This window comes from Pelmatolapia mariae, linkage group LG7 (assembly GCF_036321145.2).
Source record: "Pelmatolapia mariae isolate MD_Pm_ZW linkage group LG7, Pm_UMD_F_2, whole genome shotgun sequence".
Classification (NCBI taxonomy): Eukaryota; Metazoa; Chordata; class Actinopteri; order Cichliformes; family Cichlidae; genus Pelmatolapia; species Pelmatolapia mariae.
This window is the reverse complement of record NC_086233.1, coordinates 6,792,607-6,864,389: the sequence shown is the minus strand read 5'-3', so window position 1 is coordinate 6,864,389 and position 71,783 is coordinate 6,792,607. Positions and strand designations below refer to the sequence as shown.

The window sequence follows — 71,783 nt, the reverse complement described above, 5'->3', positions numbered from 1 at the left end:
AAAAAACAAATAAACAAACAAGAGAAAACCCACAAAAATATTTTCGAACATGTGGTTTTGTTTTTCTTTTTTTTAAATTTCAAATCTTGTACAAGAAGACAAACCTGCCAACATGAACCAAGGTTTTTTTTTCTCACTCTTAACTAACTGACGCCCTTCATTGAACTACCAAATAAACAAATTGGTACTCTCTTTCTGGCCAGACACATGGCAGCACTTCTGCTATAATTATGTTCGTATTTAAGAAAAACAACGCAGACATAAGTGTACACATTCTTTTTTGACTGCTAGTAAAAATTGTTTTCTTTACAAATAACTCTCTTACTGAACTAACAGCCAATCCCTCAACAAGATTGTGTTCAGAATCAGAATCAGAATCAGAAAGGGTTTTATTGCCAAATGTTGAGCAGGTTTACAACATTAGGAAATTGCTGCGGTACTTAGTGCAAACATACTTTCAGATAATGCTTAAATAAACATAAAAATTAAAATTAAAAGTGCTAAGTAGATAGATATATACATGAGTGCAGGTGGTGATCAGTGCAAACATGGAATGATGCAGTGAACACAGTGTAGGGTCATGTGTTAGTGGTGGGAACAGTCATATGGTTATTGTTCATGAGTCCAACAGCAGAGGGGAAGAAACTGTTTTTATGGCGAGAGGTTCTGGTGCGAATGGACCGGAGCCTCCTGCCTGAGGGGAGCAGGTCAAACAGACTGTCTCCAGGGTGAGAAGGGTCAGCTGTGATCCGAGCTGCACGCCCCAGTGTCCTGGAGGTGTACAGGTCCTGCAGAGATGGGAGTCTGCAGCCAATCACCTTCTCAGCAGAGCGCACAACACGCTGCAGTCTCTATTTGTCCCTGATAGTGGCTCCAGCGTACCACACGGTGATGGAGGAGGTGAGGATGGACTCGATGATTGCAGTGTAGAATATGTATGGGTCGGAGTTGTGCTAATAAGGTCCATTGTATGGACTGATAAGATTTGAGCGGACATATATAGGGTGCGTTAAAGGCCGCCTTAAAACTAAATGCTTCCCTGAGCTTTTAATTGCAGTTAGAGGAAAAAACAGAAGAAGCAAAAAACCCAAAAAGAGAGGTAGTCCAGAGCTTTTTTTTTTCTTGGCACTCGGCCTACCCCCATAGCAGACGGCTCGCCAGAGACTCGATCCTGCGTCGTTTAACACAGGGTGCAGATTATTATCAACAGCTACAACAGGGTGAAAGTAGTGTGGGAGACCATCAGGACCCAGCTGGGTTTCCTTGGTCCAGAGGTTTGGAGAAACTTCTTCCTTGTCTTTCATCACAGCTGTCCTGTGCCAGATGTTCTGTTGACCCACTGAGAGAGGCATCTTTGAGAAACATCAGGAAGACTGAAGCTCATGGCAGGAATGAAGGAGGACCTTGTGATCTTCACCAGCAGCTCCCTCACAAGAAACTCTTCAGAAGTCCACTGCAGGCACGCCCCAGAAGATGGATAAGCCCAGCGTTTCATGAAGACACTGGAACCAATCTATCTTCATAACAGTGAGTTTTATCAACAGATCATATGCTCTTGAGACATAGTCTGGTCATAACGATTATACACAAATCATTGGTGTGTTTAAATTGTAGCAGCTATGTGGTGTAGCTTATAGCAACATGTACTGTGTGCTCTGGATTTTGTAGGTGAAAGCAGCATAGTTGACTACAAAAAGCTTTCATGGTCAACATTTCTGCCACTATAAAGCAAAAATGTATCAGGAATTCATAGATCAAACTTTATGAGTCCCTCTTGTGGGTTCAACCTATCATGCATTTTCATCTCCTTTACAATAAACACACACTGACATGATTTGAAACTTGAAATTGTTACCAATGAACCAACTTGTTTCATTGGAGATGAAACAAGTTGGTTCATCAACTGTTCATCAACAGCAAGTTTCATTTCAAACAATGAAACTTGCTGATCGGAGCTGGCTTGGCCCTGGCTTATCGAAGATTAAAGAAAGCGGAATCAGCTGTTCAAAACCCCCACAAGGCTGCCCGCTGGGATTGAAACGATGGGACGAGTCGTGAGTTCTCAAAATGGGCTCATGGATAAGATCTTGGAGAAGCTTGCGGTTGCCGTGAACACTCAGAATAAGACCTCTGAGCGCAATGTGGATTACATCTTGGAGAAGCTCACTGCGGTCGTGAGTTCTCAGAATCTGCTCTTTGAGCACAAGAATGACAACATCACGGAGCGCAAGTTTGATAACATCATGGAGAAGCTCACGGCTCTCCAACGGGAGATTGAGAGACCAGTGTCGGACAGTTAGAACAGCTTTGAAATTCACATGAGTTGTTCGCACTAAAGTAAAAACCACCATCACTTCATTCGGCTACCACTTCAGCGCCAGCTGTGGTCTCAAGGCTGGAGCTGAACAAAAACACCCTGATAACAGAGCCATGTCACTGCAACCAGGGCTGGAAAAGAAAGGCGGGCTTTGGTCCACTGTCTTCCATATAAAGGATGTTTGAAACACTGTCATTGACTGCAGCCATGCAGATAAGTAAGTGGTTGCAGTCAATAACAGTGTAGTGTACATCTGTATTGTTTTAAAATAAGTTTGACACACCACAGCTAAAGTGTAGCTTTTAATTACTGTCACCTGCTACAGTGTAACTAAGAATACAAAGTGATACATTAAAATTTCTGGGGTCAACATGAAGAGCTTAATTCCTTTCTTGCTCAGTGTGGTACTTAATGGATTGAAAAGAAAAAAGATGGCACCCTTGTAGTTCACACAATGGTTGTAGTGATGATTCAGGGTTTTAATTTGTAAGGTTTTAATTTTGAGCCATCATAAATGTTAAAACAGGAAAGTATACTATTTAACCTATGTGAAGCCAAAGCTAATATAGCTGTTTATATATAGCTACTTATAATTTTAAGAGGTACAAACACCAATGAGTAGACCTCCCAGAATGGGAACAGCGCTCTTTGTGTGGTTTGAGTAAACAGTCAAGTTGTTCACAACTATGACTGAGAAGAATCCGCCTGTGTACAGCAGCAGGCTGCCTTCCTAGAATTTGGATATCCCCTGTGCGCTTGTCTCTGCATTGTGTGCATTACCTCTCTTGGAAAATTAAAACTACAGCAGCTTTTTATGCTTTTTTTCATTCACTGTCAACTTACACCAAAGGTCTACTCTGAAGAAGATTCTTCAAAACATTCAACAGAGGCACCAATCTTTCTAGGAGTTGAAATCCCAGCAAATTCACCCCTAAGTCAGACTGTACAATACAGAAAATAAAAGAGCTACATCTCAGACTCTACAGGCTTCAGTTAGCATGTTAAATGTGAAAGTTCAGTCAGAAAAAGACTGAACAAAAACAGCCTTAGTTGAGCCATTAACTAAAGTGACAAACATTGCTCTAAATAATACTCCCCTAATCCAAGTAGTCACCCAAACCTGGACGTGGATTTAGAGGCCTGAGGACCATCTCACACATTTATTTAGAATAAAACAGTTTTTTTGTTTGTGTCGTGGAGGATGTCAACATAATGTGTACAAGTACCCAGTAAACATCAGTGCAGACAGCTGTCCATAAAAATCGCAGCGTTACAAATTCTATATTTGACCTGGATTTTCACTTTGTGTATATTAAGACATCCAAATGAAAACATGTTAAAGAAGCAAACACACATGTATGTGAGCTCTGATAATGAGCAACTGTCATTCAAGATATTTAAGCTGCCTGCTGATTGAAGAAAAAAACTAGAATATAAAAAACTGAATTTCAGCACAAACACATTAGAATCTTGTGGACGTATGCCTTTTACATGTTGGTAAAATGTTTAGGATGAGATGGAGATATAACACTCATGCACCCTGAAAATTATGAAGGTCTAAATATGTATCAAAGGGACTCACTGAACATCAGTGGATTTATTGGGCAAATGTACTTAAAGCAGCCACTGTGACCATTGCTGCAGAGCAGAATGAATGATACTGATGGGGACTGTGAGGGTTTGTAGTTAAATTCCTGCTCTTACGGGATCAGTGAGTGTCTGTTTAAAGACTATTAACATACTTTTACATCACTATGGAACACCAGCATTTCTGCAGAGGACAGAACCACCTGCTTTAAACTACCATGATGCTCTGTGATATGTTGTCATGGCAATATGAAGTCAAATAAATACAAATGTACAAAAATGCACATTTGAAGGAGGACAAGAAGACAGGCAACTGGAAGAGCTTTTGAAACAGGAAAACTTTTCTGGATTTCTCTTAATTTACCTGGAAATTAATAATACAAGTCAAGGAGGAAACAAGGAGGCAGGTTGGATTATATTTGAGGACAGGACGCATGAAGGAGAAGCATGAGGAGAAAACAGCAGAGCGACGGTGCAGAGCTAATCATGGATCAAGTCGAAGAAGCAAGCATCAAAACTGTGAGTAAACATAACACACAAAAAGTTAAAAATTACTGTGCTGATTAAGGAAACATTAAATTTGGTTAGTTTGGGGTCTCGAGCTTCAGGTTTGTGGGTTCAGTTGCTCTCAAAATTGAGGAAAGACAAAAAATGTTTCTTTTGAAAGGTTGTTGGAGGATTCTTACTGTAAGAAATATCTGGGTGTGCATCTGCTTTTATTTAAAAAAAAAAAAGAAGTTGGATTTTATTTAGTCACATTGGAAAGGGAAAATTGGAGGATCAGGACAATAATGTGGCCAAATTTACTGTTTCCTTAATCAGAACAATAATTTTGATCTGAACTAGAAATGTTGAAATGGGTTATTTTCTTTCTTCTCTACTGATCACTGTGTTACATGTTTAGTTACTTGTCAGTCTACATAGCTTAATGGTACTTTTAAAAAATGCAGTTTATTCGTAATTTTGTAGAAAAAGGCTCTGCACCAGTGAAAAACAAATCCAAACCCCCAAAATCACTGTAGATCAGAGTAGCTAAGCTCTGGTTAACTGCAATTATATTACAGGAGATTAAAAATATTAGGATGATTGAAAGAAACAAAGATTGCTTTAAGGTCTGAAGATTTGACTTTCTTATTGAAAGAGACGGAAACTAATCCATGTGTGACACTGAGAAAAAACTGAAAGCTAAAAAGATCTGGAGGTCCAACTGTTGTTATACAAATGTGCAAACTTGATTTAATGACATTAGAAAGAAAAAATGGGATGTTTAAAAAGGTAATATATAAAAATGATTTTTATATTACTTGAAAAAATGATGTTGGTTAGTGCAGCTGTATTTGGAAAAACTGCTGGGTCACTAGTAAGATGAGATTTAATGTGATAAACTGAGGGAAGGTAATATAATCTGCACACTCGCTATTATTGTTGTAATCCACACACCACCATTATTGTTGCATCCATACACCAGCAAATATTTTATCAAACATTAATCATAATTGGTGATCAATGCAAGTTTTAAGCAATTATATTTATTTGCATTCAAAACCAATTTACAAAATATGAAAAAGGATCTTGTTTTTTTTTAGTTAAAAAGACTTTTTTAACTGACTTCAGCAAGCTGAGCTGTAGAGGAGATTGATGAGCACGCAATAAAGTGAACTTGTTAGGGAGAGATTGCAATCAACTCAAATTTTGATGATAGACACAGATAAAAATGAACTGTTAAAAAAAGTGAAGGTTTTGTGCAGCTGGGTGTTGCAGCCCCTTTAGAGGAAAATGTAAACTTGGTTTAACGAGGTTAAAAACAGAAACTGGGATGAAACTGGGATGATCCAGACACATTTATTGTTTCTTTAATCCCCACAATAGTTTGAGTTTGTGCTAAAATGTCTTAAAAAGCTGTTTTGAGTGATAAGTTAGGCTTTTAATGTGTTAAACTTGCATTAGATAAGACAATGTACCACTGAACACAGGAGGGATTATTGCTGAAAATGGGTCTCTGAACACCTCTGTAGATATTCTATTAAAAATCCTTCATGATTTGTGATCAGTGTTAATATTAAGCATTTATATGATTATTTATGCTTTTGATTAATTGCTGTGATTCAATCTGAAACCAAATTTGAGTCTATTCAGAAAACAAGACATTTCTAATTCACCTCAGACCTTTGAGCTGTGGTCTACATTGTAATGATAGTGTACGGTTATTGATTAGAGCAGATGATATGAGACCATCAGGAGAGACTGTTAAAAAGTTATGAGCTGTCTTGATGCAGAGAAAGTGGAGTTTGTCATCCTTGAATGATGGGATTCAAGGAGGGAATGATGCTCTGCCTCTGTGCTCAAGTTCAGACATAGGCTTTAAGCAACCATGAGCCACTGATACGCGTGATAGATTAATCAGCATGTATCAAGTGGGCTTGTTAAACAGCTCTGATAGGAGAAAGTCAATGAGCACGCAATAAAGTGGACTTGTTAGGGCCAGTTTACCATCAGCCTTGCTAAAGTTGAACTTCATTTGTATTTAAAGAAAATTCGTATTTGAAACTGGTGATAAAATCCAGGTCAGATACAGTTACATACAAACATACAGTACACACTGCTGCTCAAAGGTTGGAGGTCAGTTAGAAAAGTCCCTGATTTTAATAAAAAAATTGGCTTTAATGTAATATCACATGAAGGTTATCAGTAATGTTTTCACAGCTTTAATCAAATCATTCATCATCCATAAGTTGTGATGGAAAAATGTCTGCAAGCGTGCAGGAGCCCATTTTTAGAGACAATCACTCCTGTGTTATAATGTTAATTGAAGTTTATCAGGTGAGATGACCAATAGATGATAAGAAATATACTCTTACTAATGATTAGAGTTGAAAAGTACTTTGCTAAGCAAAATTAAATGAGGTTAGGCTGCAACTTGAAACGTTTACATAAAAGGTTCAGTTGGTGATGCATGAAAGAAAATAATTTTCTTCTACAAATCTATTGGAGAATTCTGATTGTAAGAAATGAAAAATATTCACAGAGTGAAACTGTTAGAAAAGTGAAGGTTTTGTGCAGCTCGGTGTTGCAGCCCCTTTAGAGGAAAATGTAAACTTGGTTTAACGAGGTTAAAAACAGAAACTGGGATGAAACTGGGATGATCCAGACACATTTATTGTTTCTTTAATCCCCACAATAGTTTGAGTTTGTGCTAAAATGTCTTAAAAAGCTGTTTTGAGTGATAAGTTAGGCTTTTAATGTGTTAAACTTGCATTAGATAAGACAATGTACCACTGAACACAGGAGGGATTATTGCTGAAAATGGGTCTCTGAACACCTCTGTAGATATTCTATTAAAAATCCTTCATGATTTGTGATCAGTGTTAATATTAAGCATTTATATGATTATTTACGCTTTTGATTAATTGCTGTGATTCAATCTGAAACCAAATTTGAGTCTATTCAGAAAACAAGACATTTCTAATTCACCTCAGACCTTTGAGCTGTGGTCTACATTGTAATGATAGTGTACGGTTATTGATTAGAGCAGATGATATGAGACCATCAGGAGAGACTGTTAAAAAGTTATGAGCTGTCTTGATGCAGAGAAAGTGGAGTTTGTCATCCTTGAATGATGGGATTCAAGGAGGGAATGATGCTCTGCCTCTGTGCTCAAGTTCAGACATAGGCTTTAAGCAACCATGAGCCACTGATACGCGTGATAGATTAATCAGCATGTATCAAGTGGGCTTGTTAAACAGCTCTGATAGGAGAAAGTCAATGAGCACGCAATAAAGTGGACTTGTTAGGGCCAGTTTACCATCAGCCTTGCTAAAGTTGAACTTCATTTGTATTTAAAGACAGAGTTTAAAGAAAATTCATATTTGAAACTGGTGATAAAATCCAGGTCAGATACAGTTACATACAAACATACAGTACACACTGCTGCTCAAAGGTTGGAGGTCAGTTAGAAAAGTCCCTGATTTTAATAGAAAATTGGCTTTAATGTAATATCACATGAAGGTTATCAGTAATGTTTTCACAGCTTTAATCAAATCATTCATCATCCATAAGTTGTGATGGAAAAATGTCTGCAAGCGTGCAGGAGCCCATTTTTAGAGACAATCACTCCTGTGTTATAATGTTAATTGAAGTTTATTAGGTCAGATGACCAATAGATGATAAGAAATATACTCTTACTAATGATTAGAGTTGAAAAGTACTTTGCTAAGCAAAATTAAATGAGGTTAGGCTGCAACTTGAAACGTTTACATAAAAGGTTCAGTTGGTGATGCATGAGAGAAAATAATTTTCTTCTACAAATCTATTGGAGAATTCTGATTGTAAGAAATGAAAAATATTCACAGAGTGAAACTGTTAGAAAAGTGAAGGTTTTGTGCAGCTGGGTGTTGCAGCCCCTTTAGAGGAAAATGTAAACTTGGTTTAATGAGGTTAAAAACAGAAACTGGGATGAAACTGGGATGATCCAGACACATTTATTGTTTCTTTAATCCCCACAATAGTTTGAGTTTGTGCTAAAATGTCTTAAAAAGCTGTTTTGAGTGATAAGTTAGGCTTTTAATGTGTTAAACTTGCATTAGATAAGACAATGTACCACTGAACACAGGAGGGATTATTGCTGAAAATGGGTCTCTGAACACCTCTGTAGATATTCTATTAAAAATCCTTCATGATTTGTGATCAGTGTTAATATTAAGCATTTATATGATTATTTATGCTTTTGATTAATTGCTGTGATTCAGTCTGAAACCAAATTTGAGTCTATTCAGAAAACAAGACATTTCTAATTCACCTCAGACCTTTGAGCTGTGGTCTACATTGTAATGATAGTGTACGGCTATTGATTAGAGCAGATGATATGAGACCATCAGGAGAGACTGTTAAAAAGTTATGAGCTGTCTTGATGCAGAGAAAGTGGAGTTTGTCATCCTTGAATGATGGGATTCAAGGAGGGAATGATGCTCTGCCTCTGTGCTCAAGTTCAGACATAGGCTTTAAGCAACCATGAGCCACTGATACGCGTGATAGATTAATCAGCATGTATCAAGTGGGCTTGTTAAACAGCTCTGATAGGAGAAAGTCAATGAGCACGCAATAAAGTGGACTTGTTAGGGCCAGTTTACCATCAGCCTTGCTAAAGTTGAACTTCATTTGTATTTAAAGACAGACTTTAAAGAAAATTCGTATTTGAAACTGGTGATAAAATCCAGGTCAGATACAGTTACATACAAACATACAGTACACACTGCTGCTCAAAGGTTGGAGGTCAGTTAGAAAAGTCCCTGATTTCAATAAAAAAATTGGCTTTAATGTAATATCACATGAAGGTTATCAGTAATGTTTTCACAGCTTTAATCAAATCATTCATCATCCATAAGTTGTGATGGAAAAATGTCTGCAAGCGTGCAGGAGCCCATTTTTAGAGACAATCACTCCTGTGTTATAATGTTAATTGAAGTTTATCAGGTGAGATGACCAATAGATGATAAGAAATATACTCTTACTAATGATTAGAGTTGAAAAGTACTTTGCTAAGCAAAATTAAATGAGGTTAGGCTGCAACTTGAAACGTTTACATAAAAGGTTCAGTTGGTGATGCATGAAAGAAAATAATTTTCTTCTACAAATCTATTGGATAATTCTGATTGTAAGAAATGAAAAATATTCAAAGAGTGAAACTGTTAGAAAAGTGAAGGTTTTGTGCAGCTCGGTGTTGCAGCCCCTTTAGAGGAAAATGTAAGCTTGGTTTAATGAGGTTAAAAACAGAAACTGGGATGAAACTGGGATTATCCAGACACATTTATTGTTTCTTTAATCCCCACAATAGTTTGAGTTTGTGCTAAAATGTCTTAAAAAGCTGTTTTGAGTGATAAGTTAGGCTTTTAATGTGTTAAACTTGCATTAGATAAGACAATGTACCACTGAACACAGGAGGGATTATTGCTGAAAATGGGTCTCTGAACACCTCTGTAGATATTCTATTAAAAATCCTTCATGATTTGTGATCAGTGTTAATATTAAGCATTTATATGATTATTTATGCTTTTGATTAATTGCTGTGATTCAGTCTGAAACCAAATTTGAGTCTATTCAGAAAACAAGACATTTCTAATTCACCTCAGACCTTTGAGCTGTGGTCTACATTGTAATGATAGTGTACGGCTATTGATTAGAGCAGATGATATGAGACCATCAGGAGAGACTGTTAAAAAGTTATGAGCTGTCTTGATGCAGAGAAAGTGGAGTTTGTCATCCTTGAATGATGGGATTCAAGGAGGGAATGATGCTCTGCCTCTGTGCTCAAGTTCAGACATAGGCTTTAAGCAACCATGAGCCACTGATACGCGTGATAGATTAATCAGCATGTATCAAGTGGGCTTGTTAAACAGCTCTGATAGGAGAAAGTCAATGAGCACGCAATAAAGTGGACTTGTTAGGGCCAGTTTACCATCAGCCTTGCTAAAGTTGAACTTCATTTGTATTTAAAGACAGACTTTAAAGAAAATTCGTATTTGAAACTGGTGATAAAATCCAGGTCAGATACAGTTACATACAAACATACAGTACACACTGCTGCTCAAAGGTTGGAGGTCAGTTAGAAAAGTTCCTGATTTTAATAAAAAAATTGGCTTTAATGTAATATCACATGAAGGTTATCAGTAATGTTTTCACAGCTTTAATCAAATCATTCATCATCCATAAGTTGTGATGGAAAAATGTCTGCAAGCGTGCAGGAGCCCATTTTTAGAGACAATCACTCCTGTGTTATAATGTTAATTGAAGTTTATCAGGTGAGATGACCAATAGATGATAAGAAATATACTCTTACTAATGATTAGAGTTGAAAAGTACTTTGCTAAGCAAAATTAAATGAGGTTAGGCTGCAACTTGAAACGTTTACATAAAAGGTTCAGTTGGTGATGCATGAAAGAAAATAATTTTCTTCTACAAATCTATTGGAGAATTCTGATTGTAAGAAATGAAAAATATTCACAGAGTGAAACTGTTAGAAAAGTGAAGGTTTTGTGCAGCTGGGTGTTGCAGCCCCTTTAGAGGAAAATGTAAACTTGGTTTAATGAGGTTAAAAACAGAAACTGGGATGAAACTGGGATGATCCAGACACATTTATTGTTTCTTTAATCCCCACAATAGTTTGAGTTTGTGCTAAAATGTCTTAAAAAGCTGTTTTGAGTGATAAGTTAGGCTTTTAATGTGTTAAACTTGCATTAGATAAGACAATGTACCACTGAACACAGGAGGGATTATTGCTGAAAATGGGTCTCTGAACACCTCTGTAGATATTCTATTAAAAATCCTTCATGATTTGTGATCAGTGTTAATATTAAGCATTTATATGATTATTTACGCTTTTGATTAATTGCTGTGATTCAATCTGAAACCAAATTTGAGTCTATTCAGAAAAGAAGACATTTCTAATTCACCTCAGACCTTTGAGCTGTGGTCTACATTGTAATGATAGTGTACGGTTATTGATTAGAGCAGATGATATGAGACCATCAGGAGAGACTGTTAAAAAGTTATGAGCTGTCTTGATGCAGAGAAAGTGGAGTTTGTCATCCTTGGATGATGGGATTCAAGGAGGGAATGATGCTCTGCCTCTGTGCTCAAGTTCAGACATAGGCTTTAAGCAACCATGAGCCACTGATACGCGTGATAGATTAATCAGCATGTATCAAGTGGGCTTGTTAAACAGCTCTGATAGGAGAAAGTCAATGAGCACGCAATAAAGTGGACTTGTTAGGGCCAGTTTACCATCAGCCTTGCTAAAGTTGAACTTCATTTGTATTTAAAGACAGACTTTAAAGAAAACTCGTATTTGAAACTGGTGATAAAATCCAGGTCAGATACAGTTACATACAAACATACAGTACACACTGCTGCTCAAAGGTTGGAGGTCAGTTAGAAAAGTCCCTGATTTTAATAGAAAATTGGCTTTAATGTAATATCACATGAAGGTTATCAGTAATGTTTTCACAGCTTTAATCAAATCATTCATCATCCATAAGTTGTGATGGAAAAATGTCTGCAAGCGTGCAGGAGCCCATTTTTAGAGACAATCACTCCTGTGTTATAATGTTAATTGAAGTTTATCAGGTGAGATGACCAATAGATGATAAGAAATATACTCTTACTAATGATTAGAGTTGAAAAGTACTTTGCTAAGCAAAATTAAATGAGGTTAGGCTGCAACTTGAAACGTTTACATAAAAGGTTCAGTTGGTGATGCATGAAAGAAAATAATTTTCTTCTACAAATCTATTGGAGAATTCTGATTGTAAGAAATGAAAAATATTCACAGAGTGAAACTGTTAGAAAAGTGAAGGTTTTGTGCAGCTCGGTGTTGCAGCCCCTTTAGAGGAAAATGTAAACTTGGTTTAAAGAGGTTAAAAACAGAAACTGGGATGAAACTGGGATGATCCAGACACATTTATTGTTTCTTTAATCCCCACAATAGTTTGAGTTTGTACTAAAATCTCTTAAAAAGCTGTTTTGAGTGATAAGTTAGGCTTTTAATGTGTTAAACTTGCATTAGATAAGACAATGTACCACTGAACACAGGAGGGATTATTGCTGAAAATGGGTCTCTGAACACCTCTGTAGATATTCTATTAAAAATCCTTCATGATTTGTGATCAGTGTTAATATTAAGCATTTATATGATTATTTACGCTTTTGATTAATTGCTGTGATTCAATCTGAAACCAAATTTGAGTCTATTCAGAAAACAAGACATTTCTAATTCACCTCAGACCTTTGAGCTGTGGTCTACATTGTAATGATAGTGTACGGTTATTGATTAGAGCAGATGATATGAGACCATCAGGAGAGACTGTTAAAAAGTTATGAGCTGTCTTGATGCAGAGAAAGTGGAGTTTGTCATCCTTGAATGATGGGATTCAAGGAGGGAATGATGCTCTGCCTCTGTGCTCAAGTTCAGACATAGGCTTTAAGCAACCATGAGCCACTGATACGCGTGATAGATTAATCAGCATGTATCAAGTGGGCTTGTTAAACAGCTCTGATAGGAGAAAGTCAATGAGCACGCAATAAAGTGGACTTGTTAGGGCCAGTTTACCATCAGCCTTGCTAAAGTTGAACTTCATTTGTATTTAAAGACAGACTTTAAAGAAAATTCGTATTTGAAACTGGTGATAAAATCCAGGTCAGATACAGTTACATACAAACATACAGTACACACTGCTGCTCAAAGGTTGGAGGTCAGTTAGAAAAGTCCCTGATTTTAATAAAAAATTGGCTTTAATGTAATATCACATGAAGGTTATCAGTAATGTTTTCACAGCTTTAATCAAATCATTCATCATCCATAAGTTGTGATGGAAAAATGTCTGCAAGCGTGCAGGAGCCCATTTTTAGAGACAATCACTCCTGTGTTATAATGTTAATTGAAGTTTATCAGGTGAGATGACCAATAGATGATAAGAAATATACTCTTACTAATGATTAGAGTTGAAAAGTACTTTGCTAAGCAAAATTAAATGAGGTTAGGCTGCAACTTGAAACGTTTACATAAAAGGTTCAGTTGGTGATGCATGAAAGAAAATAATTTTCTTCTACAAATCTATTGGAGAATTCTGATTGTAAGAAATGAAAAATATTCACAGTGTGAAACTGTTAGAAAAGTGAAGGTTTTGTGCAGCTCGGTGTTGCAGCCACTTTAGAGGAAAATGTAAACTTGGTTTAATGAGGTTAAAAACAGAAACTGGGATGAAACTGGGATGATCCAGACACATTTATTGTTTCTTTAATCCCCACAATAGTTTGAGTTTGTGCTAAAATGTCTTAAAAAGCTGTTTTGAGTGATAAGTTAGGCTTTTAATGTGTTAAACTTGCATTAGATAAGACAATGTACCACTGAACACAGGAGGGATTATTGCTGAAAATGGGTCTCTGAACACCTCTGTAGATATTCTATTAAAAATCCTTCATGATTTGTGATCAGTGTTAATATTAAGCATTTATATGATTATTTACGCTTTTGATTAATTGCTGTGATTCAATCTGAAACCAAATTTGAGTCTATTCAGAAAACAAGACATTTCTAATTCACCTCAGACCTTTGAGCTGTGGTCTACATTGTAATGATAGTGTACGGTTATTGATTAGAGCAGATGATATGAGACCATCAGGAGAGACTGTTAAAAAGTTATGAGCTGTCTTGATGCAGAGAAAGTGGAGTTTGTCATCCTTGAATGATGGGATTCAAGGAGGGAATGATGCTCTGCCTCTGTGCTCAAGTTCAGACATAGGCTTTAAGCAACCATGAGCCACTGATACGCGTGATAGATTAATCAGCATGTATCAAGTGGGCTTGTTAAACAGCTCTGATAGGAGAAAGTCAATGAGCACGCAATAAAGTGGACTTGTTAGGGCCAGTTTACCATCAGCCTTGCTAAAGTTGAACTTCATTTGTATTTAAAGAAAATTCGTATTTGAAACTGGTGATAAAATCCAGGTCAGATACAGTTACATACAAACATACAGTACACACTGCTGCTCAAAGGTTGGAGGTCAGTTAGAAAAGTTCCTGATTTTAATAAAAAAATTGGCTTTAATGTAATATCACATGAAGGTTATCAGTAATGTTTTCACAGCTTTAATCAAATCATTCATCATCCATAAGTTGTGATGGAAAAATGTCTGCAAGCGTGCAGGAGCCCATTTTTAGAGACAATCACTCCTGTGTTATAATGTTAATTGAGGTTTATTAGGTGAGATGACCAATAGATGATAAGAAATATACTCTTACTAATGATTAGAGTTGAAAAGTACTTTGCTAAGCAAAATTAAATGAGGTTAGGCTGCAACTTGAAACGTTTACATAAAAGGTTCAGTTGGTGATGCATGAAAGAAAATAATTTTCTTCTACAAATCTATTGGAGAATTCTGATTGTAAGAAATGAAAAATATTCACAGAGTGAAACTGTTAGAAAAGTGAAGGTTTTGTGCAGCTCGGTGTTGCAGCCACTTTAGAGGAAAATGTAAACTTGGTTTAATGAGGTTAAAAACAGAAACTGGGATGAAACTGGGATGATCCAGACACATTTATTGTTTCTTTAATCCCCACAATAGTTTGAGTTTGTGCTAAAATGTCTTAAAAAGCTGACACTGTACCACTGAACACAGGAGGGATTATTGCTGAAAATGGGTCTCTGAACACCTCTGTAGATATTCTATTAAAAATCCTTCATGATTTGTGATCAGTGTTAATATTAAGCATTTATATGTTTATTTATGCTTTTGATTAATTGCTGTGATTCAATCTGAAACCAAATTTGAGTCTATTCAGAAAACAAGACATTTCTAATTCACCTCAGACCTTTGAGCTGTGGTCTACATTGTAATGATAGTGTACGGCTATTGATTAGAGCAGATGATATGAGACCATCAGGAGAGACTGTTAAAAAGTTATGAGCTGTCTTGATGCAGAGAAAGTGGAGTTTGTCATCCTTGAATGATGGGATTCAAGGAGGGAATGATGCTCTGCCTCTGTGCTCAAGTTCAGACATAGGCTTTAAGCAACCATGAGCCACTGATACGCGTGATAGATTAATCAGCATGTATCAAGTGGGCTTGTTAAACAGCTCTGATAGGAGAAAGTCAATGAGCATGCAATAAAGTGGACTTGTTAGGGCCAGTTTACCATCAGCCTTGCTAAAGTTGAACTTCATTTGTATTTAAAGACAGACTTTAAAGAAAATTCGTATTTGAAACTGGTGATAAAATCCAGGTCAGATACAGTTACATACAAACATACAGTACACACTGCTGCTCAAAGGTTGGAGGTCAGTTAGAAAAGTCCCTGATTTTAATAAAAAAATTGGCTTTAATGTAATATCACATGAAGGTTATCAGTAATGTTTTCACAGCTTTAATCAAATCATTCATCATCCATAAGTTGTGATGGAAAAATGTCTGCAAGCGTGCAGGAGCCCATTTTTAGAGACAATCACTCCTGTGTTATAATGTTAATTGAAGTTTATCAGGTGAGATGACCAATAGATGATAAGAAATATACTCTTACTAATGATTAGAGTTGAAAAGTACTTTGCTAAGCAAAATTAAATGAGGTTAGGCTGCAACTTGAAACGTTTACATAAAAGGTTCAGTTGGTGATGCATGAAAGAAAATAATTTTCTTCTACAAATCTATTGGAGAATTCTGATTGTAAGAAATGAAAAATATTCACAGAGTGAAACTGTTAGAAAAGTGAAGGTTTCGTGCAGCTCGGTGTTGCAGCCACTTTAGAGGAAAATGTAAACTTGGTTTAATGAGGTTAAAAACAGAAACTGGGATGAAACTGGGATGATCCAGACACATTTATTGTTTCTTTAATCCCCACAATAGTTTGAGTTTGTGCTAAAATGTCTTAAAAAGCTGTTTTGAGTGATAAGTTAGGCTTTTAATGTGTTAAACTTGCATTAGATAAGACAATGTACCACTGAACACAGGAGGGATTATTGCTGAAAATGGGTCTCTGAACACCTCTGTAGATATTCTATTAAAAATCCTTCATGATTTGTGATCAGTGTTAATATTAAGCATTTATATGATTATTTATGCTTTTGATTAATTGCTGTGATTCAATCTGAAACCAAATTTGAGTCTATTCAGAAAACAAGACATTTCTAATTCACCTCAGACCTTTGAGCTGTGGTCTACATTGTAATGATAGTGTACGGTTATTGATTAGAGCAGATGATATGAGACCATCAGGAGAGACTGTTAAAAAGTTATGAGCTGTCTTGATGCAGAGAAAGTGGAGTTTGTCATCCTTGAATGATGGGATTCAAGGAGGGAATGATGCTCTGCCTCTGTGCTCAAGTTCAGACATAGGCTTTAAGCAACCATGAGCCACTGATACGCGTGATAGATTAATCAGCATGTATCAAGTGGGCTTGTTAAACAGCTCTGATAGGAGAAAGTCAATGAGCACGCAATAAAGTGGACTTGTTAGGGCCAGTTTACCATCAGCCTTGCTAAAGTTGAACTTCATTTGTATTTAAAGACAGACTTTAAAGAAAATTCATATTTGAAACTGGTGATAAAATCCAGGTCAGATACAGTTACATACAAACATACAGTACACACTGCTGCTCAAAGGTTGGAGGTCAGTTAGAAAAGTCCCTGATTTTAATAGAAAATTGGCTTTAATGTAATATCACATGAAGGTTATCAGTAATGTTTTCACAGCTTTAATCAAATCATTCATCATCCATAAGTTGTGATGGAAAAATGTCTGCAAGCGTGCAGGAGCCCATTTTTAGAGACAATCACTCCTGTGTTATAATGTTAATTGAAGTTTATCAGGTCAGATGACCAATAGATGATAAGAAATATACTCTTACTAATGATTAGAGTTGAAAAGTACTTTGCTAAGCAAAATTAAATGAGGTTAGGCTGCAACTTGAAACGTTTACATAAAAGGTTCAGTTGGTGATGCATGAAAGAAAATAATTTTCTTCTACAAATCTATTGGAGAATTCTGATTGTAAGAAATGAAAAATATTCACAGAGTGAAACTGTTAGAAAAGTGAAGGTTTTGTGCAGCTCGGTGTTGCAGCCCCTTTAGAGGAAAATGTAAACTTGGTTTAATGAGAGGTTAAAAACAGAAACTGGGATGAAACTGGGATGATCCAGACACATTTATTGTTTCTTTAATCCCCACAATAGTTTGAGTTTGTGCTAAAATGTCTTAAAAAGCTGTTTTGAGTGATAAGTTAGGCTTTTAATGTGTTAAACTTGCATTAGATAAGACAATGTACCACTGAACACAGGAGGGATTATTGCTGAAAATGGGTCTCTGAACACCTCTGTAGATATTCTATTAAAAATCCTTCATGATTTGTGATTAGTGTTAATATTAAGCATTTATATGATTATTTATGCTTTTGATTAATTGCTGTGATTCAATCTGAAACCAAATTTGAGTCTATTCAGAAAACAAGACATTTCTAATTCACCTCAGACCTTTGAGCTGTGGTCTACATTGTAATGATAGTGTACGGTTATTGATTAGAGCAGATGATATGAGACCATCAGGAGAGACTGTTAAAAAGTTATGAGCTGTCTTGATGCAGAGAAAGTGGAGTTTGTCATCCTTGAATGATGGGATTCAAGGAGGGAATGATGCTCTAACCTCTGTGCTCAAGTTCAGACATAGGCTTTAAGCAACCATGAGCCACTGATACGCGTGATAGATTAATCAGCATGTATCAAGTGGGCTTGTTAAACAGCTCTGATAGGAGAAAGTCAATGAGCACGCAATAAAGTGGACTTGTTAGGGCCAGTTTACCATCAGCCTTGCTAAAGTTGAACTTCATTTGTATTTAAAGACAGACTTTAAAGAAAATTCGTATTTGAAACTGGTGATAAAATCCAGGTCAGATACAGTTACATACAAACATACAGTACACACTGCTGCTCAAAGGTTGGAGGTCAGTTAGAAAAGTCCCTGATTTTAATAAAAAAATTGGCTTTAATGTAATATCACATGAAGGTTATCAGTAATGTTTTCACAGCTTTAATCAAATCATTCATCATCCATAAGTTGTGATGGAAAAATGTCTGCAAGCGTGCAGGAGCCCATTTTTAGAGACAATCACTCCTGTGTTATAATGTTAATTGAAGTTTATCAGGTGAGATGACCAATAGATGATAAGAAATATACTCTTACTAATGATTAGAGTTGAAAAGTACTTTGCTAAGCAAAATTAAATGAGGTTAGGCTGCAACTTGAAACATTTACATAAAAGGTTCAGTTGGTGATGCATGAAAGAAAATAATTTTCTTCTACAAATCTATTGGAGAATTCTGATTGTAAGAAATGAAAAATATTCACAGAGTGAAACTGTTAGAAAAGTGATGGTTTTGTGCAGCTGGGTGTTGCAGCCCCTTTAGAGGAAAATGTAAACTTGGTTTAATGAGGTTAAAAACAGAAACTGGGATGAAACTGGGATGATCCAGACACATTTATTGTTTCTTTAATCCCCAAAATAGTTTGAGTTTGTGCTAAAATGTCTTAAAAAGCTGTTTTGAGTGATAAGTTAGGCTTTTAATGTGTTAAACTTGCATTAGATAAGACAATGTACCACTGAACACAGGAGGGATTATTGCTGAAAATGGGTCTCTGAACACCTCTGTAGATATTCTATTAAAAATCCTTCATGATTTGTGATCAGTGTTAATATTAAGCATTTATATGATTATTTACGCTTTTGATTAATTGCTGTGATTCAATCTGAAACCAAATTTGAGTCTATTCAGAAAACAAGACATTTCTAATTCACCTCAGACCTTTGAGCTGTGGTCTACATTGTAATGATAGTGTACGGTTATTGATTAGAGCAGATGATATGAGACCATCAGGACAGACTGTTAAAAAGTTATGAGCTGTCTTGATGCAGAGAAAGTGGAGTTTGTCATCCTTGAATGATGGGATTCAAGGAGGGAATGATGCTCTGCCTCTGTGCTCAAGTTCAGACATAGGCTTTAAGCAACCATGAGCCACTGATACGCGTGATAGATTAATCAGCATGTATCAAGTGGGCTTGTTAAACAGCTCTGATAGGAGAAAGTCAATGAGCACGCAATAAAGTGGACTTGTTAGGGCCAGTTTACCATCAGCCTTGCTAAAGTTGAACTTCATTTGTATTTAAAGACAGACTTTAAAGAAAATTCGTATTTGAAACTGGTGATAAAATCCAGGTCAGATACAGTTACATACAAACATACAGTACACACTGCTGCTCAAAGGTTGGAGGTCAGTTAGAAAAGTCCCTGATTTTAATAAAAAAATTGGCTTTAATGTAATATCACATGAAGGTTATCAGTAATGTTTTCACAGCTTTAATCAAATCATTCATCATCCATAAGTTGTGATGGAAAAATGTCTGCAAGCGTGCAGGAGCCCATTTTTAGAGACAATCACTCCTGTGTTATAATGTTAATTGAAGTTTATCAGGTGAGATGGCCAATAGATGATAAGAAATATACTCTTACTAATGATTAGAGTTGAAAAGTACTTTGCTAAGCAAAATTAAATGAGGTTAGGCTGCAACTTGAAACGTTTACATAAAAGGTTCAGTTGGTGATGCATGAAAGAAAATAATTTTCTTCTACAAATCTATTGGAGAATTCTGATTGTAAGAAATGAAAAATATTCACAGAGTGAAACTGTTAGAAAAGTGAAGGTTTTGTGCAGCTGGGTGTTGCAGCCCCTTTAGAGGAAAATGTAAATTTGGTTTAATGAGGTTAAAAACAGAAACTGGGATGAAACTGGGATGATCCAGACACATTTATTGTTTCTTTAATCCCCACAATAGTTTGAGTTTGTGCTAAAATGTCTTAAAAAGCTGTTTTGAGTGATAAGTTAGGCTTTTAATGTGTTAAACTTGCATTAGATAAGACAATGTACCACTGAACACAGGAGGGATTATTGCTGAAAATGGGTCTCTGAACACCTCTGTAGATATTCTATTAAAAATCCTTCATGATTTGTGATCAGTGTTAATATTAAGCATTTATATGATTATTTACGCTTTTGATTAATTGCTGTGATTCAATCTGAAACCAAATTTGAGTCTATTCAGAAAACAAGACATTTTTAATTCACCTCAGACCTTTGAGCTGTGGTCTACATTGTAATGATAGTGTACGGTTATTGATTAGAGCAGATGATATGAGACCATCAGGAGAGACTGTTAAAAAGTTATGAGCTGTCTTGATGCAGAGAAAGTGGAGTTTGTCATCCTTGAATGATGGGATTCAAGGAGGGAATGATGCTCTGCCTCTGTGCTCAAGTTCAGACATAGGCTTTAAGCAACCATGAGCCACTGATACGCGTGATAGATTAATCAGCATGTATCAAGTGGGCTTGTTAAACAGCTCTGATAGGAGAAAGTCAATGAGCACGCAATAAAGTGGACTTGTTAGGGCCAGTTTACCATCAGCCTTGCTAAAGTTGAACTTCATTTGTATTTAAAGACAGAGTTTAAAAAAAATTTGTATTTGAAACTGGTGATAAAATCCAGGACAGATACAGTTACATACAAACATACAGTACACACTGCTGCTCAAAGGTTGGAGGTCAGTTAGAAAAGTTCCTGATTTTAATAGAAAATTGGCTTTAATGTAATATCACATGAAGGTTATCAGTAATGTTTTCACAGCTTTAATCAAATCATTCATCATCCATAAGTTGTGATGGAAAAATGTCTGCAAGCGTGCAGGAGCCCATTTTTAGAGACAATCACTCCTGTGTTATAATGTTAATTGAAGTTTATCAGGTGAGATGACCAATAGATGATAAGAAATATACTCTTACTAATGATTAGAGTTGAAAAGTACTTTGCTAAGCAAAATTAAATGAGGTTAGGCTGCAACTTGAAACGTTTACATAAAAGGTTCAGTTGGTGATGCATGAAAGAAAATAATTTTCTTCTACAAATCTATTGGAGAATTCTGATTGTAAGAAATGAAAAATATTCAAAGAGTGAAACTGTTAGAAACGTGAAGGTTTTGTGCAGCTCGGTGTTGCAGCCACTTTAGAGGAAAATATAAACTTGGTTTAATGAGGTCAAAAACAGAAACTGGGATGAAACTGGGATGATCCAGACACATTTATTGTTTCTTTAATCCCCACAATAGTTTGAGTTTGTGCTAAAATGTCTTAAAAAGCTGTTTTGAGTGATAAGTTAGGCTTTTAATGTGTTAAACTTGCATTAGATAAGACAATGTACCACTGAACACAGGAGGGATTATTGCTGAAAATGGGTCTCTGAACACCTCTGTAGATATTCTATTAAAAATCCTTCATGATTTGTGATCAGTGTTAATATTAAGCATTTATATGATTATTTATGCTTTTGATTAATTGCTGTGATTCAATCTGAAACCAAATTTGAGTCTATTCAGAAAACAAGACATTTCTAATTCACCTCAGACCTTTGAGCTGTGGTCTACATTGTAATGATAGTGTACGGTTATTGATTAGAGCAGATGATATGAGACCATCAGGAGAGACTGTTAAAAAGTTATGAGCTGTCTTGTTGCAGAGAAAGTGGAGTTTGTCATCCTTGAATGATGGGATTCAAGGAGGGAATGATGCTCTGCCTCTGTGCTCAAGTTCAGACATAGGCTTTAAGCAACCATGAGCCACTGATACGCGTGATAGATTAATCAGCATGTATCAAGTGGGCTTGTTAAACAGCTCTGATAGGAGAAAGTCAATGAGCACGCAATAAAGTGGACTTGTTAGGGCCAGTTTACCATCAGCCTTGCTAAAGTTGAACTTCATTTGTATTTAAAGACAGACTTTAAAGAAAATTCGTATTTGAAACTGGTGATAAAATCCAGGTCAGATACAGTTACATACAAACATACAGTACACACTGCTGCTCAAAGGTTGGAGGTCAGTTAGAAAAGTCCCTGATTTTAATAGAAAATTGGCTTTAATGTAATATCACATGAAGGTTATCAGTAATGTTTTCACAGCTTTAATCAAATCATTCATCATCCATAAGTTGTGATGGAAAAATGTCTGCAAGCGTGCAGGAGCCCATTTTTAGAGACAATCACTCCTGTGTTATAATGTTAATTGAAGTTTATTAGGTGAGATGACCAATAGATGATAAGAAATATACTCTTACTAATGATTAGAGTTGAAAAGTACTTTGCTAAGCAAAATTAAATGAGGTTAGGCTGCAACTTGAAACGTTTACATAAAAGGTTCAGTTGGTGATGCATGAAAGAAAATAATTTTCTTCTACAAATCTATTGGAGAATTCTGATTGTAAGAAATGAAAAATATTCACAGAGTGAAACTGTTAGAAAAGTGAAGGTTTTGTGCAGCTCGGTGTTGCAGCCCCTTTAGAGGAAAATGTAAACTTGGTTTAATGAGGTTAAAAACAGAAACTGGGATGAAACTGGGATGATCCAGACACATTTATTGTTTCTTTAATCCCCACAATAGTTTGAGTTTGTGCTAAAATGTCTTAAAAAGCTGTTTTGAGTGATAAGTTAGGCTTTTAATGTGTTAAACTTGCATTAGATAAGACAATGTACCACTGAACACAGGAGGGATTATTGCTGAAAATGGGTCTCTGAACACCTCTGTAGATATTCTATTAAAAATCCTTCATGATTTGTGATCAGTGTTAATATTAAGCATTTATATGATTATTTACGCTTTTGATTAATTGCTGTGATTCAATCTGAAACCAAATTTGAGTCTATTCAGAAAACAAGACATTTTTAATTCACCTCAGACCTTTGAGCTGTGGTCTACATTGTAATGATAGTGTACGGTTATTGATTAGAGCAGATGATATGAGACCATCAGGAGAGACTGTTAAAAAGTTATGAGCTGTCTTGATGCAGAGAAAGTGGAGTTTGTCATCCTTGAATGATGGGATTCAAGGAGGGAATGATGCTCTGCCTCTGTGCTCAAGTTCAGACATAGGCTTTAAGCAACCATGAGCCACTGATACGCGTGATAGATTAATCAGCATGTATCAAGTGGGCTTGTTAAACAGCTCTGATAGGAGAAAGTCAATGAGCACGCAATAAAGTGGACTTGTTAGGGCCAGTTTACCATCAGCCTTGCTAAAGTTGAACTTCATTTGTATTTAAAGACAGAGTTTAAAAAAAATTTGTATTTGAAACTGGTGATAAAATCCAGGACAGATACAGTTACATACAAACATACAGTACACACTGCTGCTCAAAGGTTGGAGGTCAGTTAGAAAAGTTCCTGATTTTAATAGAAAATTGGCTTTAATGTAATATCACATGAAGGTTATCAGTAATGTTTTCACAGCTTTAATCAAATCATTCATCATCCATAAGTTGTGATGGAAAAATGTCTGCAAGCGTGCAGGAGCCCATTTTTAGAGACAATCACTCCTGTGTTATAATGTTAATTGAAGTTTATCAGGTGAGATGACCAATAGATGATAAGAAATATACTCTTACTAATGATTAGAGTTGAAAAGTACTTTGCTAAGCAAAATTAAATGAGGTTAGGCTGCAACTTGAAACGTTTACATAAAAGGTTCAGTTGGTGATGCATGAAAGAAAATAATTTTCTTCTACAAATCTATTGGAGAATTCTGATTGTAAGAAATGAAAAATATTCAAAGAGTGAAACTGTTAGAAACGTGAAGGTTTTGTGCAGCTGGGTGTTGCAGCCCCTTTAGAGAAAAATATAAACTTGGTTTAATGAGGTCAAAAACAGAAACTGGGATGAAACTGGGATGATCCAGACACATTTATTGTTTCTTTAATCCCCACAATAGTTTGAGTTTGTGCTAAAATGTCTTAAAAAGCTGTTTTGAGTGATAAGTTAGGCTTTTAATGTGTTAAACTTGCATTAGATAAGACAATGTACCACTGAACACAGGAGGGATTATTGCTGAAAATGGGTCTCTGAACACCTCTGTAGATATTCTATTAAAAATCCTTCATGATTTGTGATCAGTGTTAATATTAAGCATTTATATGATTATTTATGCTTTTGATTAATTGCTGTGATTCAATCTGAAACCAAATTTGAGTCTATTCAGAAAACAAGACATTTCTAATTCACCTCAGACCTTTGAGCTGTGGTCTACATTGTAATGATAGTGTACGGTTATTGATTAGAGCAGATGATATGAGACCATCAGGAGAGACTGTTAAAAAGTTATGAGCTGTCTTGATGCAGAGAAAGTGGAGTTTGTCATCCTTGAATGATGGGATTCAAGGAGGGAATGATGCTCTGCCTCTGTGCTCAAGTTCAGACATAGGCTTTAAGCAACCATGAGCCACTGATACGCGTGATAGATTAATCAGCATGTATCAAGTGGGCTTGTTAAACAGCTCTGATAGGAGAAAGTCAATGAGCACGCAATAAAGTGGACTTGTTAGGGCCAGTTTACCATCAGCCTTGCTAAAGTTGAACTTCATTTGTATTTAAAGACAGACTTTAAAGAAAATTCGTATTTGAAACTGGTGATAAAATCCAGGTCAGATACAGTTACATGCAAACATACAGTACACACTGCTGCTCAAAGGTTGGAGGTCAGTTAGAAAAGTCCCTGATTTTAATAGAAAATTGGCTTTAATGTAATATCACATGAAGGTTATCAGTAATGTTTTCACAGCTTTAATCAAATCATTCATCATCCATAAGTTGTGATGGAAAAATGTCTGCAAGCGTGCAGGAGCCCATTTTTAGAGACAATCACTCCTGTGTTATAATGTTAATTGAAGTTTATCAGGTGAGATGACCAATAGATGATAAGAAATATACTCTTACTAATGATTAGAGTTGAAAAGTACTTTGCTAAGCAAAATTAAATGAGGTTAGGCTGCAACTTGAAACGTTTACATAAAAGGTTCAGTTGGTGATGCATGAAAGAAAATAATTTTCTTCTACAAATCTATTGGAGAATTCTGATTGTAAGAAATGAAAAATATTCAAAGAGTGAAACTGTTAGAAAAGTGAAGGTTTTGTGCAGCTCGGTGTTGCAGCCACTTTAGAGGAAAATGTAAACTTGGTTTAATGAAGTTAAAAACAGAAACTGGGATGAAACTGGGATGATCCAGACACATTTATTGTTTCTTTAATCCCCACAATAGTTTGAGTTTGTGCTAAAATGTCTTAAACATTTTTTTTAAAGTAACGAAATAGTTACTTTTCAAGTAATTAATTACTTTTAGAAACTTGTAACTCAGTTACTAACTCAGTTACTTTTTTGAAGAAGTAACTGGTAACTATAATTAATTACTTTTTCAAAGTAACTTGCCCAACACTGCTGACAGCAGTTTACCTGTTTCACATTCTCCACTGATGTGTTGAAGGCATGATTCACATAAACATATACTATGAAAAAAAAGTTTTCATTGTCCGTGTGTATTTTGCCTCGTGACCAACTTTTCGGGATCAAGGTCAATCCAAGCTGAGCTGTTGAGGAAAAAATATAGATACATACAGATATTACTGTTTTAAAAGCTGCGTATCCAAGATCGGATTTTTGAGTTAAAGTTATTAACCATATTAACCAATACCCCAGGTGAAAAATATATGTCCCAGCTTTCATCACTTGTGACTTTACTGTACTACTGTACTCTTTCTTCTTCAAATCGTGTTAAGGAAACCTCAGACTGCAGTAATTAGTGATTTACTGACACCAGGTAAGCAATGTTTAGTGTAAAATACACATTTTTATTGTTCCAACAGATAACCAATGTTACATATGTTAAAAATTTATTATTGGAAATAATTCAACCCCACTAGAATTAAACAAAACACAAAGAATAAAGTGATAAATAATATAGAATTGCTGTATTGGATTGTATTACATAGTCAGATGTTTATAGCAATATAGTAGTTATAAAGTAATAAATTATCCTGTTCATGTTTGTCTGAGCATAAAAATTAGATTTGATTCATAAGAATTATAATACAGCAGTAACTTAAATTATTGGATAAATTATGACATATTAAGAAAAGTTAGATAATTCTAAAGTGCCTTATGATGCTGATGCTGTTACACAGCTGTCTTATGTAGGGATGTTGAATTTTTTTTTAAAGATCAATCTTACAAAGTCAAGTTGTGCATTTGCTATAGTGCAATATTAGTGTAATACACAGTGTAAATTATCCTGAAGTACCACAGGACAAAAAAAGATGAGTTCCCAGAGTAAAAATAAATCTCATCCCTCCTCCTCAGCACAGACACAGTGCACGCTCCTTTAGAGCTGCATATGATCCACCATCACAGTGTAAAATCTGTATCTGCTAGCAGGGCCTCTGTCAGTCTGTCTCGCATGATCTCCTTAGTTGAGTAAAAAGGCAGATACAGATTAGAGTAACATGTCTCTGACTCAGGGAAGTGCTGATCACAGGTGCCGCTCTGAAACTGCCTAGCAAAAACCTTCATCTTGACCTGGTCAATGCCAAGAATAGGAACTCTCCTGTAACCAGTCAGGAACCCTGAAGAACAGCAATGGAAAGAAAATATAATTTTACTTACTCTTATTTTTTGTCCACCAACATCACCATGAATTTGAATCTTCACATCTTTTCTCTATTTAATTAATATAATTATGTATTTATACACTTGCTTTTGACATAGTCATGTGAATCAATTAGAAACTGTAACCAGACCTGTATAAATGTTTGCAATAACAATTAATGATGAAATTAATGATAGTTAGACAGCTATCAATGACAGTATATTGTGAAAAAGTCTCACAATTCTATAGGAAGATAGCACTGCTCATCATTTTTGGTCATTTGGTTGGCTCACCTAAGCTAGCTAATACTAAAAATGTTATTTCATTATGCAAATAATTAGCATTTTTTTATTAAATTTGAAAACTTTTACATACATCTTATTATCATCACATCACAGGAAAATGTATTTTTGCATATTTGTCACATTTATGTGTAATAAGTAAATACAAAACACAATTGTTAATTTATAATTTCATTCATTAAGGGAAAAAAATATTCAAGCCTAGCTGGCCCTATGTGAAAAAGCAATTGCCCTCTAAATGTATTAACTGGTGGTAGCATCCTGGCAGCAACAACTGCAGTCAAGTGTTTGTGATAACTGGCAATGAATCTTTACATAGCTTTTGGAGGTATTTTGGCCCACTTTCCTTGGCATACGTTTTTGTACTTTGAACAAGCATGATAAAAACAGAATCAGGGCCCAGTGCAAAAACACATGGCTTTTTTAAAAGGCTTAACCAGGCTATGAAGAATCTTTCATTTGACTGAAAGATTGTTATTAAGGTATATTCGTCAGATCTGCAATAAGCCGGGTACTGACCTATTCAAATTATAGTAAGAGAGTCGCTACATTGTCATTATACTTAAAATCATTTGTCAGAATTTGAGGTCTTGTATCTCTTTTGCATTTAATGACTAACGCAACCATAAAGCAGCTTTACAGTATATTAATCAGAATAATGCTGCTCTCTAATTTATCTTGGCAAAGTGCAGAAAAATCTAATGTTTTATGAGATACAGTGAGATGTCAGTAACATATCATAATGGAGGCTTCAGCAAGTACTTACGAAGGAAATCTTTCCTCTGCTCTTCAGTTAGTTCATCAAATACCTCCCAAAACATCTGTATGGTGGGGTGGCGGTCATGATATTTCCAACCATAACTTGTGTTCTGAAAACAGTGAACATGACTGTTATAATGATAGAGTTTATAAAGTCAGGCATATATACGCTATGTTGTCAAAAGTATTCCCTAACCCATCCAAATCATTGAATTCAGGTGTTCCAATCACTTCCATGGACACAGGTGTATTAAATCAAGCACCTAGGCATGCAGACTACTTCTACAAATGTGTGAAAGGATGAGTCGCTCTCAGGACTGAATGAATTCCAGCATGGTAATGTGATAGGATGCACCAGTGCAACAAGTCCAGTCATGAAATTTCCTCGCTATTAAATATTCCATAGTCAGCTGTTAGTGATATTATAACAAAGTGGAAGTAATTGGAAATGACAGCTAGTCAGCTGATGCTAAGGCTCATAGTGCACTTAAGTCACCAATATCTGTAGTCTGCTATTGCTACAGATCTCCAAACTTCATTGGTTTCCATGGCTGAACAGCTGCATCCCAGCCTTACATTGCCAAACACTATGCAAAGCATCAGATTGAGTGATTTAAGCATCTCACCAATGGACTCTAAAGCAGTGGAGACGTGTTTACTGGAGCGATGAATCACACTTCTCTGACTTGCAATCCGATGGATGTGTCAGGGTTTGGTGGTTGCCAGAAGTACTTGTCTGACTGCACTGTGCCAAGGTCCATAAAGACATGGATGAGTGAGTTTGGTGTAGAAGAACTGGACTACCCTGCACAGAGTCCTGACCTCAACCTGATAGAACATCTTTGGAATGAATTAGAGCAGCGACTATGAGCCAGGCCTTCTCCTCCAACATCAGTGTCTGACACCACAAATGCACTTCTGGAAGAATAGTCAAAAAATTCCCATAAACACACCTAAACCTTGTGGAAAGCATTCCCAGAAGAGTGGAAGTAGTTATAGCTGCGAAGGGTGGGCTGACTATTATATTATACTATCATATAAAAGTCTGGATTAAGACTGAGATGTGACTCAAGTTCATATTTGTGTTAAAGCAGCTGACTGAATGCTTTTGGCAGTATGCAGTACACAGTTATTGTGCTACAGGACAGCTGTGAGACTACAGCCTGTGTCTGTTTGGCTGACTGTACCTGTTTAAACTTTTCCCAGTCATACACGTCCTGGCCGACCAGCACTCCCTGCAGCTCCTCTGGTCGAAACAGCCTCACCAAATCCTGCTCACACACCAGGAAGAAGCCTCGCTTGAACTCCTGGAACACACTCTCCACTGATTTGTTGAAGGCATGATTCACATAGGCCTCCACAAACTCCTCCCTGTTTAGTAGGGAAAATGTTAAATTAGCAAACATTTCACCGAGACAAAGGTGCTACAGATGAACCTCACAAGCACTTCATGTTTTATATGCTTACTTATTTTGACTTGTCAGTGGCTTTTCAGGAGTTTGAGGATCCAGGTCAACTTTTATCCCATCCCAGATTATCTGTAAATTAGTTATAAATCAGATGAGTTTAGCTGCGAAACCTGAGAATGAGACAGATTACTGATCATCTTCTATAGTAAAACACATACCCAAAAGTCCATGTAGAGATTATCCAGAACATCATCTTCATAGTTTAAGATGGTCTGCAGACTCCTTTAAATAAATTTAAAAAAAAGTTGTATTAAAAGAAGTGCAACCATGTACATTTTACAGCAGTCACAAGTTACTGTAACTTTTGACACAACACAACTTAAAATACATCCATCCATACATTTTCTTCTGCTTATCCGGGGCCAGGTTGTGGGACCAGCAGCAGCATGTGTTACTGAAATGAAATGGATACTCACCGTCCAACAGTCGGGCTGAACTCCATCATATCCTCCAGTGTCGGCTCTAAATTGAGTAACTTCTTGAACAGAACCAGTGGGAATGGTAAGTGTATGATACACTGGTTGTACAAGGCCAAGCCACACAGTAGTCCAAACAGGAAGAAGTTTCTCTTGCTCTCCTCTGTTGCCTGCATTAATAAAAGTTCACTTTGGTTCGATTACTGCTTATCGTTAAAATTTCAATCCTTTAACCAATTTTATACAGTAGGTGGGCTTAGTTTTAAAAACCTTACATTGGAGGGAAACCACGCCAGGGTTTTGGAGTCATTGAGCATGAACATCCCAGATTCTTCTGACACCATTTTACGAAACAGGTGGTGAAAAAGGTCTCGTTTGTAGACATCTTTGATGTTTGGGTCCTCATCAAAATGGACCTGAGAAATATAAATATTAGAGATGCTTCTGGTAAGAACAGTTGCAGAAGAATGGCTATGCATTAATCATCAGGTGAAAATCAATCAAATATTCACCACAAGCGGCTTCTTGAAGTCGCTGTGAGGAGCAGCTGCCAGCTCTGTGAAGGTGCTTTCGAAAAGTGATGCGCGCTGCAGCTGCAGTTTAAAAAATTTGGGTTTTGACTGGGGAATCCATCCGTAAGGAAAAACAAAAACCATCTGTGGAGGTGCCTGCTGTTCATTCTGCAAGACAAAACAAAGTATCATGATTTTAAAATAAATTCTCCATTTAAATTCCAATTGTGATGTATATAAGGCAGCTGGTGAACCAAGTGAGCTAGACTGGCTCTTGCTTCTGTTCTGAGGTTCTGAAACTGACGCCTGCCTGAACTGTGAGTGAAAAGAGTGCTGAGAGAATTAAAACAAATAAAACAACAAAACGTTGGAATCTTTTGCAGCACTGAGGGCAGCTGCTGATTTATGATTGTATTCTGTTAGTCTATTTTCTGTTGTGACTCCTTTGTTTTTTATAGATGGTTGTTTTGTCTGTTATATAAAACTGCTGAATAGTGTAGCTTTAAAGTGTGATCACTAATACACACTAATGCAGACTGGAAAATTACAAATTCTGCTATTGTTTTTCTATAACAGAGTGGTGAAGTTACCTGAGTGAATGCAGAATTCATGTCAAAAACCATTTTCTTTGATTTCAGATCCATCACAAATGGGTACTTGCAAAGAATCACAGTCAGATCATCTGCATTCTGGAAAAAAAAAAAGAAACAACCCACATAAACAGTTAGTGAGCTTAACAGTGTGTTAATATGAATAACTCATTTGGTGGGTTGACTGCCATCTTAGCAGGTTCAAAGTACTTGTTGTCAGCTGACCTCACCTTGAGTTTTGACTTTGTTTGCCAACGTTTGAGATCCTCCTTTAGAAACATTGGGGTAAACTCAAGGCAAAAAGTTGTTTCTGGGATTTTCTTCTTTATCTCATTGGTCTTAAAACAAGAAGAGGTAGTATTTGTTATACTGGCTGTGTGAAAATCCAACTTTTTTTTGTTGAAAAGCTGAGCAGTAATACATTTAATTAAATTTTGATAATTTCTGATACTGACATAGTACATATGCTGGAGGATTAGCAGTATGTTTCTGGCTTGAGAGTTGCAAGAAGCAGACTTAAAGATTGGGATCCACGAGAAGGCCATCTTCCACACCTGAACATATCTGATCATGTCGGAGGGTGACAGTGAGGACCACCATTCCCCTGAGGATGACAAAGTTACAGTCAGCTCTTCACTGGCTGATATCATGGATTAAGAAGTCTAGAGTGTTTGTTAGAATAAAATGCTATCATTTAATATATTGATGCATTTAAACAGGATAGATTAATCCAATAAATACACTTTTAATAGACGTGCTGAAGATTTTAAAGTTGTTAAAGTCTGCCTAAATATATGCCTGAACAACAGACTTTAAAATTGCTTTAAAAACAATTAAATTATATTAAATAATAATTGAGTTGTGACATAATTTTGACCTCTAAATCGCAAAGATTCAGCAAGGTTTTGAATTCCTCAGATTTGTTAAATTAGTTGTTAGTTTAGTGTTTTTTGCATAGGTGAGATTGTGTTATGAGAAATGCATTAATTGCTTTGAGAACTGTTGGAGTTGGATAGAATGATGTTGATGTGAGGACTGCACTAAAGGAAAAAAAAAAAAACCCTGTGAAGTCGGGACAGCCAGTAAGCAAAATAGTAGGTGTCACCGTACCTAAAATCTGGACGCTTTCATTGGGGAGTCTTTGCATGGTAGCAGCGACTGCATCAGCAAGCTTTTTGCTCTGTTGCCATCTGCATTTCTGTATGCATGCATGTAGAAGTTCACTAAGAAGCAGGAAGATCCTCAATCCTTCCACTCCCACGGGGTTCATATCAACAGATGGAAGCAGCTGCAGAACAGCAGTCTCAGCCTGCTGATGCAACTTATTATTAATTAAAGGTTTAATTAAAGTCCACTTCTTACTTTTTTAGTTAATTACTCATCAGGTTACAAACATGTGTTAGTCACATTCCAGTTCAATACCTCTGCAAAAACAACATCTTGCATCACCAGCTTCTCAAAACTGTGCCGTGCAAGTGACAAGTCCAAACCGGAGTACGTAGGTGAAGTTTGGAAATGTTTATCATTGCTAAGATGAAGAAAATGACAAATGTGTATATTTAAATGTTAAATTCAACAGATAGAAAGAAGTCACGATCATGCTCATAAATGGTGTTCTTACCTCCTGTCAAGAAAGCTTTGATTCATACAGGATGGAGATGTGAGCATCCTGTGAATTTCCCTGTGAAGGGTTCACGAGGTTAGTCAGTAACACTAAGACTACAGTGTACATGCTGTGCAGCAAACCAGTTACATACAACAACAATAACAGCTGCTTCTGTGTTAGACTTACTCTTTTAGATTTTTCCACAGCTTTGGATTATATGCAGAGACCCATTTGTCAATCATGTTATCGATAGAGTGTTCTGTCACGTTGTTCTTTGTGCCACTGCCTGACTCGTTATCAGCGCCCTGTGAAAGAAGCAGAGGTTCATGTGTGGTTTAGAGACATGACCTCACAAGTAGATATAACTGGTAAAGCCATGTTTACATCCTCCCACAGGTATCCCTACTGCACTGTATGCATTTGTGCTGGTACCTCATTAGGCGTGCATGTTGCAAATGAAGTGTTTCCTCCTGCATAGATGTTAGAAATGTCTAGAATAAAAACAGATGAGAAATTATCTACCTAAGAGTCAACTGTATTGCATGGGATGGTTTTTCAGTTCCAGAAAGAAAGATAAGCTATAGCGACTTGCTCTTACAGTGGGCTTAATTTGTGACATTTAGGCAATAAACCTTTTTGTTGTTAACTATGGTTAACTTGGTTATTTGGATCAAATTCAGTTTTATTTGCTTAATATATTTTTTCATCAGCACTTTAAAAACATACAGCAGAACACCTAAAACCTGCCGTGGGTCCGTGACATTTATTTTTAGATTATTTTAAGTTTTCCAGTATTTGATGCATGGCCAAACATTTTGTCTATGATTATATTCAAGCCCTTATAGTCAGAATTATTAATTATTTTTAACTAAAGGTATACCCAATTATCTATTGGGCTATTGGCTCATCTGTGTTACACCTGCACCAAGTGCAAAGCCCAACAGTGCAGCTCCTCACTGGTTTCAGAAGACTCAGTACCTCTGAGTAGCACTTTTTATTGCTTCATAGTGAATATATGTGTGTGTCATTGTCAGGTTTATAACCTCTATCTATACAGTTGGATGTGACACACCTTAATTATTACTATAATAATAAAATTATTTTATTGTTATTGTTATTTTTGTGTAATTGTAAATTGAATCGACTCTTCTGTTCAGATAAATGTATTTACCATGTGGCAGTTGCACAGGTAGTGGCACTGATGCCTGAGTCTCTTCTCCACGTCCCAGCTGCCCTTGTTCATTACACCCAAACGAGTACACCTTCTTGGATTCTGTCAGTACCAGTGTGTGATAGCTGATTGAGAAAAGAGTGCACGAAAAGGAAAGTCCACAATGTAAAACATGCTTTTTCAAAGGTTTTAAACATCTATGTTGTTGGTGGACCTCAGTATGATCACTCTGAAGATATAAGACAGAAGTTGAAGTTTCCTGTTCGCTCAGCAGGAAACGCTTTTCTTTTTCAATTATTTACGATATAATTATAATTAAATGTTACCTCCCACATGCAACTTTTGTGACCTTTGCCCCCCAGAGCTCTGCAACAAGCCGAGGACGCGGTTCATTTTGTAACGAGTTGTGGCCAAGCTGTCCATATTGACCAGAGCCAAATGTAAACACTGCACCGTCCTGAGAACCAGACAACAGTCCAGTATTAATTTTTGCCATGTACATATAGTTATCTCAGGAGTTTGTGGAAAAGTAATCAGAAGCCAAAGAATAAGAAACAAAAAGGCGCTTTCATAATTAATGCAAAATAAACAATTATAGTATGAAATTACTGGAATTTCTTCTTTTTAGAAAACAGACAAATAAAAGAAACCTCAATATAAATAACTGGAGTCAACTTTAAACAAACAAAAAAAAAAGACAGTTCGAGTGTATATCAAATATCATGCATTCATCTATTATTTCCTCCTGTAAAGCAACCTTCAAATTAAAGCGTGAAGTAATTTGAAAGATGTGCAAAGAAAGCAAGAAACAAAGATTATGGCAATAAACAAGGAAACAACGACAAAGACCACAACTGAAATACTGAGTTCAACACTTCACACAACAAAATACATTTTCTGACATCTATCACTGTTTTAATCACAGCTCATTTAAATCATAGTCAGCATTTAATTGTTTCGCTGCTTGTTCTGGTGGTATAATTTTATGTGAGCTTGTTAACTGTTGTTGACTCACCTTTGTCAGAGCGGCAGTGTGGTCCTTTCCACAGGAAATGGAAACAGTTTTCTTCATGTTTAGGTAATGAACGGGAGTCGGTGTATGTCTGTCTATGAGAAAAATAAAATACTGAGCATGGCATGCATGTTTTGATACCTGCACCTTGAGTACATATACATCAGATTCCTTCTCGGAACCACACTTCAGTGCGATATTTACAGATATTGAGAGTGAGAGATTTAAACTTTCATTGTAGTACCCTGTGTGTCACCCAGTCCAAGCTGTCCACAGTCATTTCTGCCCCAGCTAAACACTCCTCCAGAGACAGAGAGGGCGAAGCTCTGCTCTCCACCTGCAGCGACCTGGACCACTGGGATCGCTGACAAAGGTCTGACATGCTGGGGTGAATTCACGTATTGCTCGTTTGTGCCCAGACCCAGCTGCCCCCTGGAGTCCTGGCCCCACGTATACAACTGACCATCTGTGAGGAAAATCAACATAATACTTTTCTATCATATTAAACCCCTAAATCCACTAAACCTGTGAAAAGGATTCATTTTCATTCAGGTTCACAAGCCAGTTATTGCTTACTACATACTTCACGCTACCTTTTGTCAGAACGACTGTATGCTGGCTCCCACAAGTCACCTGAGACACCTGTTTGTTGCGCAGTGCTTCTGGTGTGCTGACAGAACACATACAAGAAGTGATCAAACTCTTCTGTGATTACAACGGCAGCTTATTGTGAATTTAACTGGAAATTGATGGACGATCCCTTAAAAACTGAAGCTGCTAATCTTTGACCTCACCTGGGACTGAAAGGAGGGTGAGCTTGATCCACACAAAAAACAATGCCACTTTCAGACAGAATCCTCACCACATCTTCACCACAACTCACAGCCTCAATCTTCTCTTCGCATTTCACAATCTCTGCAGATTTACAAGCCACACACAGAGCAGGTTATAGTGGATCAACAGAGGCAGAGAAGTGAAATTGAGACAGAGACATAAGGCTGATACTCACTCTGTTTCCCTCTCACTCTTCCCTCATCTTGGCTCTCAACTGTGTGAATGATGTAAGCATCCCCATTTCTTTTAATGAAGGCAAGCAGTCTGTGACCTGCTGAAAGATCTGTGACTTGAAAACTGAGGTTTAAAGAGCGTAATCCATCAGCAGTTGAAATATTTGAGGGTCTTTTCAAGCGAAAGCCCTGCTGCCAGTCCTCTCCCCATGAAAACATGATGCTAAAATGACTCTGCAGTACAAGCAGCTAGCTTTTTATGACTCGGGTGGTAGTATGAAACGAAACCTGACTAGTTTATTGAGCAAAGTCAGCTGTGAGAAAAGGAAAACAAAACTTACAAACAATAAAAACACCACACCTAGTGAGTCACTGGCACGTGGTTTATTACCTTAGCTGGAAAACCAAAAACGAAACTGGAGTTGACGTGTGCAGATTTTGCATGACAGCAACATATTTACCTATACTGAGGAAGTCACTCGCATGAGTCACGAAGCGTTTGTCCCACTGAAAATGCTGCGCCCACATGAACATATTAACCTGTGTTTTTTTCTGAGTCCATTAGAGTTCAGCTGTTATTTAACAGACGTGAACTCTATTATTGTAATAGAATATTGCAATAATATTGATTAGATTAGATTAGATTAGACTGAGCATAAAATAGTCAGCATTGACAATATTTACCATCTTACTAGGAGCAGCTGTGACTCAGGAGGTAGAGGCCACTGTCTAATATTTTTCCACCATGGTTAAGAATTGCAAAGTACAGTAAATGAAAGAAAGTGTTTTCCACCAGCAACACAGCTCTTTATATTACTTTATATTACTCTGCATTTGGTGTTTTCTGAAGGAGGTGTGGCTTTTACCCTAAATAACAAGAAAATGCGTGAAGTTGTGAACTGTTAAGTATGCCAGGTGCGCAAGATATCATTTGTGCTTTTCCTTATTTTCTGTCATACATACCATCACAATGATGGATGCTCATATTGAACATGACCTAAGATTCAGACAATGGTGTCATTATATGTACAAGTAATCGCTGTGAGCCAAAAGCTTGTAAGTACTTTGTTCCAGACTGTTTCTTTAAACTCTTGGCTCTGTATGATGTCAGTGAGACCAGGTATTCCAAATATTATCATCTTGGGCACACAGCTGTGGCTGAGGATGAAGACTCCACCCACCTATTGTTCAAATCTTTTGTTTGTGGAAGCAGCCAAACAGAGCGATCCTGGCTTAAAGGGAAGGGGTTGGATTATTTTGAAGCAAGAATAACAACATTGAGAAGGAAATGAGCAAAGTGGGTCACTTTTCAGGTAACTCCAAGTAAAACTTTAATAGTAAATCCACATCTGGAAAACAGAACAGCGTAGTTTATGTTGAAAACTAACATTCTTTTTACATAGTGCAAAGTTTTTCATAAAATGTTGCAAATCTTTACTTACATATGTTAACATTGGCAACACTGGCAACATTGTATAAGTGTGGCCGATTATGATTTAGTGAGTGCAGTTATTTTGTGTATTTTCTGAGCTGTAACATTTAGGGGAGAAACTATGAAATACTGACAGACTTCCTCCAAACTGTATAATCTAATATTACCTATTTACACTTAAAAAAATAAATAAATAAATACATATATATATATATATATATATTTATATATATATATACACACACAAGCATAGATGCCATGTCATCATCATAAATTTTTTATGTTCCAGAAACTAAACTAACAGGCAGAACACACAGCCCGGGAATGAACGAGATCATGACGCTGCACAGAGGCAGACGCAAACAATATATACACACCCAAGAGGGAATCAGGGCAAAGATCTCAACCTCAGACTATTAAATAAATCCAAACCAAAAGTCCAAAACGCTAGGTAGAAGATGCAGGATCATGACAGTAACAGTAAGTATGTTTCAGTAACTGCAAACGCTAGGCTTGGTCAACAATTACTTTTTACTGTTCAATACAGTAAAAAACTGGCGTATAATACTGATCACTTATGGATCCTCTTATTGTTGCTCAGGGCCTCTGTGAGTTTGGTTTGCATGATCTCCTTAGTTGAGTATAAAGGCAGCTCCAAGGTCGAGAAGCACGTGTGTGTCTCAGGATAGTACTGGTCATAGGAGAGGTCCTCGACTTCTTTAACTTTGACTTGCATCTTGATTTTGTCCATACCAAGAATAGGCACCCGGTCAAATCCTGTCACAAACCCTAGAAGAGGAAAAAAGTGGAAATCGATGAATGTCGTGAGTTTTTGTTTACTTTTCTGCATGTTGGGGTGCTTTATCCACAACCTCAGCTGCTGTGCAACTGATGTTTCCTACCACATGTTCACTGCATCGATTAGCAAATGTCAAAACATTCCTGAGTGATCAAAACTTTAGTAGTCACGGTGATGAATCAATTTTACAAATTTATAATGGTAAATTCCTGCTAATAAAGCAGATTAGTAACGTAACTTCCATTTACATGTTAAAATTTGACTAGCTTTTATGATCAAATCAAATCAAATACTTACAAAGGAAAGCTTTCTTCTGGTTCTCAGTCAGTTCATCAAAAACCTCCCAAAACATCTGTGTGGTGGGATGGTCTGCGCTGTATTCACCTTCATAATGTGTGTTCTAATCATAGTGAAAGAGGCTGTTAGATATACTAAAGATAATCAATTTAAACTATAATCAAAGCATGCACAAGGATGTGATAAAAAAATTGCAGACAAATTACATCTTTGTGTCACTGACAGCAGTTTACCTGTTTCAGCTTTTCCCAGTCACTGAAGTCTTTGCCCACCATCACTTCTTGCAGCTCCATGGGCCTGAAGAGTTTCACCAAATCCCGCTCACACACCAGGAAGAAGCCTCTCTTGAACTCCTGAAACACATTCTCCACTGATGTGTTGAAGGCATGATTCACGTAGGCATCTACAAACTCCTTCCTGTTTGGCAGATAAAAGTAGTGATTTAAAAAAACACATCCACACTTTGGTCAAATCATGAACTGTTCTGTTCCTTTTTGTTTAAAGAGTGGTTGCTTTATATCTCTGCCATGGACATTTCCCATTAATTGCTTAAATTACTTGCCTATAAACAGGCAAACTGAGGGTGGTGTATCGCAAGAATATGCACTGGACCTTGTTACTTTTTCTAACCTTAGCAGTAAAAATAAGGAAATTGGTTGGTTGATTATGTCCTTGTTGTAACTATGCTTCTTGGCAAATAAACTTAGACTATTGGAAACCCTGATTATTCACCCTTAAATTGTGTCACATTTGCAAGGAAAATGCATTTGTGGGTTGAGCAGCAGAGTTGAGCATGTGACTTTCATCCATGACAAACTTTCCAGATCATCTCTGCTAATGCCAAACAGCTTATTCTGCTATTGGCTCTTGTCTGGTGTTATTTATTGGATTGACTGGATCATTTGCTGGCACACATCACACTGTTTCCACCAAAAGCTAGTTTTATCCACACTTTGACCCTGTGTAAAATCTTGTGGTGGTGTTTTCTTGGTTCACCTGTCTCTGATATCCCCTGCTTTGGCCTTCAAATTTGGAGGTGGTGCTAGGGCTCACTCCATCAATGTGCCTTGATTGGCACAATCAGGTGCGAAGATCTGGCATGTTTAAATGGGCGCCACGCACAAATGTGCACAAAAATTACCCCATTTTAGTGGGAAAAAGCATGCCAATTCTTTCCAAGAAGCACTGTTACAACAAAGAAATAATTTACTAAATATAAATATTCTTTTATGTGATGACTTTTTATTATGTGTAGCTTCTCTCTGGCAGGATAATTCATCGTTTGCTTTTCAAAAACATGTTATAAAAAAACCTTTAATTGTCCTCACTTATTTTGACTTGTCACCAATTTTTCCGAATTTTCTGGATCAAGGTCAATATCTTTCCCATCCCAGTTGATCTGTTGAAAAAAAAAGATTTTACTGCTTTAAGAATTGGGTATCCCAAGACCATTTTGAAAACTGTTTTGATTTAAGTTGTGTGGAAAACACCCACCGAAAAATACATGTCCAGGTTTTCCAAGTCATCATCTTGGTAGTCCTCCAGAATGTACTGCAGACTCCTGTAAACATAATATAGTTTAGGATCCTTTGTATAACCAATCAACACCTAAAACTACAAATTTGTGTGAAGTAAATATAACTGTTATTAAATTTTCTGCCTTACTCTCCAACACTTGGGTTGAATTCTATCAAATCCTCCAGTGAAGGCCTTACACCGAGCAGCTTCTTGAACAGCACCAGTGGGAAGGGTAAGTGGATGATGCAGTGGTTGTACAAGGCCAATCCACACAGAACTCCAAACAGGAAGAAACGCTGGTCTTCCTGAGTTGCCTGATGTTGTCAATGGTGGGGACAAATTTAAATCAAAAGTCAGTTGTCGAAGACTGTATTGATGACTATCATCTGTACTGAACTATTGTTAGTTATATGGTATTATAATCAGTTAAAAGCATCAGAAAATTCTGAGTCTAATCTTATTTCCAATCAATAGGAAGGTTTACTTTTGAGGAGAACCATGCCAGTGTTTCAGAGTCGTTGAACATGAACATCCCAGATTCAACTGAAACCAAGTCATGAAAGACTTCATAAAAAAAGTCTTTCTTGTAGACCTCATCGATCACACGATTTCCATCAAAGAAGACCTACAAGACAAAGGGGCAAAAAAAGTTTAGATCAAAACTGTGTGAGTGCACGAGTTTTTAATATTATCTGTGCCTTGCTGTGTTTACCACAAGTGGTCTCTTGTAGTCTCTGTGATTCGTATCAGCCAGTTTTTCAATAGTGTCCTCCAAAACTGATGCTCGCCTCAGCTTCACTACGAAGAGAAAGTCTTCCAAAACTGAGGGATAGCAACCAAATGTCCCCCAAAAATCCAGACAGACTTTCATTGCCTCTGTAATCTGAAATAAAGTGAATGATGTCACTTTTACTCTTTCTCAAAGAGAGAGAAGTATTCTATGTCACATAAACACCAGTTTTTGGAAGGTTTTTTACCTTGGCATGGTAAGCATTCATGTCAAACACTGTTTTCTTTGATTGCAGATCCATCACAATAGGGAACTTGCACAGGATGAGAGGCTCAGCATGTGAATACTGAAAGGGAAAAACCCATAGAGGTCTTTAAGGTTTGATTGTGCATAAAAGAAACATACATTTCGTCATTTTGTTTATTTGAACACTGGGTATTGACTAAAGAGTGACAGAACCAAAGGTTAGAATAATGGAATAACGAAGTATGACACAGTAGATTACACACAGACACACTACTTCAGACCAGAACATTTTACCTTTCGTTGTGACTGTAAAAGCCAATGTTGCAAATCCTCAAAAAGGAATTCTTCATCAGCTGACACACAAAAATCGCTTTCTGGTATCCTTCGAGTTTCTGCAACCCTTCTGTTTGCCTAACAACAGAGCATTTTATTATCTATTTATCATCATTTAAAAGGCAGAGAAAGGGTTGCATTTTAGTTTAGGAATGAGTAAAATTACTGTTTTAGGATATTTATACTAACATTGTACATATATTGGAGGACTAGCAGCAGATTTCTGACTCCAGAGTTGCGAGGTACAGGTTTAAAGGACAGGATCTCTGATAGGGCCTGCTTCCACACCTTAACGTATCGCACCATGGTGGAGGGTGACGGCGAGGACCACCAGTCACCTGAAGAAAAACAGAACAGATAAAAACTACATGCCATGAAACTTTGAGCACTTTGTCACCTTCCAGATTAAAAAGAGTATTGTGATATCATGTAGACAGCTGTGACAGTACCTATGATCTTAAGACTTTCATTCGACAACCTTGTTACTGCACCAGCTACAGCCTCAGCAAGCTTTATGCTCTGTGGCCGTGTGTGTTTCAGCACTGCATGCAGAAGCTCATTGAGAAGAAGGTAGATTCTCAACCCCTCCACTCCAACTGGTTTCTGATCGAGGGAAGGAAGCAGGTGTAGCACAGCAGCCTCGATCTGTTAGTTTGGCAAGGATTGCAAGAATCAATCAGCAGCAGTTAGGTCCAGGTACTGGTGCATGTGTCTTTCGTTAGGCAGAAGAACGGGGAATTCATACATTATGGACAGATGCTGATTCCTCAACTTATTAGTAGGATATTTATAAAATAACAAGCAAACAAAAAACCTTTTGCTACAGATTACATGTATTCTAGCAACATACCTCTGCCTGAACATTGTCCTTTGTTACCAGTTTCTTGAAAGCATGCCGTGCATGTTTTAGGTTCAAGCCGTGGTACTTTGGTGAAGTTTGGAAATGTTTATCACCGCTAAGAAGACAAAGAACAAAGTCCACATATAAGGATGGCACTTATCCATAAGCAAACAATTACCAGCTAAAACAATATTTCAGTTCTTTCAATCTTGAAACACCAGATCTCCCACCGTTGAAATGAGAAAAAGAATGTGGTGCACAGAAACTCTGTATTTACCTTTGCTGAAGGAAACTTTTATTCAGACAGGATGCAGAGGAAAACGCCCCGTAGATTTCCCTGTGAAGATTTAATGTTTTCATTCGATTGCATAAAAAAATGTTTTCAAACAAATAATTTGAATGACAGAAACCATACAACACCAGGCAAATCAACAAGCTGTGGCTGCCAGTGCATCATACTTACTGTTTAATCTTTTTCCATGACTTTAAATCACATTCAGAGATCCATTTGTCAACCATGTTATCAAGACAGTGCTGTGATGCAATGCCAAAGTCTGTGTTTGAACCCTCGTCAATGCCCTGTGAAGGAAAGCAGTGACTGTTTACATATTCACACCTCCTCCCATCACAGTCTGTACCTAATGTGTTAGTGTCAGTACCTCATCAGACGAGCATGTTGCAAATGAACAGTTTTCTCCTGCAAAGATGTTTCTGATTTTCAGCTCACTGGTGTCTGAAATGATGAGTAAACACGTCACTTCTTTCTTAGATAAGTTAATTGCATGCTCAAATTATTTATTATAATAATGATAATAATAATAATGGATTGCATTTATATAGCGCTTTTCAAGGCACCCAAAGCGCTTTACAATTCCACGATTCATTCGCTCTCACATTCACACACTGGTGGAGGCAAGCTACAGTTGTAGCCACAGCTGCCCTGGGGCAGACTGACAGAAGTGAGGCTGCCATGTCGCGCCATCGGCCCCTCTGTAGTTACCCTGTGGCAGTCGAACAGGCAGTGGCACAGATGGATTACTCTCCTCTCGATGTCCCAGCTGCCCTTGATCCCCACAACCAAAGGAGTAGACCTTCTTGGATTCGGTCAGCACTAAAGTGTGATTCCTGTGTAGGTAATATTCAAAATATTTATACTTCAAACTCACATATACACTTTACTAACTGCTTTACTTTAGGCATTTTTTTTTAATTTAAGCAGCTTGATGTTGTCTGTGACACCTGTTAGTCTCTTCAGTGATAATATAATAACTTCTGGTGTTTTTACATAAGCATGCTCATGTAACTGTATAACCAATGATCTTTAAATTAATCTATTTTAATTATTTTTAACTCTATATAAAAAAAATTACTCTAAGAGAATTGTGATATATTTAAAATGTATAACTGCTGCACATGGCTGAAAAAAATAAACAAACATTCCTTTTTAAAGGATGAGACTGACTCTGCAGGATCAGATCTCGAGTCGGGATGCATCCTGTTCACATTAGGTCACAACAGTCAGTGACGTGTCCTAGCTTTTTTTTTGTTTTTGTTTGTTTTTTTTTACTCTATATAAAATAATAATTCCTGGGATACATTTTAAAACGTTAACCTCTGTATCTTTGATGTGAAAACTGAAAAATATTCAAAATAGCCTGAATATTTCATGAATTAAACAGTATGTGTGTCGTACCTTCCACATGTAATCTTGGTGACCTTTGCCCCCCAGAGCTCTGCAACAAGTCGAGGACGCAGTTCGTTGCGTAGTGAGTTGTGGCCGAGCTGTCCGTGTTGACCGGAGCCAAATGTAAACACTGCACCATGCTGAGGAGCCAAACACACAACTACAGTGTAAAGTCCCACAGCCATTTACTTGTACATGACAACTGTTTTAATGTGTTTTCAAAAAATAAGGAATTAAGTTGTTTTTAAAATTTGTGTCCCAGTAGTAAGTACGGCATCAAAATCAAACTCCACAGAGCTTTTCATTCTCTTTCAGCTTTCTTGTTTCATGTTTAGAACTTGTAACTTCTATAGGAAGATGTTTTTAAGTATGTTTTGAGACAACATTCAAAATCCCTTTTTTTTGCCTTTCTTGAATATTTTCTAATTTTTTGTTTAAATCCACACTTTTTACAATAATATATTAGTAAGAAAGGAGAGCATCAAAATGCTCCAGTTGTCTAACCTTTGTCAAAATGGCCGTGTGGTCCTGTCCACAGGAAATGCGCTGAGCTTTCTTCATATTCAAACACTGAACAGGAGCTGGTGTGTGTCTGTCTATAAGGAAAAGGATTGTCAGTGTTATTATGTTACCAGATTATAATGCGCATTAACATACAATAAAGTTAGGACATTTATTGTAAAACCACAGTACCTTTTGTGTCTCCCAGCCCGAGCTGTCCACAGTCATTTCTCCCCCAGCTGAAAACACCTCCAGAGACAGAGAGGGCGAAACTCTGGTCTCCTCCTGCAGCGACCTGGATCAGGGGGATCGCTGACAGTGATGGGACATGTTGAGGTGATCTGCAGACAGACTTCCTCGTACCCAGACCCAGCTGTCCCCTGCAGTCCTGACCCCACGTATACAGCTGACCATCTGTGGGAGAGTCAGCATGTCTCTGTGAAACACTCTCCCTCCTGATATCTTGAACTTTTACTCAGAGTTTATGTTTAATCTCTTGACCAAATGGAAATAAAATTTCCAATTCAGATTTCATATATAAATGCTTGTATGCACAAAAGGTAATGTGTACCTGATGGAGAAAGTGAGACTCAAGAGTAAAATTCACCTGTCCTTCTAGGCTTTAAATGATTAGATCTTATTTTGAGTGCACCAATAAACTGCTTTAGCCTGCCCACAGTGGCTAAACACACAGTGGCAAAATATTGTTTGTTCCTACATCTAAAATACTCCAATTACTCATTAGATAGATCGATACCTTTATTTGGTCAGGCCAAGGTCTTGTTTACAATTGTACCATGCATGTGTATTATAATTATACAATTTAAAATATGTGGAAGAATGTATATCTATATAGAATGTATACAAAGACAAATAACATGAACTACATGACAGATGTTGTTAAATTACAACCTTGGGGTACATACAATTATGAAGTGCAAGTTGGATGGACTGATTCAGGGTCTCTTAATTATTTTAGCTTGTTTAAATAACAAGCTAAGATGAGATGGCCGCTGCTGCCTGACCCTGGTTCTGCTGGAGGTTTTTTCCTGTTAGAAGGGAGTTTTTCCTTCCCACCATCACCAAGTGCTTCCTCAGAGGGGTTCTTTGACTGTTGGGATTTCTCTCTATTATTGTAACGTCTTTACCTTAAAACATAAAGTGCCTTGACGTGACTGTTGTTGTGATATGGTGCTATATAAATAAACCTGAATTGAACTAAAAATCTGTAGCGCTTGCAAAATTCTACTGTACCTTTGGTCAGTGCAACTGAGTGCTGACTCCCACAAGCAACCTGAGAAACCTGCTTGTTAGAAAAAGCTTCCAGTGGCCTGAAAGAGAACGAGCAGAAGAAGAGTACAGAGCTGAAACAGCCATTTATCAGCGCTAACTATGAACCCAAATAAACATGAATCACACTGTATACACTCCTAGGACTACGATGGAGTATTAGGACCACATTAAGAAAAAGAAATTGTGTCAATTTTGAAAATAAAGTTGAAATTTCAAGATTAAACTTGAAACACTATTTTGATGAAAAAAAGGAGAAATGTGGAGATTACGGTTGTTGATTCAAGACAAACTGTCATTGCTCTTATAGTCTCTACAAAATTCCTTGTGTAGATGATTTAGTAAAACAAGCTGATGGGCTGCCTTTTTGTAGAAATATTTCATCTGCTGTGATCAGGAGCTCTACAGGCTATAGTAAAGCCTGCAGGATCCTGAAGGACACACCCACCCAGCACATCACCTGGGTATCCACAGGAGGGCGGTACAGGACAAAAAAAAAGCCAAAACAAACAAATCATCACATATTCCAGGGCTGGAATAGATATATACTGTTTATACTGTATCTAATTATTAGAAACTATTTTATATACTATTTTTACATTTTTGTGAAAAGTTAGATTGCTTTCTTTGCTTTCTTAATTTTCTTTGCACTGTGCTTTTGTCATAATAATAATACAATGTTCTGATTCTGACCTTCTTTATTGAGGGTGTGAACATCGATATCTCTCTGCATCAGTCTGTCAGCCATATCATTTTTTACAAACCAAATTCAAATTGCCAACTTTTGAAAGTTTGTGTGTTTTTTTGCCTTCTGACCAGATGCAGCTTTTATACTAATCCACACACTGTGTTTGTGTAAGGAAAAAACTTTTCTTGTAACTTAAACCGATTCTGTACGATTTCACTAACTCATCTACAAAAAGCATTTTGTAAAGGGTAGGCTATAGCAGCCCTGGCAGCTGTCATCTCCACATTCCGACACATTTTCGACTTTTTTTAATAATATTTTTTTCTTAACGTGGTACTAATACTCCTTCTCACAGGACCAATAAAAACAACAACAACAACAACAACAACAATAATAATAATAATAATAATAATAATAATAATAATAAAAGTTTGCACATCTGTATCTGTTACCTGGGAGTGAAAGGTGGGTGTCTGGTGTCCACACAGAGAACTTTGCCGCTCTCAGACAGCAGTGCGACCACATCATCGCCACAACTCACAGCCTCTATCTTCTCTTTGTGTTTCACAAACTCTGCAGATTCACAAACCACAAACACAGCAGGTGTGAGTGGACACAGTTCGGTTAAATGTAGCAGAGAGTGAACTTGTTAGTGAAACCGATACTCACTCTGCCTGCCTCTCGCTCTTCTCCCATCCTTGCTCTCGTTTGTGCGGATAATGAACGCGTTTCCGTTACTTTTAACGAAAGCCAGCACGTTTCGACCTGCCGACAGATCCGCGATGTGATGGCTGATGTTTAAATAATGAACTCCATCATCAGTGGTCGTGCTGTCGGTACCGGAGCCGTCTTTCACGTAAAACCCGCGCTGACAGTCCTCTCCCCAGGAAAACATGTTGTCGTGTGTTTAGGAGCGACAGCTGATCCTCACTGTGTCACTCTGCAGTCTGTCAGCCAGAAACGAAACTTACCTGGAAAACAAAACTTAAATACGGTGTGAACAGCGTGACGAAAGGAAACAATAACACGAGTCAGCTGATCTGTTAAAGTAACGAAACGAAAGTAAAACTGATAAGAGAAAATCAATAACAAGGAGAGGTCAATTGTGTTTCGTTTCACACGCAGAGGAAATGGACAAAAAAGCATGTTTGTATGGTACAATGTGGGAAATGTTTATACTGCGTTTAGCTGGTATCAACTTTTTATGTAACAAACCTTAAAAAAAGAAAAAAAAACGAACTACTGTATAAATTTAAAGGCTTGGCAAAAATCATGAAGGAGAGATTTCTAAAAATAACATGATTTATTGATGCATGTAAATGAGTTAGAGGTATTTGGCGCATACACTTCTATGGCCCGTCTCGGCATAACAGAGCTGTGGTGGGCATTAGAGCAGGATCCCCCGGAGTCTAGACGCTGGTGGTGGAGATAAAGACGGAGGCTTGAATGGAGCCTGAGTGATGATAGGCGGTGAAGGGGAGTAGGTGGGTTGCACGAAGGCGTCTGCAAAGGAGAATGACAGATGCGAAGTAAGAATTAAAGTGCTTCGTGTGAATCCTGAGAAGATGATTGAACTAGACCAGTGATGTCACAAACAGATTGACAGCGTGAGCAAGTGGAAGTGATGTGAAGAATAGATTGAGCCGACAACACCTGGGAGCAGACAGACATCATAGATCTACCTTACTGAACTTATGTATAAGCTTCATAACAGTTTCAGTCCAGCGTCAATGCTCCTGACCTTGCTTCCCTGGCATCCCCTATGCTAAAAAAATAAATGAATTTAAAATAATAATAATAATAATAATAATAATAATAATAATAATAATAATAAGGTATTCGGCATCTTTCTCTCATTATAAAACATCAATAACGGATGAAATAACAATAACAGCAGTTACTGTTAAGCTTTGCCTGGCAGTATGCAATATATCAAATATGCCTGGAAAAAATATATATACTGTATATTTCATGTATAATATATATCTTGGCTCTGTATGACGTTGCTGAGAGCAGATATTCCCAATATGATCATCTTAGACCTGCAGCTGTATCAATGAGCTTGGAGCTCCATCCACTTTAAATCCATCCATTTTAAATCGTTTGTGGAGGCAGCCAACCAGAACAAACTCGGCTTAAAGCCAAAGGATTGTATTTTGAACTCTGAGTCATGCAAAAAGACTTCCACAGAGTCCAGGATTAACAATTTGGAATTGGAAATGAGCAAAGTGCATCAAATTTCAGTTTCAATTTATTTTAAGTAAAGCTTTACTAAAATTTAATCCACATCTGAAAAACTGAACGGTGAAAGTTTTGTTCAGAACAAAGATTAATTTTTATATGGTGCAAATACTTTTCATAAAATGTTGAAAATCTTTACTTAATAAATATCACACGTCTACAATGACAACATTGCATAGGTTCAATATGATTTACTGAATGCAGTTATTTTGAATATTATTTGAATATTTGAATATTTTATGAGATGTAACAATAAAGAACACTTCCTCCAAACTATATAAAAGCATGTATCACATTTTTTATTTTTAGTAGGTGGGATTTCTTTAGTATACGTACATTCACTCTACATCATCATCATAATCAGTAGCATTACAACTAACTACAAATACTACTCTTTGGTCAGCAATTCACAAAGTGCAGCATTACAATGTTATGTCTTCTGTTCAGTACAGTAAAATATTGTCATTTAAAGTTGATCACTTATGGATCCTCTTATTGTTGCTCAGGGCCTCTGTGAGTTTGGTTTGCATGATCTCCTTAGTTGAGTATAACGGCAGCTCCAAGGTCGAGATGCACGTGTGTGTCTCAGGATAGTACTGGTCATAGGAGAGGTCCCTGACATCTATAACTTTGACTTGCATCTTGATTTTGTCCATACCGAGAATTGGCACCCGGTCAAATCCTGTCACAAACCCTAGCGAAAAAAAAAAGTGGAAGTCAGGGAGTTTTATTTTGTGCATAACATTATGACCTGATAGCCTTCTGAAGTCAGACTGTCAGTTCATTCATGACTGCTCATCCACCTCAGCAGTTCATCAAATGCTTTTTCCTACCAAAGACCAGATACCAAATGCACAAATTAGGAAATGTAAAAACATTCTGGAAACATATGAACTCCGGTCATAAAACACTAATATTTTACTTTATTAAATCCTTGCAATTTGTGGTTTTGCTTTAAATCTTTTGGACATACTGAAGAATAAGATTAGCACTCATTGTTTTATATGATCAAATCAAATCAAATACTTACAAAGGAAAGCTTTCTTCTGATTCTCAGTCAGTTCATCAAAAACCTCCCAAAACATCTGTATGGTGGGATGGTCTGCGCTGTATTCACCTTCATAATGTGTGTTCTAATCGTAGTGAAAGAGGCTGTTAGATATACTAAAGATAATAAATTTAAACTATAATCAAAGCATGCACAAGGATGTGATAAAAAAAAATTGCAGGCAAATTACAAATTACAGCAGTTTACCTGTTTCAGCTTTTCCCAGTCACTGAAGTCTTTGCCCACCATCACTTCTTGCAGCTCCTTTGGCCTGAAGAGCTTCACCAAATCCCGCTCACACACCAGGAAGAAGCCTCTCTTGAACTCCTGAAACACATTCTCCACTGATGTTTTGAAGGCATGATTCACGTAGGCATCTACAAACTCCTTCCTGTTTGGCAGATAAAAGTAGTGATTTTAAAAAAAAACACAATCACACTTTGGTCAAATCATGAACTGTTCTGTTCCATTTTGTTTAAAGAGTGGTCGCTTTATATCTCTGCCATGGACATTTCCCATTAATTACTTGCCTATAAACATGCAAACGTGTGGTGTATCTCAAGGATATGCACCAAGTCTTGTTACTTTTTCTATTTAAATGCTTCTGCTTGGTCACAAAACAGTTTAATGTATGTTTCTTTGCAGATGACATCCAGTTATATCTTTCTGTCAGCTCCATTGTCACTGTCACTGTTGGTAGAGTCGTTAGATATTATGTGATGACTTATTATCTCTAGCTTCTCTTTGGCAGGACAATACTATATTTGGTTTTAAAACGCATGTTATGAAAAAATGCTGCCATTGTCCTCACTTATTTTGACTTGTCACCAACTTTTCAGGACTTTCAGGATCAAGGTCAATGTCCTTTCCATCCCAGTTGATCTGTTGGGGAAAAAAATAGAAATTATTGATTAAAGAAGTGAGTTGATATCAAAGCCATTTTTGACTTAAATTTGTGTAAAACACCTACCGAAAAATACATGTCCAGGTTTTCCAAGTCATCATCTTTGTAGTCCTCCAGGATGTACTGCAGACTCCTTTAAACACAACATACTTTAGGATGATTTGTGGAACTAATCAGCACCTAACGCTACAAATGTTTGCGCAATACAGCAAATACAAGGAAACTTTCCCCCTTACTCTCCAACACTTGGGTTGAATTCTATCAAATCCTCCAGTGAAGGCCTTACACCGAGCAGCTTCTTGAACAGCACCAGTGGGAAGGGTAAGTGGATGATGCAGTGGTTGTACAAGGCCAATCCACACAGAACTCCAAAAAGGAAGAAACGCTGGTCTTCCTGAGTTGCCTGATGTTGACAGTAGAGACATTTGACATTTGAAATCATTTTCTTGAATTAAGGAGTAATAAATCAGCAATCACAATTGTTTAACAGTTTTAGAAATCAGTCTCGGTCTATTGAAATTATATTTTTAGTAACTCTTACTTTTGAGGAGAACCATGCCAGTGTTTCAGAGTCATTGAACATGAACATCCCAGATTCAGCTGAGACCAAGTCATGAAAGACTTCATAAAAAAAGTCTTTCCTGTAGACCTCATCGCTCATAGGATTTTCGTCAAAGAAGACCTACAAGACAAAATTATAAAAAGTAAACAAAATTTGTTGTATGCCAAAATATTGTTTATATAACAATGTGTACGCAACAATGGCTTGTGCCTTGTTGTGTTTACCCTAAGTGGCTTCTTGTAGTCTGTGTCACAAGCATCCGCCAGTTGTTCAAAGGTGTCTTCCAAAATGGTTGCTCGCCTCAGGTCCAGTGAAAATACATCTTCATCATAATCATCAAAAATTCCCCAATAGTCAAAGAAATTATCCAAGTCGTAACTCATCTGCATTGACTGGGAAAAAAAGTTCAAGATTCAACATGTTTTTGATTTGCCTACCTGATTACTTACTTTAAAGTGTATTTTAAACAGAGTATTCTGTCACACCAAATTCATATAAGGATGTCATTTACCAGCTTGGTGTATTCAGAATAAGCGTCAAAAACCCATTTTTTTGAATGCAGGTCCATCACAATTGGGAAGTCACAAAGGAGAAGTGGCTCAGCTTTAGCATACTAAAAACACAAAAGAAAACATACAGTTCTTTTGAGTTTAACGACATATAGCAATGCAAACATTTTCAGTTTGCACCACTCATTTTTTATAATATGTTACATGCTGTAATGTGATTGTCATGATTCGGCTGTGCAGAAGGAAGGAAAGGACCCAAATGCAGACTCAGGAAGGCGAAAGTAGACTCAAACAGCTTTTTTTTGCTAAATGGCAAAACAACACAAAACTAGATTGGGAAATTATATGAAGTGGACACACAGGGACACGCACAACCATGAGGGAGATGCTGACATAAATACACAGGAGCTTAACGAGGGAAGTGAGAACACACGGGGAACACAGCTGACACGAATGAACCTGACGCCACAGGGGAAGCACACTAGACACACCGAACATGGAAATACGAGACTTTCACAATAAAACAGGAAATGGAGAAACATCACACAGGAGCAAACAGGAGGGAGCATGAGAGGGAGGGAGAGAGAGAGGACGAGAGAGAGAAGACACAAAGGGCGACACAACATCATAACATGATATGGTGACTGGGAGGACACAACACTCAGAGAAACGAGAAGGTCTAGGGAGACAGATAAACACAATAGATGGAGAAAATATGGAATGACACACACAAGGATGGAAACACAGGCACAGAAGAGGGAATTAAGGCAGAAGGACTAACACACATAAACACATACGCACAGCGGGGGACACAGTGGGCAAAGACACAAGGGGAGCCTGAATGAACAAAAGCTAACAGAATAAACTCAGGAAACATAACACAAAATGTCATAAAAACAGAAGAAGCTCAGAATGCTGGAACCCAGAACCATGACAGTAACGATAAATATAATGTCAGGCTGCATAATGGGATGTTAATATGAACAGATGGTGAAGAGTCAATGAATGATCACACCAAAGGCAAATGACAAAAGAAAGAGAAAATAGCCATCACAAAAGCAGACCCAACCCCATGACAGACACATCACGTTAGCCTAAAACAGAAATAAAAGGCAGGTTTTTTGTTTTGTTTACCTCATTTTCTGAACGTAAATGCCACTGGTCCAGATCCTCACCAAGAAATGCTTCATTCAATAATAAAAAAAACCTGCTCTCTGGTATCCTTCGAGATTCCGCAACCCTGCTGTTGGCCTTTAAAAGAAAAATTTTACTTTCTTTTTGTTTTCAGGTTAAAAAAAGAGGCATTAAGGCTTAAGAAGGAGTAAAATGACTGGTTTAAGATAATAACACTGACGTTGTACATGTATTTGAGGACTAGCAGCAGATTCCTGACCCCGGAGTTGCGGGGAACAGGCACAAAGGACAGGATCTCTGACAGTGCCTGCTTCCACACGTTAATGTGTCGAATCATGGTGGAGTGCGACAGAGAGGACCACCAGTCGCCTGAAGAAAACAAGAACATTAGCAAAAGTAAAAACAGCAGATAGAAGGGCATGCTTTAAAATTTCCATGTATAATAGTGGTGGTGGGTATAGGCAGCATACCTATAATCTGGAGGCTTTCATTTGACAACCTTGTTACTGCATTGGCTACCGCCACAGCGAGCTTTATGCTCTGTTGCCGTGTGTGTTTCAGGACTGTGTGCAGAAGCTCATTGAGAAGAAGGTAGATTCTCAAACCCTCCACTCCTACTGGTTTCTGATCGAGGGAAGGAAGCAGGCGTAGCACTCCAGCCTCGATCTGTTAGTTTGGCAAGGATTGCAAGGATCACTCAGCAGCAGGTAGATCTAAGGTGGATTGACTGTGTTTTTGTGCAGGGTGGCGTTCAGAGGAAAAATGTTTGGATTATTTAGGTATCTTATAAAAACCAGGATTCTTACCTTGTCACAGAGAGTGTATCCAGTAATATTAGCAAATATCCCCTAAATGAGTCATATGCAAGTGTTTTTTTTAAAGGCTGTAAATGTTCAATATGTGGCCACAGATAACAAGTACATTATATATAATAATATGTACAATGTATAAAATGATAATGATGTGTCTGCTTGTTCAAGCTAGACCAGTTTTTAGACTGTCTCGGTGATACAAATGGGTAAAAACTAGAAGACAGTCTGGACTGAGGCTTTGTTTTAGAGTTATAATTACATCTGAGTGTCTGAGATAGTCTGAGTTTTGTACATACTGCAACAGTCAAAATAACAATTGAAATACTTCCCCTACAAGTATAAAAAGGATCAAATGAATGATTGTCAACATAGACAGAAAAACAAGGAGTCATGACTCATGAGATTTCTCAAATTATAGGAAAGATTATTTATAAAAACAACAAGATAGCCTTTTCCTACAGATTACATGTATTCTAGTAACATACCTCTGCAAGAACATTGTCTTTCTTTGCCAATTTTTTGAAAGCATGCCGTGCATGTTTCATGTTCAAGCCAGGGTACTTTGGTGAAGTTTGGAAATGTTTATCACCGCTAAGAAGACAAAGAACAAAGTCCACATTAAAGCGTTTCTTCTTCTGCATCAGCAAATATATATAGCAGCTAAAAACATTACCGTGATCAGCCAGTTAAGTTAAGAGCATGTTCACATTTGCTAATTAATGTTAACTTTTAACACTGATAGGAATATCATTAGTTTGGCTGCTATTTTGACATCAACCAATGTACCAGACAAACCCACACTGTGTCCTCTTATTCATGCTAATAAGAATCATCAATATCATTTCAAATTAGCACAAAATAACCATAAATGGCAGCGCTAAAATTCTCAAGCCAAAACATAATAGACTTACCACCGACAACCTTCCATGACATGGACATAAACTCTGTATTTACCTTGGTTCAAGGAAACTTTTATTCAGACAGGATGCAGAGGAAAATGCCTCCAAGATTTCCCTGTGAAGATTTAATGTTTTCATTCGATTGCAGGAAAAAAAAACTTACTTTCAAACAAATAATTTGAGTCACAGAAGCCATAAATCACCAGGCAAATCAACAAGCTGTGGCTGCCAGTGCATCATACTTACTGTTTAATCTTTTTCCATGACTTTAAATCACATTCAGAGATCCATTTGTCAACCATGTTGTCAAGACAGTGCTGTGATGCAATGCCAAAGTCTGTGTTTGAACCCTCGTCAATGCCCTGTGAAGGAAAGCAGTGACTGTTTACATATTCACACCTCCTCCCATCACAGTGTATACTTTATGTGTTAGTGTCAGTACCTCATCAGACGAGCATGTTGCAAATGAACAGTTTTCTCCTGCGAAGATGTTTCTGATTTTGCGCCCATTGGTGCCTGAAATGATAAGTAAGCACATCACTTCTTTCTTAGATAAGTTAATTGCATGCTCAAGTTGTTTATTATCAGAGGTGTAGTTACCCTGTGGCAGTCGAACAGGCAGCGGCACAGATGGATTACTCTCCTCTCGATGTCCCAGCTGCCCTTGATCCTCACAACCAAAGGAGTAGACCCTCTTGGATTCTGTCAACACTAAAGTGTGATTCCTGTGTCGATAATATTCAAAAGATTTATGCCTCAAACTCACATATACACTTTACTAACTGCTTTACTTTAGGCATTTTTTATTTAAGCAGCTTGATGCTGTCTGTGATATCTGTTAGTCTCTTCAGTGATAATATAATAACTTTTTTTGTTTTAAATTAATCTATTTTATTTTTTTTTTAACTCTATATAAAAAATGTATTCTAAGAGAATTGTGATATATTTAAAATGTATAATTGCTTCACATGGATGTAAAAGCTGAAAAAAATAAACAAAGAAACATTCCTTGTTAAAGCTAAAAAGAATTAGATCATGAATTAAACAGTATGTGTGTCGTACCTTCCACATGTAATCTTGGTGGCCTTTGCCCCCCAGAGCTCCGCAACAAGTCGAGGATGCAGTTCGTTGCGTAGTGAGTTGTGGCCGAGCTGTCCATGTTGACCAGAGCCAAATGTAAACACTGCGCCATGCTGAGGAGCCAAACACACAACTACAGCATAAAGTCACACAGTCATTTACTTTTAGGTGACTTTTACTTTTAATGTGTTTTCAAAAAATAAGGAATTAAGAAGTTGTTGGGGTTTTTTTTATCCTTTTGACTAACCTTTGTCAAAATGGCCGTGTGGTCCTGTCCACAGGAAATGCGCTGAGCTTTCTTCATATTTAAACACTGAACAGGAGCTGGTGTGTGTCTGTCTATAAGAAAAAGAATTGTCAGTGTTATTATGTTACCAGATTATAATGCTCATGTCATGGGCCGGGTGAGTGTGGGGTTTTTCCACTCTGCTGGGCTCCACCTTCAGGCAGAGACTCCAATCAGCTTTCACAGCTGATTCCAATCAAGTCACCAGCATATAAGACCAGCGCTCACAACAGACCTCTGCCAGATCTTCTGCTAACTCATGATCCACCTGGCCGTCACACTTCACAAGCGGAACTACACGCATCTCCGCCTGGACGCTGGTTCTCTGTCATCAGGTTGCTTCCTTTTCATCATAAGACTCCACCTGCCTGCCTCCCTTCCAGGTCCCTTGCTCCAAGTATTTTCTGGACCCTCTCTGGACACTCCTCACCGGGACTCCCTTGGACAACCCCTCATCCCATGACACTTTCACCTGCAACGCGTAAGCCCTAACCACCACAGCCTAATCCTCCGGCTATGATTCACTAGACTGCCACTGACTGCCTGTCTCTTCTCATTATAGTGACTGCGTACCTCCACCCAAGCCGCTGCCCCTCCTTCCATTCCCAGGATCCGTCTATGAAATCTTGCACCTAGTCATAGCACTCAGTCTGAGTTTCATGTTCATAGTTTGGCCTCCTAGTTCTCAGTTCATAGCTTTCACAGTTCATAGCATTCTCCATTCATAGTTTCCTGCCTTGTAAGTTTACTAGGCACTGTAAATAAAGCACTGTGTTCACGCCCGTTTTGCCTCCCTCTGTGTCTGCATTTGAGTCCACACCCACAGCCTGGCCCTCTCAAACGTAACAGCTCATTAACATACAATAAAGTTAGGACATTTATTGTAAAGCCACAGTACCTTTTGTGTCTCCCAGCCCGAGCTGTCCACAATCATTTCTGCCCCAGCTAAAAACACCTCCAGAGACAGAGAGGGCGAAACTCTGGTCTCCTCCTGCAGCGACCTGGATCAGGGGGATCGCTGACAGTGATGGGACATGTTGAGGTGATCTGCAGACAGACTCTCTCGTACCCAGACCCAGCTGGCCCCTGCGGTCCTGACCCCACGTATACAGCTGACCATCTGTGGGAGAATCAACTTGTTTCTGTGAAACACTCTTCCTCCTGATATCTTGAACTTTTACTCAGAGTTTATGTTTAATGTCATGACATAGACCCTTAATGTGTGGACTGTATTACTAAGCGCAACCAAATGTGTTTCCTATGAATGTAAGTTGGATGGACTGACTCTGTCTAAATTATTTGAGTTTTTCATTTACATTTGTAGCAGTTTACTGCAGAACTGTACTGTACCTTTGGTTAGTGCAACCGAGTGCTGACTCCCACAAGCAACCTGAGAAACCTGTTTGTTAGAAAAAGCTTCCAGTGGGCTGAAAGAGAAGGAACAGGAAACAGAAGAAAAATCCAAATAGGCTACACACTGCGGGGTTAAAGGCCTAATCATAACAGTCATAAATAATATACCATTTTGCACATTTCTATTGCCAGTCTATGGAGCATACTTTTTTTCTTAACGTGGTACTAATACTCCTTCTCATAGAACCAATAAAAACAACAATTATATAAATAATAATAATAAAAGTTTGCACATCTGTATCTGTTACCTGGGAGTGAAAGGTGGGTGTCTGGTGTCCACACAGAGAACTTTGCCGCTCTCAGACAGCAGTGCGACCACATCATCGCCACAACTCACAGCCTCTATCTTCTCTTTGTGTTTCACAAACTCTGCAGATTCACAAGCCACAAACACAGCAGGTGTGAGTGGACACAGTTCGGTTAAATGTAGCAGAGAGTGAACTTGTTAGTGAAACCGATACTCACTCTGCCTGCCTCTCGCTCTTCTCCCATCCTCGCTCTCGTTTGTGCGGATAATGAACGCGTTTCCGTTACTTTTAACGAAAGCCAGCACGTTTCGACCTGCCGACAGATCCGCGATGTGATGGCTGATGTTTAAATAATGAACTCCATCATCAGTGGTCGTGCTGTCGGTACCGGAGCCGTCTTTCACGTAAAACCCGCGCTGACAGTCCTCTCCCCAGGAAAACATGTTGTCGTGTGTTTAGGAGCGACAGCTGATCCTCACTGTGTCACTCTGCAGTCTGTCAGCCAGAATCGAAACTTAAACTTAAGCATGTCGCTGAACAGCATGAGGCAACAAAATGACAACAGTCGGGAACACGATAGTGAAGCTGATAATAGATAATCATATCAGACAACAAACACCCGGGACGATTGCGCTGTTTTTCAGATCCACGAGTAATATTGATGGTATTAATGTGGCAATGGTAATGTTTATAGCTTTTATACCTAATGTTCCATTCAATTCAATTACATTTTACTTTTTATAGGGCAAAATTACAACAGCAGTTAAGTCCCCTTTTGAATGTCAGCAGGAGATGAAATGGAGAGAAACCCCAAAATAGACGAACAACGCTGAGCAACTTGGCCACAGTGAGAAGGAAAAGTTGCCTTTTAACTGGAAGAAACCTCTTAGAAGAAAGAGAAAAGATCAGGAGACAGAGGAAAAAAACTATGGCAGAGAGCTAACATTTCATTATCACTAATGATTAAATACTAGGATTACTACAACTTGATGTAAGCTGGTATGTTTTGATCAGTGGTTTGAACTTCATTGAAGTTTGATTAATTATATTGTTGACAAAAGAGAAAGCTGATGAGCTTTGACACTGATGAAGGAAAGTTTGTGTGAATATTTCTCTTAACTTTGACAAAACGGCAAAATAATAAAAAGAAACTTATGAGAACAACAACAGGTTTAGTATTAACCAACTGGCCCATTTAACAGACACAGCAGCGATTACGTTCCTGCACGATACTGGCTCATATTGAATACTGTATTACAAGTTGGTCCTATACGAGCTTTGCTGCTATTGGGCCAATCGAAGTATGCTACAAAAGAGCATTGAAAATATTAGATAAGAAACCCTTTTCATATCACCATTGTCAAATTTGAGATAAAGTTATACATAGTCTCCACCAATGAGTGATTTTATTAAACAAAAGTCTAGCAGTGTTGCCAGGTCTCAGCTGACTCGAGCCACTGGTAGAGGTGATTGTGAACTGGCATTTAGATGGACCACTTTTTCACAGAATGCTCTGTCATATCAGGGAGTGAGCTTTGGAATAGTCTTCCACTGTCAGTGAGGGAAGTACAAGTCTCCCTGTCTTTAAGAGTCACTTAAAAGGGTGGCTGAGGGACACACAAACGTGATTGTGTTTAATTAATCATGCTTTATGTTGGACGTGAAAAAGAGTTAGTGTATTACAAAAAGGGAAACAACTATTAGTGTAATGTGTCAGTGCAATATCACCACAGTCAGAGCATGTGTAATACTGGGGTTTATGCAATATAATTGATGTGTTTCCGTTATTATTATCTATATTGTCCTCTGTTGTCCACTCCTCTTGTCATTGTTTGGTCTAATGTGATGTGATCACTGTTTTTGTCCTTGTCACACAATCTGTAAATATTATCTCTGTATGTTTTTACTAACTTGTGTGTAACACCAACCTGCCAGAGGGTCTGCAGATGAAAACTTAGCCCAAGTCTATAATCTGGCATATTTACATTTGTGTAAAATGCTGATGAATATGTATTGCCCCTCTTTCTAAAATAAATAAATAAATATATTAAACTGATGAGAAGCTGTGTTCACCCCAGCTTCAGACAGATCAGATTAAATCTGATCTGTCTGAACAGCAAGGCTTAACACACGTAGTTTAATAGTACAATGAAAAAAGTTATACAGAAAGAACATGTGCAGTACCCACCTGGTGATTTGGGTTCAGGTCCCACACTTAGATTGTCCTGTATTTAAAACAAAGAAGGTAAAGATAAGGGAAAAAATAAAACGCACAGGTGTTCTTGTTTTACTGCATACACTTAAAATGGAAATTAATAATGTTAATAAAGGTAAATCAGTCTGCAAAAGAAAGATAGAAATCAACACAAAGACAGTGACCTGCAAGCACAAACTCATCATTTCTTTTTAATGTCAGCTTGTCCTTTAAAACCTCTCTAGTGTGTTTATTGAAATGACAGATGAGTAAATGGGCATAAAAATGCATATCAGATGGACATGAGAACAGGACAAGAAAGTGAAATTATTATTCCTTATTGTGTACCTTTCTTTATCTTTAAAGGTCATGATGGTTATATTTGCCACACATCTGAATGACCCTCAGTACCTACAACTGACAGGTTACCAATATCAGGATCTTTGTTGATTGAATGAGCTAAAGCTAGAGGTGACTTCAGGCTTTCATGCTGACTTAAACACACCTTTGCTGATTAGTAATCACAGACATCTACAATAACAGGCTGACATCAGCAGGTCAGCAACTAACTGGAAGGTTGGTGGTTCGATCCCAGACTCCTCCAGTCTGCATGTCAAATATCCTTTGGCAAGATACTAACCCCATGTTGCGCTCAGATGCATCCATCACTGTGAATGTGTATGAATGTTAAAAGCCATTGATGACTTTACTGACACGATGTACAGCTTATCACTATATCCAACAATAACAAAGCCAAGCAGAATAACATCACATAGCGCCACTATTATTGACAATATTTTTACTAATGTCATGGATTTCCAAATTAATAGTGGCCTGCTTGTCTGTGACATAACTGACCACTTACCAGTTTTTACTTTGTGTGACTGTGATTTAAAAAAAATAGATACCAAGATTACGATAGCAAAGCGAACAATAAATGAAGAAGCAATTCATGCCTTCAATTTCGATTTAGCGCAACAACATTGGAGTTCGGTGTATGAAGAGTCAGATGTGGACAAGGCTTATGAAAATTTCCTAGATATTTTTACTATGTTGTACAATAAACATAGTCCTGTAAACGAATACAGGACAAAGAAAAAAAAGATAAAAAGTCCTTGGCTCACAAAAGGAATTATCAATGCTTGCAAAAAGAAAAACAATCTGTATAAACAGTTCATCAAAGTAAAAACAAAAGAAGTGGAACAAAGATATAAAGCATATAGAAATAAATTGACTGATATTATAAGAATGAGTAAACAACTTTATTATAGAAGAAGATTATATGAAAATAAAAACAATATAAAAGGAACTTGGGATGTGTTAAATAACTTAGTTAAACAAGGATCTTCTGGAACATCATATCCTGAATATTTCATTGATGCAAATGGTGAAAATCACAACATGAGTAACATTGTTGATGGGTTCAATAAATTTTTTATAAATGTTGGCCCTGAACTAGCAGCGGACATCCCGTGTCAAAAAAATGAAAATATCAGTAATATAAAATCAAATCCCTTTTCACTGTTCCTGTCAGCTACAAATGAGCAAGAAGTAATAAATATCACATTAAAATGTAAAAGTAAGTCTTCAATGGATTATCATGACATAAATATGTCTGTAGTTAAACAGGTTATTCTGAATATTGCTAGTCCCTTAACATATGTCTGTAATTTATCATTTCAGTCCGGTTGTTTTCCAAAAAAAATGAAAATTGCAAAAGTAATACCACTATACAAAAGTAATGACAAACACAGTTTTACCAATTATAGGCCTATTTCTCTACTGCCTCAATTCTCAAAAATTTTAGAAAAACTTTTTAATTCAAGATTAGAAAAATTCCTTGAAAAACATCAAATAATAAATGTTGGTCAGTATGGTTTCAGAACGCAAAGAACCACTTCAACGGCGATAATTGAGGCAGTAGAAGAAATTACTAATGCACTGGATAAAAATAAATATGCAGTTGGTATTTTTGTTGATCTCAAAAAGGCCTTCGACACAATCAATCACTCAATTTTATTGGATAAATTGGAAAGATATGGTGTTCGAGGGAAAGCTGGTAACTGGTTAAAAAGTTACCTAACGGGTCGGGAACAATATGTTAGCATAGGGCATTACCATTCAGAAAAACTTGGTATTACATGTGGTGTTCCCCAAGGGTCAGTGTTGGGACCAAAACTTTTCAATGTTTACATAAATGATATTTTTGATGTTTCTCAAGTACTTAAACTCATACTGTTCGCAGATGATACCAACATATTTTTCAGTAGCGATGATTATACTGATCTTGTAATGACCGTAAACAGGGAGCTAAAATTAATAAAAAAATGGATGGATATAAATAAATTATCATTAAATATAAATAAAACTAAAGCAATGTTTTTTGGTAATTTAAAATATAATATAGAATTACCAATTATTATAGAAGGTGTACCCATTGATAATGTGAGTGAAAACAAATTTTTGGGAGTCGTAATTGATAACAAAATTTCATGGAAACCCCACGTCAGACACATAAAAACCAAAATTTCCAGAAGCCTCGCAGTTTTGAATAAAGTGAAACCATACCTTGATAAAGATGCACTTCGTACTCTGTACTGTACCCTGGTTCTTCCATATTTTACATATTGTGTGGAAGTGTGGGGAAACACATATAAAAACACAACTAATCCATTAGTCACAGTACAGAAACGAGCACTGCGTATTATTCACAAGGCTGGTCATCTAGATCATACTCACAAACTCTTTCTTCAGGCAAAGTTACTTAAATTCCAGGATCTGGTTAATTACAATACATCCATAATCTTATACAAAGCCTTTAATAAACTTCTACCTGCAAATTTACAATCTATATTTGAAATTCGAGAAAGGGTTTATAATGTGAGAGGCTTTGGAGAATTCAAATTACCCAGAACTCGAACAACCCGTAAAGGTTTTTGTGTGTCTGTATGTGGTGTGAAAATCTGGAACAGTCTGAGTTTACAACTGAAACAATGCAAAAATATTCATAGATTTAAATTCCTCTACAAACAGTCGGTCTGGTCACAGTATAATCAATGATGGTTTTAGTGTACTCTGAAATGTCTGTTCTCTTACCATTGTTGGTATGGATTCCAAGGGGAAAAAAAAAGGGAAAAAAAAGTGTGTGTATGTATGTATATATATGTACATGTGTGTGTAGATACATATGTATGTATGTATATGTATGTGTGTTTGTTACTTGTAATTATTATTGCCTGTTACCTGTGGTAACGCAATTTATAATTAATATATTCTGTATTCAGTTATGAAGGTTCTATTTGTTTTGCTTGGTTTTGTTTGTTTGGTTTGCAACGATGGGCGCAGCTGCGGGAAGCTTATTGTTTTTTGTTGATGAATGAACATAGGGGTGGGATTTAATAAGTTTTCTTCATCCCACTCCTTTTCAGGTACATTTTGTTTGTTTGTTTTTTTGTTTTTGTGCACTTTATGTTCAATATATGTATTTGTTGTGCCTGAAATGAACAAATTAAAAAAAAAAAAAAAAAAGTTAGACAGTGAGCACTTAACAACTTAGAAAAAACGTGCTTGTGTGATTGGGTGAATGAATTAGTTGTATAAAGCGCTTTGAGTGCTCAGAGTAGAAAAGCGCTATATAAGAACCAGTCCATTTACCATTTACATCAGCCAGGTTTGCAGTCACTATCTATGCAAATGAGAGATCACCTCTGAGGTTACTATACCACTGGCCTCACTGGAGGCACAGACAGGTGGGGGTGGGGCTTAGTTAGTGTCTGTTTATTAGAGATTATTATTAAAGTGCTGCCTGTCGCAAAGCTATGTATTCCTCACTGAAGAGTCCTTTTTTTGCACAGGCTTTGAATAAAAATGTTCTGCAACACTGGAGCATCTTGGTGCACTCTGGGGTTCCTACAGCTACACCCTACAGTTGAACATACAAGTTAAATCTTTAAATAAACAGAATGCGGATTCATGTTTACCATCTACTGTTACTGTCATGTCTTACTCTCAAAGACTTGTTGGAAATGTTAAGTAAATGGATTATAAATATGTTAGCCGGGCAAACTGAGCTAAATAACAGGTTGATTATAGACCTGGTATTGAGATTTAAATTTATAATCTGAATACGTACTTCCTGGCCACATTATTTTATAGAAGAGAAGGTCTAACTTTAGGCCTACACGGTCTTGACAGGAGACACAGGCTTGTGCAGAGTATGCTTTGCAGAAGTGAAACTGAAAGCAGAGTCTGAGTGCAAGCTAAGAGCAGGTTATTTTATTATGCATTTATCTTTGATTAAGCTTTGATTAAGATTTAAGTAGTTGTATTAGATTGGAACATTTGTTTTATACATTTTACATATAAGTCAAGATCGGCACACACAGGATAGCCTTAGCCTGGTTGCTTAAGCTGAGGTCAACTAAGGTGCAGAGAGCATATGCAAACTCTGTGCGCGCACAGACAGACATACATACATGCACACACATAGTTTCAGTTGTGCTGGCCTTCTGTCTAGTGGAAAGGTTACAAGGTCTAGCTGGGGAGCTGAGAGGTGAAACAAAGTGCAAGCAGAGGCTGACACATACACACACACACATCGTAGATAGACTCAGTTATATAGGTAAAAGTTAATCTTATGTTTTGCTTGCAACTGCAAAATTGTGCGTGCATATGTGATAGTTTGTGCAGAACGAGTGCCTGATGTTCCAGACAGATAAGCGAGCGTCCGGGGACAACAGGAAGGCACCTGGATGGAGACGCGACGATGTTCTTTTTAAACTATGTTAAAAGTCATTGTGGTTTTGGACTGACGTATGTTTTACTGAATCTGCTTGGCAACAGAAGGGGGGCTGTACTGTTTCACCCCTATAAATATTGTGTTCTGACTATTGTAAGAGAGTTCAACACTGAATCTGTACAGTGTTGGCTCCACGCTGCGTGTATTCATTAAAATGTCGTCTAATTGCACCCGGCCGGATCAGTGGTCATTATTTTGGTCTACCTCCTCAATTTCTGAACCCTTAACACTGGGAATTGCACCACATGGGAACCATTGTCAGCTATAGATTATATCAGACAGACGCTTTAATTTCTTTCGTCATTGAAAGTTTGATCATTCTACTTAGGGTGCTGATCCAGAAACTGGTGCTTTCAAGATTAAAATAAATAGAATAGCACCTGAACCTCTTGCTTTAAGGAAAGTGTGACCATAATGCCTCTGTTGGCAGATACAAAGAAGAGCCTTCCTATGTATTTCCATGCTGATCTTAACTGTTTTCATAGAGAAACACCTTATAAAAAGCCTTATAATTTAACTTATACCTTTAATTCTTACAAGTGTGGTGTGTATTGTCAACATAAGAATGTACTGCATTAGGATTTAATGCCACATTTGACCTCTGACCTATTTGATTTCTCATATAGTGAGAGTCTAAAAGATCCTAATGTTATTTAGAGCTATGTTCCTTACTGCCATTGTTTGTTTTGGCAACATTTGGGAGATTATATACCAATATACAGTGGCTACCAAAAGTGTTCGGCCCCCTTGAACTTTTCCACATTTTGTCACATTACAGCCACAAACATGAATCAATTTTATTGGAATTCCACGTGAAAGACCAATACACAGTGGTGTACACGTGAGAAGTGGAACGAAAATCATACATGATTCCAAACATTTTTTACAAATAAATAACTGCAAAGTGGGGTGTGCGTAATTATTCAGCCCCCTGAGTCAATACTTTGTAGAAACACCTTTTGCTGCAGTTACAGCTGCCAGTCTTTTAGGGTATGTCTCTACCAGCTTTGCACATCTACAGACTGAAATCCTTGCCCATTCTTCTTTGCAAAACAGCTCCAGCTCAGTCAGATTAGATGGACAGCATTTGTGAACAGCAGTTTTCAGATCTTGCCACAGATTCTCGATTGGATTTAGATCTGGACTTTGACTGGGCCATTCTACCACATGGATATGTTTTGTTTTAAACCATTCCATTGTTGCCCTGGCTTTATGTTTAGGGTCGTTGTCCTGCTGGAAGGTGAAGCTCCGCCCCAGTCTTAAGTCTTTTGCAGACTCCAAGAGGTTTTCTTCCAAGATTGCCCTGTATTTGGCTCCATCCATCTTCCCATCAACTCTGACCAGCTTCCCTGTCCCTGCTGAAGAGAAGCACCCCCAGAGCATGATGCTGCCACCACCATATTTGACAGTGGGGATGGTGTGTTCAGAGTGATGTGCAGTGTTAGTTTTCCACCACACATAGCGTTTTGCATTTTGGCCAAAAAGTTCCATTTTGGTCTCATCTGACCAGAGCACCTTCTTCCACATGTTTGCTGTGTCCCCCACATGGCTTGTGGCAAACTGCAAACGGGACATCTTATGGTTTTCTGTTAACAATGGCTTTCTTCTTGCCACTCTTCCATAAAGGCCAACTTTGTGCAGCGCACGACTAATAGTTGTCCTATGGACAGATTCCCCCACCTGAGCTGTAGATCTCTGCAGCTCGTCCAGAGTCACCATGGGCCTCTTGGCTGCATTTCTGATTAGCACTCTCCTTGTTCGGCCTGTGAGTTTAGGTGGACGGCCTTGTCTTGGTAGGTTTACAGTTGTGCCATACTCCTTCCATTTCTCAATGATCGCTGGAACAGTGCTCCGTGGGATGTTCAAGGCTTGGGAAATCTTTTTGTAGCCTAAGCCTGCTTTAAATTTCTCAATAACTTCATCCCTGACCTGTCTGGTGTGTTCTTTGGACTTCATGGTGTTGTTGCTCACAATGTTCTCTTAGACAACCTCTGAGGCCGTCACAGAGCAGCTGTATTTGTACTGACATTAGATTACACACAGGTGCACTCTATTTAGTCATTACCACTCATCAGGCAATGTCAATGGGCAACTGACTGCACTCAGACCAAAGGGGGCTGAATAATTACGCACACCCCACTTTTCAGTTATTTATTTGTAAAAAATGTTTGGTATAATGTATGATTTTCGTTCCACTTCTCACATGTACACCACTGTGTATTGGTCTTTCACGTGGAATTCCAATAAAATTGATTCATGTTTGTGGCTGTAATGTAACAAAATGTGGAAAAGTTCAAGGGGGCCGAATACTTTTGCAAGCCACTGTATGTGGATTCTACATATCACATTATAGTTTACATACAAATATCCTGTCATTCTGTATCAATACGAGGTCAGAAGTCAAATTTACAAATGAATACCTATTATCTGTGACCTACTCCTACATAAGGTTTGTGTAATCAGAGTAAAACATCTGCCATATACAATAGTTGCAACTAAAATGTGTGATTTTGAGTAGAATGACAACCACACGAAATGAAAATGTAGACATTTGTGTGACAATGAAACATGCAATATTCACAATATAATCTTTTTAGGATTTTATTAAATTAATAAAATTAATAAAAACATATCTTCTTGGGCACTCTAAATTAATAGACTCAATTTAGAGTGCCCAATAAGATAAGTTATGTATTAGTTGACAAAAAACAAAACCCCAATAATCTGACATTTCCCTCTGAGCAAGCACTCGGCGACAGTGGGGAGGAAAAACTTTCTTTTAAAAGCAAGAAACCTCCGGCAGAACCAGGCTCAGTGAGGGACGGCCATCTGCCTCAGCCAGTCCTGGAGTTTTTAAAATGACTTGTTAGCCAATTTAAAGAGTTTGATGTCAACTAATACACGTAAACTGTCCAAATGAATTTACACAAATATTTACAGGCAATCCTGATGGATTGCTTACACAACATTAATTTTCTTTTGTCTGTGTGCGAACCCCGTAGCTCGACCCACAGAGGAAAAGAAGCTTCTGATGAAAGGTTGGCTTTCCAGTATAGTTACAGCATTCTCTTTGAAGACCTGAATAATGAGCTCATGAATGTATCTGTGGTCAAATGACATGAATGTCAGAATTACATCTGGGTCTTTCCATTTCTCTATGAGAGACGTGTAGACCATGTTACTGAGCAATTGTACATATTTGGCAGGGATTTGAATTCTTTTGATTCGAGGCCAAACTTTACTGAACAGCCGTTTGGCGATGGCATCGGCTTTTTCAGAAGAGCAGGGTGAGTCGGCATTTTCGACGACATGCTTCACCAAGTCCTCGATACAGATTTCCAGAGAAGACCTGTATTTCTGAACCTCTTCAGCCGCACTAAGGGCTGGATTCTCCATCGACTCAATCAAGTATTTTTTAATTATCTGGATCGTCAAGTTTTGCAAAACCGGATCCCTGTCATTCAATAACATTACCAAATGTTTGTCTTCACAGAATGTTTTGTCGCGGAGCTCGTGGTAAATGGCCTTATCGAGACCTTTTAATTTCTTTTTGCCTATATAGAGGTCTTTGATGCGGTCATCAGACACCACGTTGTCAAAGAGTCGCTTGTGCAGTTTGATGGAAGGTTTGTAGTGGGACGTGTGTGCGTGTGAGAGCACATCATGAATAAGTGTGCTCACACGCTCTTTAACCTCAGCATCATCAGATGTCCTACTACCAACAGATTGGGATTTTTCCTCCGGTAATGGAAATATATTTTCCCTAAACTCTTCTAAAAGTGTTTGGGAGATATTTTTAGCTTGGTCTCCATCGTCCTGAGTTTTTCTACACCATGCGAATAACCTTGTTAGTAAGTTTCGCTTCTTTCGGAGGAGGCGATTTTTGAATAGTGAAATTACCACTTGTTGGTCCGGCTGAGCTACTCCTAGCGCAATTATTACAAGATTTGGTGGAATTTTCAGGAGCTTCTGAATGTCTTTGAAAATTGATTTTTCAAGACTTTTGACTGTATTTCGTTTTATGTAAATAGTTTTTTCCTTAATTTGCGCCCACAGAGATATGAAGAGTTGCTGTTGCATCTCATCAGACGGCGGCACCTTTGCCTCTCTTGAGGCGCGTATAATCACAGCGTTTATGAGCTCTTTAACGAGCCGCTGTTGTTCCAGCAGTGGAGGCTCCACAGTCACATCACCAAAAGGGTCAGTGGGCTCAGCCTCACACACTTCACACTCCAGAGAGGAATCACTCTTTCTGGAGTCCTCGGTGGGCTCAGCCACTGGTCCACTTTTTGGCCCCTCTGCTACTTCTGAAACGGATTCCAGACCAGCTGACTGTGGATCCTCCTGATTCAGTTGCTGGGTGCACGAATGGGGGCAGCACGCACAGTGCTTCCGTTTCTCCCCGACTCCTTGTAAAATTGTCTCCACCGAGTTGACACTCTCCACTGTGTCGACACCACCCTCAAAGTCCTTAATCATCGGAATGACTTCAGTTATGGTGATACTAAACAACTCCGATGCAAACCTGCCAAGTGCCTGCTTGGTGTTTTCATCTGAGCACCCTGTTTTCAGTGCACGCCACTGGTCTTCTGATATGTTCATAAAGAAGTCCCTAATTTTGGATTTTATAGTTTCCCTACATTCACTCAAAGGATTCATGTCTGTTTTTGTATTGATGCTTTCTGTTAGCTGATGCGCTCGGCAGTGAAACATTAATTCTTCTTACTGAACTAAATGGGTAACTAACCGCTATTTAAGGAATTTTCTAACGCGACGTCACGTAAGACATCAAAGGATCAAAGGGATTCTAGCGCTAAGCTCCGCCTACATCCGGGATGACGGCGACATGACGTTGTCTAGCAACCGCACAACGATTGCTAACCCTAACCCCGCACAACGATGATCCTCAGTTGTTGTGATTCAGTGAAAGTTGTGTGGATGTCAGACGTATAGCCTACTGGTGCACTGCTTTAACCCACACCAAATACTTTAAAAATCCTTCGTTTAAAGTTAGAATGTGAAGCGAGCCCCCACTGTGTTGTTATCGGGTTTCCATGGTGGCTGGTGAGCTATGCTAATTTAAATGTTTATGTAGCTTCACTCATTCACCTGCAGATACAGACGGCTATCAGAATGGTCACATGTCTGTCTTATTAAAGAACATTACAGGTGATCACGCTCCGTGAGTTACAGCCAGCAAGGAGTCACGCAGTTTTTGTGTGCATGTCTGTGCACGTGGACATTTTTTATTGCTTTGTTTTATCTTCATTTAGCACACCGCCCACTCTTTTTATTTATTCATTTATTTACCTTTTTTTTTTTTTTTTTAGCTTTTTAAAATGCTGATGGAAACAAAGCATTTGGCAGGTTCCCACAGCTACTTTTACTTTGAAAGAAGGCCCGGAAGTTTTATTTTGTCCTGCAGTAGTCCACAAGTCACATCGCTGCTGGGTGCCAGAATAATTATGACGATGCACTAACCAAAAATTAAACTCAATGTTTCACAATCCAGTTGCCTCCATATATGAAAACAGCCCTTTAAGGTTAAATATTCAAATCTCAGACACGGATTCCCTGTCAGAATAAATGTTTCAAGCTTTCCGTTAACCTGTCACCAAATTTACATTTTGAACATTTGATTTTCAATTTGATTGTTCAGGTTTAGCCAGCAAAATCTATAGATTTTGCATCTCTATCATAGATAACATGGCCAGTAATTATTGAAGTTTGGGGGTATTTGTTTATGTACATCTCTCTCTTACGGTTGCACCAAAGGATTTCCATCAGGTTGAGGTCTGAATAATTTAATGTGAACACTGGCTTCTGCCTTGAATGTTGTCCACTCGTGAATAATCTCTCTTACTGTAGAATGATGGACTTTAAGTTTTTTGGAACGGTCTTATAACCCTCCCCAGGTTGATGTGTAGCAGAATTTGCTCCTTCAAGGCCATCGCTGATGTCTTTCTTCATTCGAGTTGTGTTAACAAACATCATAAAGCTTCAGAGCAGCAAACTGGAAAACCTTCTGATTTTATAGACATGTTCAACACTAGCTGACGATAAGTCAATTTGGAGTATTTGCATTAAATTATTAGCAGCAAATGACTGCTTCTTACCCTTTTAATTCCAGTGGAAACAGTAAGAGTGTAGTTTTTCACATACTGCTTCTGCATTTTGGCTCAACTTTTGCTAAATAAACATATATGTAGTGCAATATGTCATGATCTGAGGCTGTGTTTACTCAGTTTAAAACCAGATCACTGATACTAACTCCTGAGCTGATTGTAAGTTAACATGCGCCACAAAGAAGGGTCATATTTGGATTTAAAACAATCAAGAAGAAGCTACCACTGAATGCTACTAAAAGAAAAGTGAAATTTACTCCCTCAAATTGGATCCTCCATACCCTGTAGGAAACTCACTTCCTTGGAATAACATTAAACGGGGAAAGAGTTGATCGCAAATGTCCTTCTCTTGAACCTTCTTTCAGTCAGACAAGTGTCGCTTTGGGCTTTTGTTTGCACAGGAGAGGATTAACAATGGAGACAAAAATGAGCAAACGAAACATAAAAACTGTAGAAAGGGCGTATGGCTCCTGTGTCAGTGAATCCAAGCTACCTCTATGTTTGAACAAATCCAGTTACACAGCTCAAGAAATATAAAATTACTCTAATGGAAGAAAATGGCAGTAATTAATTAACAATATCATCATCATTGTTTATTTATATAGCACTTTAAAAACACACAAGGTCGACCAAAGTGCTGAACAATAGAAACATAATAGATACCATAAGAATAATAAATACGATAAAATAATAAACATAGCGAAAACAATAAAATATAAGTAAATACAAGTCAGTCGACCACTGAGTCAAAAGCCACTGAATAAAAAATGCGTTTTCAATCTGGATTTAAAAACCATCACTGATGTCGATTGCCTAATGTGAAGAGGAAGATTATTCCAAAGCTTAGGAGCCACAATAGAGAACGCTCGGTCTCCTCTCAGTTTCAGCCGTGATTTGGGGACTGAGAGCAACAGCTGCTCAGCTGACCGGAGCGAACGAGTGGGGACATAGGGCTTCAGCAAATCAGACAAATATGCAGGTCCAGACCATTTAAAGATTTAAAAACCAATAAAATAACTTTAAAATGAATCCTAAATTCAATTGGAAGCCAGTGCAGGGAGGCCAGGACCGGAGTAATGTGCTCAAATTTCCTTTTACTAGATAAAAACCGTGCCGCAGCATTCTGTACTAGTTGCAGGCGTGTCAGAGTGCCCAGTCCGACCCCTATTAAAAGGGAGTTGCAATAATCCAAGCGTGTATCAGTAGAACTAAAAAGCTATTATATTAAAAAGTAAAGGGAAAACAGTCTGATGAGCTGAAACTGAAACAATATGAAGCCTATCATTAGGAATGCTGACTTTATTGTAATGTCTGTTTGCTTTTTACAGCTTCAGTTCTTTTTTCACTCAGTAGGTGGAAGCAAACTACAAACAATGGTTG

General features: G+C 37.6%; 3 protein-coding genes across 3 annotated transcripts; all 3 read right to left on the bottom strand.

Moving 5' to 3' along the window:
* Positions 1 to 26,706: 26,706 nt before the first annotated feature.
* LOC134630547 (E3 ISG15--protein ligase HERC5-like) lies at positions 26,707 to 36,010 on the bottom strand. Its single transcript, XM_065471431.1, has 23 exons — positions 35,794 to 36,010; positions 35,579 to 35,699; positions 35,378 to 35,454; positions 35,029 to 35,250; positions 34,788 to 34,879; positions 34,099 to 34,229; positions 33,773 to 33,897; positions 33,013 to 33,119; positions 32,788 to 32,873; positions 32,617 to 32,676; positions 32,418 to 32,523; positions 32,106 to 32,304; positions 31,451 to 31,599; positions 31,226 to 31,333; positions 30,996 to 31,094; positions 30,406 to 30,561; positions 30,169 to 30,309; positions 29,894 to 30,063; positions 29,636 to 29,699; positions 29,476 to 29,546; positions 29,196 to 29,379; positions 28,016 to 28,118; positions 26,707 to 26,924 (listed from the first exon to the last, which is right to left on the bottom strand). Exons 1-23 carry the CDS (start codon positions 36,008 to 36,010, stop codon positions 26,707 to 26,709), a joined length of 3,006 nt encoding a protein of 1,001 aa, XP_065327503.1.
* Positions 36,011 to 37,487: 1,477 nt separating this feature from the next.
* LOC134631925 (probable E3 ubiquitin-protein ligase HERC4) lies at positions 37,488 to 47,075 on the bottom strand. The gene is made up of 23 exons (XM_063480502.1): positions 46,820 to 47,075; positions 46,603 to 46,723; positions 45,427 to 45,503; positions 44,365 to 44,586; positions 44,176 to 44,267; positions 43,681 to 43,811; positions 42,988 to 43,112; positions 42,647 to 42,720; positions 42,451 to 42,566; positions 42,265 to 42,324; positions 41,997 to 42,102; positions 41,596 to 41,791; positions 41,336 to 41,484; positions 41,108 to 41,224; positions 40,815 to 40,913; positions 40,550 to 40,720; positions 40,322 to 40,462; positions 39,985 to 40,151; positions 39,814 to 39,880; positions 39,648 to 39,718; positions 38,553 to 38,736; positions 38,320 to 38,422; positions 37,488 to 38,012 (listed from the first exon to the last, which is right to left on the bottom strand). The coding sequence occupies exons 1-23, from the start codon at positions 47,043 to 47,045 to the stop codon at positions 37,795 to 37,797; spliced, it is 3,033 nt and encodes a 1,010-aa protein (XP_063336572.1). The 5' UTR covers positions 47,046 to 47,075; the 3' UTR covers positions 37,488 to 37,794.
* A 1,720-nt stretch (positions 47,076 to 48,795) lies between these two features.
* LOC134631924 (probable E3 ubiquitin-protein ligase HERC3) lies at positions 48,796 to 57,758 on the bottom strand. The gene is made up of 23 exons (XM_063480501.1): positions 57,504 to 57,758; positions 57,287 to 57,407; positions 56,976 to 57,052; positions 56,524 to 56,745; positions 55,587 to 55,678; positions 55,322 to 55,452; positions 54,860 to 54,984; positions 54,702 to 54,775; positions 54,506 to 54,621; positions 54,315 to 54,374; positions 53,846 to 53,951; positions 53,019 to 53,214; positions 52,769 to 52,917; positions 52,549 to 52,665; positions 51,417 to 51,518; positions 51,130 to 51,297; positions 50,885 to 51,025; positions 50,580 to 50,746; positions 50,410 to 50,476; positions 50,251 to 50,321; positions 49,647 to 49,830; positions 49,422 to 49,524; positions 48,796 to 49,085 (listed from the first exon to the last, which is right to left on the bottom strand). Exons 1-23 carry the CDS (start codon positions 57,727 to 57,729, stop codon positions 48,868 to 48,870), a joined length of 3,033 nt encoding a protein of 1,010 aa, XP_063336571.1. The 5' UTR covers positions 57,730 to 57,758; the 3' UTR covers positions 48,796 to 48,867.
* Between the last annotated feature and the right edge of the window lie 14,025 nt (positions 57,759 to 71,783).

What these genes read in the sequence shown, in the direction of transcription:
- LOC134630547 (XM_065471431.1), bottom strand. Translation starts at nt 36,010, where the DNA reads ATGTTTTCATGGGGAGAGGACTGGCAGCAGGGCTTTCGCTTGAAAAGA. An exon ending in AAGAGTGAGAGGGAAACAGA is followed by an intron (nt 35,700 to 35,793) that starts GTGAGTATCAGC and finishes GTAAATCTGCAG; the next exon opens with AGATTGTGAAATGCGAAGAG. An exon ending in ACAAAAGTTGCATGTGGGAG is followed by an intron (nt 33,898 to 34,098) that starts GTAACATTTAAT and finishes TTTCTCAATCAG; the next exon opens with CTATCACACACTGGTACTGA.
- LOC134631924 (XM_063480501.1), bottom strand. Translation starts at nt 57,729, where the DNA reads ATGTTTTCCTGGGGAGAGGACTGTCAGCGCGGGTTTTACGTGAAAGAC. An exon ending in CAACATGCTCGTCTGATGAG is followed by an intron (nt 54,622 to 54,701) that starts GTACTGACACTA and finishes TTTCCTTCACAG; the next exon opens with GGCATTGACGAGGGTTCAAA. An exon ending in TCATGGAAAAAGATTAAACA is followed by an intron (nt 54,375 to 54,505) that starts GTAAGTATGATG and finishes AAATCTTCACAG; the next exon opens with GGAAATCTTGGAGGCATTTT.
- LOC134631925 (XM_063480502.1), bottom strand. Translation starts at nt 47,045, where the DNA reads ATGTTTTCCTGGGGAGAGGACTGTCAGCGCGGGTTTTACGTGAAAGAC. An exon ending in GCCTGTTCGACTGCCACAGG is followed by an intron (nt 42,721 to 42,987) that starts GTAACTACAGAG and finishes TCATCATTTCAG; the next exon opens with ACACCAGTGAGCTGAAAATC. An exon ending in TGAAAGTCTTAAGATCATAG is followed by an intron (nt 41,485 to 41,595) that starts GTACTGTCACAG and finishes GTTTTTCTTCAG; the next exon opens with GTGACTGGTGGTCCTCGCCG.